General features: G+C 43.1%; 2 protein-coding genes across 4 annotated transcripts in view; one reads left to right on the plus strand and one right to left on the minus strand.

The window, feature by feature from the left end:
• Window positions 1-3,436: 3,436 nt before the first annotated feature.
• On the plus strand, window positions 3,437-46,933 carry CLUH (clustered mitochondria homolog). Of its 3 annotated transcripts, none has more exons than XM_069944681.1 (26): window positions 3,437-3,648; window positions 25,448-25,641; window positions 25,721-25,892; window positions 26,102-26,245; window positions 27,197-27,324; window positions 28,907-29,061; window positions 29,889-30,014; window positions 33,340-33,487; window positions 34,183-34,275; window positions 35,052-35,746; window positions 37,274-37,503; window positions 37,985-38,089; window positions 38,436-38,536; window positions 38,893-39,045; window positions 39,364-39,426; window positions 40,005-40,249; window positions 40,332-40,416; window positions 41,807-41,960; window positions 42,767-42,906; window positions 43,013-43,093; window positions 43,210-43,335; window positions 44,074-44,195; window positions 44,389-44,482; window positions 44,740-44,874; window positions 45,741-45,814; window positions 46,403-46,933. In XM_069944681.1, the coding sequence occupies exons 1-26, from the start codon at window positions 3,570-3,572 to the stop codon at window positions 46,575-46,577; spliced, it is 4,017 nt and encodes a 1,338-aa protein (XP_069800782.1). In that variant the 5' UTR covers window positions 3,437-3,569; the 3' UTR covers window positions 46,578-46,933. The 3 variants fall into 3 exon arrangements, with proteins under 3 accessions (XP_069800782.1, XP_069800780.1, XP_069800781.1); XM_069944679.1 differs by lacking the exon at window positions 3,437-3,648 and adding an exon at window positions 19,802-20,405; XM_069944680.1 differs by lacking the exon at window positions 3,437-3,648 and adding an exon at window positions 19,802-20,405 and having other exon boundaries at window positions 37,988-38,089.
• An 11,935-nt stretch (window positions 46,934-58,868) lies between these two features.
• The window catches only part of PAFAH1B1 (platelet activating factor acetylhydrolase 1b regulatory subunit 1), a 56,987-nt gene continuing 49,409 nt past the window's right edge, over window positions 58,869-66,446 (minus strand). The window contains exons 6-11 of the mRNA XM_069944715.1: window positions 64,136-64,304; window positions 62,878-62,980; window positions 62,561-62,789; window positions 62,289-62,390; window positions 61,745-61,901; window positions 58,869-59,516 (exon numbers count right to left, since the gene is read on the minus strand). Of these exons, the coding sequence (XP_069800816.1) occupies window positions 59,443-59,516; window positions 61,745-61,901; window positions 62,289-62,390; window positions 62,561-62,789; window positions 62,878-62,980; window positions 64,136-64,304 (834 nt within the window). The 3' untranslated portion in view covers window positions 58,869-59,442. The remainder of the gene's footprint in view (window positions 59,517-61,744; window positions 61,902-62,288; window positions 62,391-62,560; window positions 62,790-62,877; window positions 62,981-64,135; window positions 64,305-66,446) is intronic.

The following is a 66,446-nucleotide window of genomic DNA, read 5'->3' on the forward strand; positions in this document are numbered from 1 at the left end:
AGTGTCGTTATTTCTAAATGGGAGTAATAAGTGTATTCTGCAGTGATACCCTGTTTATGTAACTCTCATCTACTTCTATGGCAGGTATGGAAATTGCACAGACCAATCCAGTGGGTTATTATTGGAGTCCTGGCTACCTCAGTTTGCCCAGGAGACAGAAAAGGGCTCTGTCCTACAAACAAATGCAGGTCCCAGATTTGTGAAATGCATCTATTTAGGTATTTATGGCAATTTATTTGGATATGACATTAATCTTAAAATGGGAATACCCCATTAACCATAGCCAGAGGCTAATATAGGCTCAGACCTCTGCTCCATAGAACTTCTAACATCCATGTAAGTTCATTGGTTTCCGAACATCTTCTAAAGGAGTTATCTAGAATTGAAGAAACAAAGCAACCTTCTTGTAAGAACAGCACCACCGCTGATCCCAGGCTGTGCGTGATATTACAAGTCAGCTACATTCACTTCAATGGAACGATCTAAAAAAAATGTCATAACCAAAACCAGCTATGAGTCATAAGAAATTACATTTAAACATTAGACAAATACTACTTCTACTCCCTATTTATCTGCTCCTGGTATTGAATGGCATTAGACATAATGCAGAAGTAGCATCTGTCCTATATATCTGTTCTATATTTCTATATATATTTCTTCTCTATTTCATATATTTGTGCTGTGTAATAGCTCCCTTAAATGCACTGGGACAATAAAACAAATGGATCCTATGGCTTTTTGATCACTTTATAATCTGAATTATGAAACCAACATCAAAGTTGCTGAACTCTTACAGAAACAAACATGGAACAATAAATGGCAGAAAAGGAATGGAAGCCAATGAGCTTATCTTGGCCTTGCACGTCTCAGTTTTACAGTCTGATCTGATGACTTGGCTAGAATTTACCTGCGCAGGGATAAGATAAGCTTTTCGTGGTCAGAAGCAGAGTTATTTCAGAAGGATATTTGGGAAATAGTGGGCCTGAGAATGGACAGGGCGATCTAAGTATTGTTATAAGTGTTAGATCACACCAAAAAACTGCAAATAAACTACAAAGCAGCTGACTAGGGTTCCTGGCAACTAAATAGATTAGCAAAACACAACTTATTCTCAGGGGTGGATTAAATATACCTTGGACTCTGGGCTGTCCACCCATCTTTGGCATCCCCCTCTAGACCAATGAGCCTGCTTGCACCCCTTATAGTAGATGACCCCCTGGGTAGTCCTCCCCCTTGGTAGATTGCCCCCTGTATAGCCCCCCCCCCTTTAGTAGATGTCCTCCTTTGTAGCTCCCTCTTTGGTACACGGACCCCTGTGTAGTCCTCCCTATTGGTACATGGCCTCCTGTATAGCCCCCCTTTAGTAGATGGCCCCCTTTGTAGCTCTCTCTTTGGTACATGGTCCCCTGTGTAGTCCCCTTCTTTGGTACATGGCCTCCTGTTTAGTCCCCCTTTAGTAAATGGCCCCCTTTGTAGCTCCCTCTTTGATACATGACCCCCGTGTACTCCCCACCATTGGTACATATAAAGCCCCCCCCCGCCTTTAGTAGATGGTTCCCATGATAATAATGAAAGATGAAAAGAAAAAAAAACCCTCACCTCTCACACACTGCCTTGTTGCTTCACCTCTCCCGGCACAGCTCTTCTCTTCTGTATTCCGCCGGAAGGATGGAAAATTCTGTAGCATTCTTTGTAAGTTCTTTTCATGTGTGTACTTACTAATGGATAAATACTTGTAGTGTGTGGCTAGAGTTTAGTAACTATTCTACGGACATGGAGAGAAAGGCGCTGCTGCACCTCACACCTATGGCTGACACTAATGCCTCTCCGCTACAGTTAAAAACCCACGCCAGGATGTTGGTATATAATTTTATCAAACCATATTGCCTCATGTACCACGTGCAGGTCCCCTGGCCCACATGAGTCCCTACACTAAACCAACACTGTGTTGGTCAGCGACCACCAACCCCGCAATGCGAGCGCAAGCAGGGAAGGGAGGCCACGGAATGGCCCTGCAACCCCACTGTCACAGGACCAAACCCCAAGGGCCCCCCCAAACCCCGCAAGCACTGCCGGTGGAGAAAGCAGCCACCAAGCAACACAAGTGTGAACAAGGTCTTACTATTCAGCACTGCATCGGAGGTAGAATGGGAGAACTAGGAGGTACTTACCATATGTGTGCAGGGGCTTCCTGCTTATTGGGATCACAAATCTTACAAGAAGGAGTGCTAGCCACTCAGAAAGGGGAGACAAGTAAAATACCAACATGAAGAGAAAGGAGCTACTGCACCTCACACCTCACATGGCTGACACTAATGCCTCTCGGCTACAATTAAAGACCAACTCCAGGATATTGGTATATAACTTGGTATGTAATTTGATCAAACCATATTCTACTATTCTGCTGTGGCTTTGAGAGGGTAACTATCAGCAGGTTAAATGCGCCGAGGATGAAAAGCTATGTCTTTTACCTTCATCCTAAGCACTATTCCCGTGCAGTTGGTCATTTACTCTTCACTGATTCAGCCAACCCCTGGCCAGCCGGCTCCATTGATAGTAATTAGAAGGGGTGGGCTGGTCAGGGCGGATCGGTGCTATGAGGACAGAGCAGTTCTCCTAACGGTCTTACCGGACCAAGAAGTAAAAAAATTATTGCACGGGAACGGGCCGTGCATGAAGATGAGAGACTTACCTTCCTCCTTAGTGCCTCCTGCACAATAAGGGACTATCAGCAGGTTAAATTCATCTAACCTGTTGATAGTTTCCCTTTTAGTTCCCCCAGAAAATCAAAATAAAAAAAAACTGGGCTTTCAGCAATCCATACGGTAAAAACAACCTCATCCAGATGTAAGGAAATGTCTTCAACAAATGCCAACAGCATTATAGGGGCTAGGAAGAACCTGACTGTATTTAAAGAGGTTATCCAGGATTAGAAAAATAGGCTTACAAAAAGCACAGCTACTTTCTTGCAAAAACAGCGCCACCCCTTGTCCTCAGGTTATGTATATTACAATTCATCTCCATTCACTTTAATGGAACTGAGCTGCAATACCCACACAAACTGAAGACAAGAGTGGTGCTGTTTCTAGAAGGAAGTTGCCATGGATAACACCTGTAATAACAAAAGCTGCAAAATCTGTTGGCGCTATAATAATAATAATAATAATAATAATAACAATAGCAACCAGCAACATTGTGAAGTGCAGGCAATGCAAATTATTTAGAACGTTCATTAACTTTTATGTTTTATACTGAAATTTAATACACATATGCACGAACACACATTCTTTGGACACATCACAATGTCTGACTTGTTTCATTGACAGTGTCTAGCCTGAGCCAGTCATAGCTACTCTGGGAAAAAAAAATAACCCTGTCCCTTTAAGGCGTTCAGTGACTCAGCAGACAGCTCTAGTTTTGTCCCTCAGCGGCTGCCGTCGCTGGAGTCGGCTCTGGAAGGTCGGGTGGCAGAGGTTACAGCTGCACCACGTGTGTGTGTATGTGTGTGCTGAGCGGCCGGCTCTGTCCTTCCAGCAGCGCGATCCACCTCCAGCCCCAGCACAGAGGACATGGTGAGCAAGACGGAGGAGGCCGGCGTGCAGAGCCCCGCTGCCCCCGCACACAGCCCCGACAAGAGGCCCTGCTGCGGTAAGGAGCGCCGCCGTGACATGCAGGGGACACTGCAGACTGATGCACCGTGTGGAGGTGACACCGAGCTCTGCAGGGGGGGAGGCACTGACACTGATGCACCATAGAGATGCCGCATGGGGTTTTATACTTTCTCCATACACTCTCTTGATCTGTAGGCCATGCCATCAGACTGGACAACTGACAGGTTACAGTGTTCACACCGTGCGTTTATGTTGCGTTATAACATGCCTCTTCTATATTCATTGATCAACTGCCATGTCTCTCAGTGAGTCCAACAATCAAAACATGTGTACCTTAAAAACGCACAGTGTGAACAGGGCCTGTTGTCATTACAATGTATCAGTGCCCGATTATTTCTGCATGCTGCTGATTGTGCAATCCAGCGTGTGACACACCAGTGGAGACCGATCAGCCTTATACTTGTGTGTACTTTGTCAGACATGTCCTAGAAGTTTTCCTCAACCTGTGGCTCTATAGCGGCTGCAGAGCTGAGGCTCCCACCATGCCTGCACAGCCGAAAGGTTATCTGGGCATGATGGGAGTTGTAGTATTGTGACTGTGTGTACGGGCAGTGTGCGACTGTGTGTACGGGCAGTGTGCGACTGTGTGTACGGGCAGTGTGCGACTGTGTGTACGGGCAGTGTGCGACTGTGTGTACGGGCAGTGTGCGACTGTGTGTACGGGCAGTGTGCGACTGTGTGTACGGGCAGTGTGCGACTGTGTGTACGGGCAGTGTGCGACTGTGTGTACGGGCAGTGTGCGACTGTGTGTACGGGCAGTGTGCGACTGTGTGTACGGGCAGTGTGCGACTGTGTGTACGGGCAGTGTGCGACTGTGTGTACGGGCAGTGTGCGACTGTGTGTACGGGCAGTGTGCGACTGTGTGTACGGGCAGTGTGCGACTGTGTGTACGGGCAGTGTGCGACTGTGTGTACGGGCAGTGTGCGACTGTGTGTACGGGCAGTGTGCGACTGTGTGTACGGGCAGTGTGCGACTGTGTGTACGGGCAGTGTGCGACTGTGTGTACGGGCAGTGTGCGACTGTGTGTACGGGCAGTGTGCGACTGTGTGTACGGGCAGTGTGCGACTGTGTGTACGGGCAGTGTGCGACTGTGTGTACGGGCAGTGTGCGACTGTGTGTACGGGCAGTGTGCGACTGTGTGTACGGGCAGTGTGCGACCGTGTGTACGGGCAGTGTGCGACCGTGTGTACGGGCAGTGTGCGACCGTGTGTACGGGCAGTGTGCGACCGTGTGTACGGGCAGTGTGCGACCGTGTGTACGGGCAGTGTGCGACCGTGTGTACGGGCAGTGTGCGACTGTGTGTACGGGCAGTGTGCGACTGTGTGTACGGGCAGTGTGCGACTGTGTGTACGGGCAGTGTGCGACTGTGTGTACGGGCAGTGTGCGACTGTGTGTACGGGCAGTGTGCGACTGTGTGTACGGGCAGTGTGCGACTGTGTGTACGGGCAGTGTGCGACTGTGTGTACGGGCAGTGTGCGACTGTGTGTACGGGCAGTGTGCGACTGTGTGTACGGGCAGTGTGCGACTGTGTGTACGGGCAGTGTGCGACTGTGTGTACGGGCAGTGTGCGACTGTGTGTACGGGCAGTGTGCGACTGTGTGTACGGGCAGTGTGCGACTGTGTGTACGGGCAGTGTGCGACTGTGTGTACGGGCAGTGTGCGACTGTGTGTACGGGCAGTGTGCGACTGTGTGTACGGGCAGTGTGCGACTGTGTGTACGGGCAGTGTGCGACTGTGTGTACGGGCAGTGTGCGACTGTGTGTACGGGCAGTGTGCGACTGTGTGTACGGGCAGTGTGCGACTGTGTGTACGGGCAGTGTGCGACTGTGTGTACGGGCAGTGTGCGACTGTGTGTACGGGCAGTGTGCGACTGTGTGTACGGGCAGTGTGCGACTGTGTGTACGGGCAGTGTGCGACTGTGTGTACGGGCAGTGTGCGACTGTGTGTACGGGCAGTGTGCGACTGTGTGTACGGGCAGTGTGCGACTGTGTGTACGGGCAGTGTGCGACTGTGTGTACGGGCAGTGTGCGACTGTGTGTACGGGCAGTGTGCGACTGTGTGTACGGGCAGTGTGCGACTGTGTGTACGGGCAGTGTGCGACTGTGTGTACGGGCAGTGTGCGACTGTGTGTACGGGCAGTGTGCGACTGTGTGTACGGGCAGTGTGCGACTGTGTGTACGGGCAGTGTGCGACTGTGTGTACGGGCAGTGTGCGACTGTGTGTACGGGCAGTGTGCGACTGTGTGTACGGGCAGTGTGCGACTGTGTGTACGGGCAGTGTGCGACTGTGTGTACGGGCAGTGTGCGACTGTGTGTACGGGCAGTGTGCGACTGTGTGTACGGGCAGTGTGCGACTGTGTGTACGGGCAGTGTGCGACTGTGTGTACGGGCAGTGTGCGACTGTGTGTACGGGCAGTGTGCGACTGTGTGTACGGGCAGTGTGCGACTGTGTGTACGGGCAGTGTGCGACTGTGTGTACGGGCAGTGTGCGACTGTGTGTACGGGCAGTGTGCGACTGTGTGTACGGGCAGTGTGCGACTGTGTGTACGGGCAGTGTGCGACTGTGTGTACGGGCAGTGTGCGACTGTGTGTACGGGCAGTGTGCGACTGTGTGTACGGGCAGTGTGCGACTGTGTGTACGGGCAGTGTGCGACTGTGTGTACGGGCAGTGTGCGACTGTGTGTACGGGCAGTGTGCGACTGTGTGTACGGGCAGTGTGCGACTGTGTGTACGGGCAGTGTGCGACTGTGTGTACGGGCAGTGTGCGACTGTGTGTACGGGCAGTGTGCGACTGTGTGTACGGGCAGTGTGCGACTGTGTGTACGGGCAGTGTGCGACTGTGTGTACGGGCAGTGTGCGACTGTGTGTACGGGCAGTGTGCGACTGTGTGTACGGGCAGTGTGCGACTGTGTGTACGGGCAGTGTGCGACTGTGTGTACGGGCAGTGTGCGACTGTGTGTACGGGCAGTGTGCGACTGTGTGTACGGGCAGTGTGCGACTGTGTGTACGGGCAGTGTGCGACTGTGTGTACGGGCAGTGTGCGACTGTGTGTACGGGCAGTGTGCGACTGTGTGTACGGGCAGTGTGCGACTGTGTGTACGGGCAGTGTGCGACTGTGTGTACGGGCAGTGTGCGACTGTGTGTACGGGCAGTGTGCGACTGTGTGTACGGGCAGTGTGCGACTGTGTGTACGGGCAGTGTGCGACTGTGTGTACGGGCAGTGTGCGACTGTGTGTACGGGCAGTGTGCGACTGTGTGTACGGGCAGTGTGCGACCGTGTGTACGGGCAGTGTGCGACCGTGTGTACGGGCAGTGTGCGACCGTGTGTACGGGCAGTGTGCGACCGTGTGTACGGGCAGTGTGCGACCGTGTGTACGGGCAGTGTGCGACCGTGTGTACGGGCAGTGTGCGACCGTGTGTACGGGCAGTGTGCGACCGTGTGTACGGGCAGTGTGCGACCGTGTGTACGGGCAGTGTGCGACCGTGTGTACGGGCAGTGTGCGACCCTGTGTACGGTCAGTGTGCGACCCTGTGTACGGTCAGTGTGCGACCCTGTGTACGGGCAGTGTGCGGGATTGTACGGACATGTGCTGGCCTAGCAGCCTGATGCCCTTGGGAGCGGTGTTGCTGTGACACTACCAATGCCCTGGCCTTCCTGCTCTACTTGCCCGGCTCTGATTATTAGTAGCCCGGCTGGCAGTCTGTGATCGCTCGTCCTTGATCTGTATGGCTGGCTGCAATGTCACAGGCCTGATCTTCAGCCTCTCCTATGGTGGAACTTAGTATCAGCCCTGAGGTTTATTGCACTTGTTACAAATGGAAAGCCTTTAGAGGGATGTTACATACTAGGTGACAACTCTCATGGACAAGCACAGTTAATGCGTTTTACATGTGAAACTTGATGGTTGTCTCCAGCGGGTCATCGCCCAGGAATTGGGGGAGGATAATGGTTTTCCTTCTGGGCCTGCGCAAGTTGTATCATTAGGCAAGGAACCTTATGTTAGTGCATTGTGGCTCCTTGTTCCTGGCGAGGTCTCTTACAGTGTATGGTGGAATGGAGCTGCGTTAGGGAATAGAGATCAGCGCAACTTGAACATACTTGAGTCTGTCCGAAGCTGGACGCATGCTCAAGTTGCGCTCTGCTCTAGTGCTGGTCCAACCACGAGTCCTCTCCTGCCCCTGATTGGTAGATCTCTCCCTATACATGAACAGTGAAAGATCTTTCAACCAAGGCTGGTTGGGTGAAGAGAAGCCGCCATGGGTCACCCTGATGACTTGAGCAGGAAACCCCACCCCTCTATGATGCGGCTCCATTAGAATCGATAGAGCCATATCACAGAGGGGCGGGGGTTTCCTTCCACTGGGGGTGGGTCGGCCGCCTCCAGTGCTTCAGCCCAGGCCTGATGATACAGTCACTTTAAAGGGGTTTCTGGGTAAAATGTATTTCTAATTTGTACTCAGGATAGGCCATCACTATCAGTTTGGTAGGTTGCTGTTTTTTTAGTACATGTCATGATTAGGCTACGTTCACACATTCTCTTTTTGTCAGTCCATTTTCAACCAAAATCGGGATTGGGTTAAAAACACAGAAGGTGTGCTAATCTTTCCATTATAATTTTGCCCTGTCAGTTCCAACTCCTGGTTTTGGTTAAAAAAAAAAAAAAAAAACTGACAAATACTGTGTGTGAACATAGCCTTATTTTGCAAAACCAGAGTCACATCTGCTGGAAAACCATCCAAGCACAGGCTGTACAATTGGCTTTATGTTCTATATATTTTATTATAGCAGTGTTTCCCAATCTATTGCAAGACTACAACTCCCTGCATGCTCCAACAGTGAAGAGGCTGTCATGGCCTGCTGGGAGTTGTAGTTTTGTAACACCTGGAGAGCCACAGATATATATTATATATATTTGGAATACATGCACATGCTTTGGTCTTTAATTATTTTACTGGAAAACTCACTGAAAATGGAATAATGCCGGGTGTTTACCCCAATAATTACTTGTCACCCCCAGTATAAGAGAGATCAGGACATCTTGTTCGTGTTCTTTAGTCTTATCTAAACAGTGCTGGCAGCCATGGCAGTAGATGATGGCAAGCAGTGTACAGGTCAGCACATGATGGCAGTAGATGATGGCAGGCAGGGTACAGGGCAGCACATGATGGCAGTAGATGATGACAGGCAGGGTACAGGGCAGCACATGATGGCAGTAGATGATGACAGGCAGGGTACAGGGCAGCACATGATGGCAGTAGGTGATGGCAGGCAGTGTACAGGGCAGCACATGATGGCAGGCAGTGTACAGGGCAGCACATGATGGCAGGCAGTGTACAGGGCAGCACATGATGGCAGTAGATGATGACAGGCAGGGTACAGGGCAGCACATGATGGCAGTAGGTGATGTCAGGCAGTGTACAGGGCAGCACATGATGGCAGTAGGTGATGTCAGGCAGTGTACAGGGCAGCACATGATGGCAGTAGGTGATGGCAGGCAGTGTACAGGGCAGCACATGATGGCAGTAGGTGATGGCAGGCAGTGTACAGGGCAGCACATGATGGCAGCAGGTGATGGCAGGCAGGGTACAGGGCAGCACATGATGGCAGCACATGATGGCAGTAGGTGATGTCAGGCAGTGTACAGCTATAGCAGGTCGCTCAGGAGGTGACAGTAAGGAGAATACTGTAGGACCAGGCAGCGCACACAGCGTGTCTATGGCATCTGCTCCCAGAGCTTTAATCAAGGTCACCTTCATCAGACCAAACCATTTTTTCTTCACTTTTAGGGGCGCTCTGCGTATATATTCACTACAGTTCTGAGCGCAGATAGCTATTAGCTATTGCCTATTCCCATGAATTAGTCGCCACGTTCACTTGACCCTAGAATCCTACTCGATCTTGAAGCGATGCACAACATACGCCGGAAGTAGCTGTATGTAAATCGGGACACCCCCGTGTGGCGTAAGATTCTTGGTCGCGCTTGGTAACCCCGGAAGTGATTAGACGCCATGTTGTGGCTGGCAGTGGAAACAGGAAGTGAGCGCTAGGTTACGGAGCGGACCGCAGGGCTGTATTATTAACTCGTTACGCTCGGAAGCGAGAATAATCTCTGCAGCTGCTGATGTCCGTGGTAGAGAGCCAATAAGTCACACGAGGGATAATGCCAAACTGTAGAGAGGCATGGTGACACACGTGATGTACTCCTAGTGTCTGATTGATAGGGACCCCACTAGAACTCTTAGGCCTGGTTCACACTGAGTATTTTTCATGCTGATTTTGCATCAAAATCGATGTGCAAACCGCACAGATTCCACTCCCCCTTGTGTTTGGTCAGGGTTCACACTGCCAGGTTACATTGTGGGCTATCCTGGATGTGCCCCCAGTGGATGGGACTACCTGTAACTAGAACCTTACACAGACCTGTGGAAGAGACCCCAGGATGAGCCAGGCTTCTGTCAGGGATTCCACTACAAACCCAAGAAAGTGTTGTCATATGCCGCCCCCAGCACTACATGGCGACTGCCAGTAATGCATGTCATGTGGCGACCAGCGCAGTGTGCACCGCCTGCATCGCCACTAGGGCTGCCTTTACACACAGAGATTTATCTGACAGATTTTTGAAGCCAAAGCCAGGAGCAGACTATAGAGAACAGGTCATAAAGGAAAGGCTGAGATTTTTCCTTTTTTGAAATCCATTCCTGGCTTTGGCTTCAAAAATCTGTCAGATAAATCTCTGTGTAAAGGCACCCTTAGAGAAGTGTGGGCTCGTGTAACACAGCTATTTAGTTTCCAGAAATCCAGCAAGTGTGCATTGCTGCTGAGCACCAGGTCACAGTACAAGCAACCTGTGGGTGGTGACCTCAGTCACTGGTTAGCGCTCATGCAGCCCGAGCTGTGCTGTGATGTTTGGCCATGCTGTGTGGCTTCCTAGGTGTAAAGGGTTATTCCCATCTGGACACTTATGATCAATGTGGATCTCGCTTCTGGTACATCAAGAGGGAGGGCACATTGTTGTCGGTTTTATGCAGTTTGCATAATTCCCATAGAGGTTAATGGACATGGTGTATTCTGCATATCTGGCAATGCTATGCGTTTTGTGCAACTTCCGTTAAAGGGAAACTGACAGCAGATTAGAAGACTGGAACCTACTGTTATGTTTCCATAGGGCTAGAAGCTCTGAGGAAAATTGTAATTTTCTTACAACCTCAGGGCTGTTTTTGTTAAATCTTCAACTTAATTAATATATAAATTGGGCAATTTGATGAAATGGGGGGGGGGGGACTGCCACCCTTGGGGCACCCATATAAACCCACCCCTCCCCACTGCAGAGCGCTGCCTAAATAGAGATGGGGGCAGTCACACATTCTGTGATTACGGCCTGTGCATGGAAGATGTGAAGGACCGGAATCACAGAGTTCCCGACATCATGTATCATTATTACGCTATATATCTTTGTGCTACTGTATTGACAAAGCTGTGCTGCTGTGTCAGTACAGTAGCACGACAGAGCTCCCATGATGTCCAGAGCTCACCGTTCCATTCCGCAGCACATTGTGTATACGGACCATGCACAGAACGTGTGAAAGCCCCCCTAGCACCTTCTAGTTATTCTCTTTAAACATTAATAGAAGTTCAGTAAACCGCACAAGAACACCCCGATTGGCCTTCAGGGACAATAAGCCATCCGAAGTAGCCCTGGGGGCCCTTGAGCTATATGCAGTGAGAGCAGAGGTGCGACCTGAATCATTCAGACATCTATGGATATGCCCAGATTGGGTTTTCTAGCTTTATAACATTCGTCCGCAGGATTTAGTGGATTGTCCATGTACCTTCAGAATTATAAAGTGCTGTCACTGTCATACATATACTTTTTTCATTTTTTTTTTAATTATTATCCCACTGATCAGACATTGATGGGCTAAGCTGTGGGTAGGTCCATAATGTGACATTGGGGGTCACACACAAATAGATAAGCTTTGGTATAAGATTATTGAGAGACCCTGAGTTTCAGTGTAATAATGCAGATAAAGGTGGAGAAGTTTCCATGGAAACCAATGAAATGAGAATTTTTGGGGGCATAGGTTAGAAAACCAGAGCGCCTTGTTTGTTTTTTTTTCGTTTGTGCTCGTTTCTAAAAATGTTTGTCCATAGACTGTATCCATGTTTTCCAGGACTCCCTAGGGCTGCATCCAACAATTTCAGCCATCAGTTATAAAATGCTGCATGCTCAGGTTGGCTCGTGTCCATAGTCGTAGACAGAGGTCAGTGGACACTGTGACTGGTCAGCCCCGCACTCTGCCATTACCTGTCTGTTTTTAAATAGGAGAAAGACCAAAAAGGCCAGGAGGATGGAGCCTTGTGTAATCCGGTTATGTACAGTATATATGAGTGCACAGTATAGGAGGACTCTCACCTCAGAGCCCCTTGGGCTTTATGCATATAACCTTACACAAAGGGGTAGCTCTCAGGAGATGGCTGCCGGACGGATGATCCAGATAACAGGATACTCACACCAGTGGGGTCAGTTCGAACAGTGCAGTAGGAAGAAGGAATAAAATAAATATGTTGCTTGCCCTGCTAAAATATCCTATCTATAAACAAAAAACAAAATCCGTGGCACTCAGGTAATACAAAAATATGTGGGTGCCAACCTGCAAGCCGGGGAGCCTCCTGGCTGCTAAATAGTCCAAAAAGAATCAGTAGCACTCAAATAGTGAAAAACGTGGAAAATTTATTCACATCCCAAAAATGAACACAGCGACGTTTCTGACCACAGCAGTGGTCTTTTCATTGAGCTTGAGAAAAGACCACTACCGTGGTCAGAAACGTCGCTGTGTTCATTTTTGGGATGTGAATAAATTTTCCACGTTTTTCACTATTGGAGTGCCACTGATTCTTTTTGGACTATATATATAATTTTTTTTTATTTTTTTTTATTTTTTTTTTTTTGTATGTGTGTTTAGAATATTTTGGCTGCGCCAGGAACATATCTATTTTTTATTTCTTACTACTGCACTGTCTGTTTGGACATCTTTCTTTAATATCCAGCATTGACTTTTTCCCCCCAGCAATTTGTGCTGCAGTATGTTCTGTGGGATCAGAGCAGACAGGCTAGCCTTCACTGCCAGTGTACATCACGGTGCCCATGACCTGTCTAATACCGTCGGTTGTCCTTGGACAAGTCATGGTTGGTTCTAACCACTGTGTACTAGGAACACCCTATAAAGCCCTGAGTCTTGTGGATGCTCTGACCCAGTCTATTCATTGCAGTTTGGCCTTTGCCTTAGATCCTTTCCTATATATACCTAGTACTTCTATTTCCAACACATCAGCATTAGGAACTGTGGGGGAGATTTATCAAAGGGTGTAAAATTTAGACTGGTGCAAACTGCCCACAGCAACCAATCACAGCTCCGCTTTCCTTTCAGCACTGCCTAAAGCTGAGCTGTGATTGGTTGCTGTGGGTAGTTTGCACCAGTCTAAATTTTACACCCTTTGATAAATCTCCCCCTGTGTGTTTGTTTCCATTGTCACAAGAAAATTGAAGTTCCCTTCACCTGTCAGTGGTTCTATTGTTACGGCTGATTGATGTATAATCACATGTAGGGTAGTAGAATAGTCACACACATATGGGAACGTACCCATGGAGTGGATTTCAGATTTGCAGCTTGTCAGCTTTAGTTTGTGAAATATTGCAACCTGCAGTTTTGTGGATTTTGCTGTGGACCGCAAGTGCTGTTGAATGCATACTCTGGAAAAAAAAAACTGCATTTAGGATCGGCAGCAAAAAATGCACAGCATATGTCAGTGTCTTTGGCTCAGTTCACACTTCCCATACTACATACCACTGCATGTTCTCGGTCAGTTGCAACTCTAATGACCTGAATTGACTTGTGTAATAGCAATGTAAAAATATGTCCATATTTTTTGATTATTGTGAACCTAGCCTTTAAATGAGCAATGTCTCTTTAAACAACTTCCCTTCATTTGATAGCCTGTGTGATTCCTAACATGTTTATAAATAACGTTATTTACCAAAAATGACTCCTTATGGTGCGTTCACACCTACAGGATCTGCAGCTGATTTTCTGCAGCAGATTTAATTTAAATAACTGAACACAGCATCAAATCTGCTGCAGATCTGCTGCAGATCCTGTAGGTGTGAACGCACCCTTACGCTAGAAAAGCAGCTATAACGGGATCCTTCTGATGATCATTTCTGCTTATATACACATGCACTGGGTTTGCAAGGTGCTATGTCCCATGGGCAAACAGCCCAGGTCTGGTCCCACCTCATGAAATGTAGAAAATAAGAAATAGCTGTGCACCACAGTTACAGGAGAAGTCCGGCCAAAATTATTGTTTTATATGTTAGTGATGGAAAGTTATACAATTTTATAATGTACATTAATTATGGGAAATGCTCATATACTGCTATTTCCCTTAATTTAGTGTATCAGGAAGTGTTAGAATTCTCTCAGAAGCAGTGACGTCACGACGGAAGGTGTAATTCCTATAGAGTGTCCAGCAGGGGGCGCTCTATATATAGAAGTCAATGAGTACCATTGACTTCTATATATAGTGCGCCCCTGCTGGACGCTCTATAGAATCAATGGATGTGTGTTGTAATGTAATGTTACGTACTGTACTTTGTGATTGAATACATTTATGGAATACTTTGGGGAGCAAGTGTCCTTGCTTCCCTAAGTAACCCATAAATGTATTCAATGAATACATTTGCAGGGCACCGAGCAGGAAGGGAGAGAGGTGCCCGTGCATCTACCTCCCCCCTCCCTCCCTCCCTCCCTGCTCGGTGCTGGGCACATATACCCAGATAATGGGGATGTAGTACCTGTGCTATCACATCGCCGCCCGCGCCGCTGCTCACACAGGGGCTGCTCTTCATGCCCCCTCCTCCTCCACTCCCCCTCCTCCTCTTAACTTGAATCGAACTATCGCGCCGCTGACTCCCCGCCGCCCGCGCCGCTCCTAAAACTACCCCGCCACCGGTCTCTGCTCCTACATACCGGTGCCCGTCCGCCCTGCATGCAGATAATGGGGGAGTAGTACTGTGTATATGTGCCCAGCACCGAGCGAGGAAGGAGGGGGGAGGTAGATGCACGGGCACCTCTCTTCCTCCCTGCTCGGTGCCCTGCAAATGTATTCATTGAATACATTTATGGGATACTTAGGGGAGCAAGGACACTTGCTCCCCAAAGTATTCCATAAATGTATTCAATCACAAAGTACAGTATGCAACATTACATTACATACACACATACATTGATTCAATAGAGCGTCCAGCAGGGGCGCACTATATATAGAAGTCAATGCTACTCATTGACTTCTCTATATAGAGCGCCCCCTGCTGGACACTCCATAGGAATTACACTGTTCGTCGTGACGTCACTGCTTCTGAGAGAATTCGAACACTTCCTGATACACTAAATTAAGGGAAATAGCAGTATATGAGCATTTCCCATAATTAATGTACATTCGAAAATTGTATAACTTTCCATCAGTAATAACATATAAAAAAAAATAATTTTGGCCGGACTTCTCCTTTAAAGGAGTATTGCACTCAAACAAAAGTTTTGATATGTTGCTGGTCCTAGTGAGACTAACAGTTCATTCTATACTTATTATCTATTCAGCCTCCATTCCCCAGTTCTTAGCTGCTGCTTTCTGCTGAAGAATCAAAAATCTGTGTGTGAGCCTTTCTCTCTGTCTCCCCCTCTTTTCTGAGACAGATAATTTAAACAGGTTCCTGACTGGCTTTATCTGCAACATTGTAGCTTCTTTGTAATGTCAGGAGGATTATTCACAGTGAGGTCATTAGCAACTTGACCTCAAAATAACCCTTCCAGAATTACAAAGAAACAACAATGTTGCAGTTAAAGCCTGCCTGTCTATATCATCTGTCTCAGAAGGGGGGGGGAGAGGGAGACAGAGAAGCTCATACGCATATTTGTGTTTTCAGTAGAAAGCAGCAGCTCAGAACTGGGGGAAGAAGCTGAAATAGATTGTAACAAGTATGGAAGGAATTGTTAGTCTCACCATGGGCAGCAACATATCAGAAGTTATGTTTGAGCGGTACCCCTTTTAAGTGGCTCAGTGGTGAGCGCTCAAATCACCTTTGTCATCATTCTGAAGGGTTAATCTAGCAAAGCCATGAAGGTTTGTAAAAATCTTTTGAGCAACAATTACTTAGGATTACACTCAATATGAAAATTACTTTATCCTGCACAATTATAAATACAGCTCTGGGATGTGACGCTGAAAATGTAACTGTAAACGTAACGTTTTTTTCTTACGTTTTTGCAAAAATAGATGGAAAAATGGATGCAGTTGTGTGCATCTGTTTTGATACGTTTTTCGATTGACTTCCATTATAAAAAAAGGTTCAAAATGCATCCTATTTTTTTAACGTACACATAAAACGTAGCTGACCTCATTTTTGTACGTTGATCCGTTTATTTTAGAAGCAATGGAAAATGGAATCAAAATGGATGTACACAAATGCATCCGTTTCTTTCATCCATCTTTTTTTTTTATAAAACGGATGAAAAAAGCGTAATGTGAACCCAGCCTTACTCAGTGTGAACTATATAATATAAGGTCATGGTTCAGGCATGGCACGGCATCGGAGCAGGTTCTTTGCTTACTTTGATGCTCAGTTTAATGATTCTCCTTGTTTCAGGTTAAATTCAGAATTGTAGTGGTTTCTGGTTACCAGAGAGCAGTGCATGGTGGGAGCTGAGATGGTGGAACACAGAGACAAGGTCACATCAGCATTGTGATGATGAAGTGCAGTCTGTTTCCAGCACAGTCAGATTACATGAAATGTCCGTGTCCACATGTTCATGATCAGGGCTGTGGCATATAGTTTCCTATAATGTTACGTTATTTATATCACTTAGTTGCCATCTCTATTCATGTAGACAGGGAACGTCCTGCAGTATTAGATTAGTTGTTTCACAGTTTGTCAATTTACCAGATTAGGTTGGATTACGATAAACCGTATGGCACAATACTATGGTGTGGACCTGGATCTGGCGCCATTGTATAGGGTCCGACCTACTCTCCTGTTAGCCCAGACATTTAGCAATAGTTCTGATTCCCATGTATTTATGAGAAAAGCGCCCTTCATCTCCTCCCGTCCTTGTCAGCAGAGATAGATGGGCTATGTATATACATACAGAGCAGCCAGTCACTGCTGAGTGTAGGGGGGAGCACTTCCTTCATGAATACAGCAGATCCATCTATGAATCTGCTGTATTCTGTCATTGCTTCTATTAGGCTCTTCACGCATTACGTGTGTGGCCTCCAGTTAACACGTATGCCTTCTACATTGAATGGAATAGAATAGTCAATCTTTTTCCGTAGTGGACTCATTTAGTTTGTAAGTTGAGAGCTTTTCCCGCATACACTCTATGTGGACATCACAAACATGGTGTGAACATTGTCTTAGCCAAATGGCACAATATTATTTTGGTACTATTTAGGCTATTGGCAAAGCAAACCTCACTCGGTTCAGCCCTGGGGAAGGAAGGGGAACTTTTATCAAGATTCGGGTTACTAGGAAGAAGCAGTGTGTGTATTACAGCATTCAACAATGTTGCACCCCTACCTAATAATGTTCTGAAAACAAAAATATAATTCAGTGACTCACAGGTGGCGTCTTCTTTGATCTGAGGCGTCACTTTCCTTTTGCCCTATGTCTGGCCCAGACCTCAAGGATGATTTTTTGCAGTTACAGTTCATCTCTTCAGAACCTGCAGACAAACATCTCAGGCTCCGCACTTTTTCAGCAACTTTCCCTTTTCCCATCCAAACGCTCCCAAACTGTAGTAATTGCGCTGTTTGGTGCACTAAAGTCAGTATGTATGTGGATTGTCCCCTGTATGTAGGATCCCATGCTGTGCCTTCATATAGTATCAATGCCCCTGTTGTGTTTCCATATAGTAATAGTGTCCCCCTGGATATCTCATATAGTAAAAATGTCTTCCTGTATTGCCCCCATATGCCCCCCTGCATTGCCCCCATATAGTAATAATGCCCCCCTGCATTGCCCCCATATAGTAATAATGTCCTCCTGCATATCCCATATAGTAATAATGTCCCCCTGCATTGCCCCCATATGCCCCCCTGCATTTCCTATATAGTAATAATGTCCCCCTGCATTGCCCCCATATGCCCCCCTGCATATCCCATATAGTAATAATGTCCTCCTGCATTGCCCCCATATGTCCCCCTGCATATCCCATATAATAAATGTCCTCCTGAATTGCCCCCATAGTGCTGTGCCCCAACACACAAATAAATATATACTCGCCCAATCCTGGCATGGGGCCGGCCTTCCTCTCTTCTGGCCTCTTTTCTCTCATCCAGCCACCGGAGGGATCCTCCAGCAGGCGCGATGACGTCATCACTGCGCCTGCCAAGGGATCCCTCTGCTAAAGAGCTAGTCGGGCCCACCTGGCCTGGTTATAGAAACAGCCCTGCCAAGATGTATAACCTACTAATATACTGTTATCACTAATGGTACTGGCGTCAATGTGCTTTTGAATGCTTCACCCCGACAGAAAATGGAAAATAGAAGTAGTACAAAATGTGTATTGTCTTCAGCCCCCTGGCTCCTCCCTCTCTCTGTAGACAGTGCATCATTCTCTGAGGTCACTGTAGGCGTGGCTGAATCTTGTCTCTGAGCCCCTCCAGCCTACGTCACCTATCCACAGATACAAACTGTATATATTTTTATTGGGACATTTAGGGGGAGAGAGGTGTGTTTTCAGCAGGCTGCATTGTACTGAGCTTTGCCTTTGCTGCCAGGTTATGCTATTTCACCAAAGCAATAGTCTGCAATGACATAGGATGTTCTATAACAGCTTTGGACAGGGAACTAGTGGGAGTGCTGGGGGAGGGGGAGTAGGCAGGGTGGGAGGGTTGTGAAGATGATCTGAGGATAAGCAATTCTGAGAATTAAAGTACTGGGCAACTGTTCAACTATAGAGTACATTTTAGATGTTGGAGTACCCCTTTAATTTCAGTGGAACTGACCTGCAATGAGGACAAGAGTGGTGCTGTTTCTAGAAGAAAGTAGCTATGTTTTTCATATACAAAATAACCTATTTAATTGAGAAATCAAACCTATAGGTTCTGGATGACCCCCAAGACCCCCATACACGTTAAGAAAAAGCTGGTGAAACTGGTTTACTGTCAGGTGTGGTGGGCTCCCAGCTTCCCCCTGACGGATGATGTGAGGAGAAAATGATCAGACGTGTTTGATTCCAACTGCCTGACCCTTTTGTTTTCAGAGAGATAAAGCCAGTACCAGGGCTGTCTCCCCTCTCCCCATCCAGAACACATGAACTCTTGGCTGAGCATTAAAGGCTAGTTAGTGAACAGTGTAGGCTAGATTTATTTGTGAATTCATTGGGGTTTTTTTTTCCCTCGGATTTACTTGGCAATAGGATGTTAACACTTGTGGGGGTCTGACTGCCAGCACCCCCTCCAGTTATCTGTTTGGAGCAGAAGTGCCCCTAACACTTTTTTGTTTACAGCGCCACACATTTTATAGTGGCTGCATCTAGTACTGCAGCGCTCCACTAAATGTGGACAAGCTGTGGTGTAGTACCAGGTACAACCCCCACAGGATGTACAGCACCAAGCCTGGTAATGAAGAAGCCATAGCACTGCTCAGAATGTGCCAGGTATCTGCCGCTACACTCACATCTGCTGTGTGTTTCAAGGGGCAGCATGAACCCAGACTGAAGTCTGTTGGTGGTTTACTAGTTTTATGCCTCGAAGTACATGCAAAAAACACACTCATACATGCTACTAAAGTGTTTAATTTCATTTCCATTTACAGAGGACTCTGTCACTGGGTCTAGCCTCTGCTTAATATCTATGCGTCTGGTCTATGTGTCCATAACACCGGCTGTATTTAGGATTTTCTAGGCCTTGTAAGACACACAGTACTGGCTAGGGGCCAAGGTAACTTGGTAGCCCATGCACCACCCTTCAGAATTACATCCAGGATCTGCAGGCTGTTCAGTCCCAGTCCCTGTTTATTAATAGTAACATCACAACACAAGGGGCAAGTCGGAAACCATGCAGGTCGAGGAGTGTCTTTCCTACGGGTGATTAACTCCAGAATAATGGGGAACAATATTTGTTGTCAGTTCTGCGGACACTGCCGTCACGTTATTCTTCAGAAGCTCGGCGTTCAGCAGGATGGGGAAGCCGTATCACTTTTACAGGATTCCAAAAGGACAAAAGGTTCTGTCCAGGACTTAGCCGGCAGCGACTATGACGTTTGTCAGTATGGGACATGGGGGAATGATGAGCTTCAGCCCCAAGCGTCAGTGATCTGCCAGGATACGTCTGAGGAGCTTCATGAGCAACATGCTGGCCACGACTCTGAGGAAGACGAGGGAATCTGCGGTTGTGAAGACTTTCACCCCCCTTCTTGTCATTCAGGACGCTCTTCAGAGTCCTCTCACACTTACAATGCATTTCACGGTGACCTTCCAGCTGGCATGACGAATGTGCCAGGCCCTCATCCCTCCCTCCCAGCCTGTGCTGCACCAGGTTTGAACTTTGCTAGACGGCAGCCACCAGAGAGTCCGGAAGGAACAGCTGAGCCGCCTGTGGAGTTTATAAAGGCCAATAAAGAAGTACAGCAAAGGGAATGCCGAGCGTGTTCTGATGAGCGCTTCCCTTCTCATCATGGTAAAGGCCTGCAGATTTCCATCCATTATGGTATTTGGTCAGAGAGAATTAGATACTGGTTGTCCGGGAAAACATAGAGGAGAATAGCCCAATGCTTGTTCCACCCAAAGCCTCCAAATTCCTGTATGTAGCAAGTAGATATGAGCGAAGTTCGAGCAATCTGAACTTGGATGTAGCCCTAGGAAGTCCTGGAAAACATAGATACAGCCGGCTGCCTTAGTGCTGCACTCACACGTTATTACATATTCATTTATGTCATTACCTAGTTGGAAGAGAAATGGTTCCCTGAATGCCGATTCGAGGGACCGTGGCTGAAGCCATATGGAGTTTGGTTGTCTACTGGAAATTAGTTTCAGGTCCGATTCTTTAGAATAAACCATCAGATTGGATTTGGAAAATAAAAAATGGCAAAAATTGTCCTACAAATGACACACTTAGACCAGCAAGCTTCAGTTTTTATGTTTTATACTATGGTGGGTCAGTAGCAGTTGTAGTAGTACTGTATGGACAATGCAGGAGATGTGTGGCTGTGTAGGATAGTAATAGTGGGAACCAAATATAACGTATGCAGCTTGATGAACAGATCAAGGCAATGTGAAGTTGCAATATCAGCCATTTGAGGAAAGTGGTGCTGTTTTTCAGTAAAGAAAAAGTTATCAAAACGAGTAGGTCCTTATTGTAATTCCTCACGTCTGCTTTAGGTTTTATTCTTGTGCTCAGTGTTGGTTTTTTTCCTGATCCGTACATGGATGTCAGCAATCTTATTCCTAGTCTGCAAAAGAATTGTCCATAGTGCTTTCACAATTTCTACAGATGTGTATTTTTTGCTGATGTTACGGATCCCGTAGACTTAATTGCTTAATCCGTTCCACAATTACGGTCCATGCTAGGGTACATTCTTTTTTTTCTTTTCTTTTTCTTCTTTTTCTTTTTTTTGGTACTAATTGCAGATCTGTAAAACTCAGGGTAGTTTTGCCCATAATTGCAGATCCATAATTATGGAAGGCGTGGATAAGGCCTCAGGCTGGGTTCACACTACGTATATTTCAGTCAGTATTGTGGTCCTCATATTGCAACCAAAACCAGGAGTGGATTAAAAACACAGAAAGGCTCTGTTCACACAATGGTGAAATTGAGTGGATGGTCGCCATATAACAGTAAATAACGGCCATTATTTCAATATAACAGCCGTTGTTCTAAAATAACAGCAAATATTTGCCATTAAATGGCGGCCATCCACTCAATTTCAACATTGTGTGAACAGAGCCTTTCTGTGTTTTCAATCCACTCCTGGTTTTGGTTGCAATATGAGGACCACAATACTGACTGAAATATACGTAGTGTGAACCCAGCCTAAATGTACAAATAGTACAGCAGCCATTATACTATGCAGACAGTCTATAGGACCTAATTTTTTTTCAGGAAGATGACTACTGTCAGTAGGGAATAAATCATTGTATCGCACCTTAAAACAGTCATGAACTCTGTCAAAATATTTTTGTTCATTATTTTTGTGAAATAAATAAAAAACCTCCTTAGCCGACACAGGATTTATTAAGGGGGTACCAGAAATTCACAGTGCAGAATGTAGACAGTCTTGCATAGAAAGGAAAGTGAGAGCGGTTTTGTGATTTAATCACGCGTTCCCTTGCGTCGCTTCTTTTCTGTTTGTTCTTGGCTCTTAGCAGAAATAAGACATAATATCCTTTGTTTGGATCATATGACATTCCCGAGTCGTGGTTGGTTGGAGCACGACATGTACATTCCCAGCGCGTAGCACAAAGACACTAAGCTGGTTCGATAACCAAGAGGGAGAATCTGTAGACTTGCTAAACCCACAGAGCCTGTTCTTTCCTCCGCCTGGGGTTGGGACACACCCATAACTGAGCATTTTTTAAACTTTAGTGCCAGTATTGTAGATAACTTCTCCCCTCATCCAGTTAACTCTGCGTTGTCACAGCACATGTCCAATAGTCTCATGAAGAGTATTAGCATGATGAGCCACTCTGGTAGCCGATAATCATGGAAATCAGACACTTTGCAGGTAATTCAGGTATTTGTCGTCTGTTTACATGACGCTGTTCTGTACTTGTTTGTCCATTTATGTCCACATATTTGTTTGTCCACCTATGTCTGTGCTTCTGTCACCTTAAGAGGGTTTCTGGTGTTCTTATATTGCCTTAGGAAATGTGACTAAGCGCTATGTTGATTTACTAGAAAGAGAAAGGAATAGGACATAGATGAGTGAAGACTATTCACTGGAAATGATAATATTTGTGTGTAACGTGCCGATGTTCCTTGCCCAGCCTTACTTGTTAGCCCATTGTCAGCTTAATGTAAGATAGGGAAGATTATTTGGCAGGTATTTGCTCTGATATATTCCATTTCTCTTCAGGTTACAGATATAATATTTTACTGTTTTATAAACTCATAAAATTGAGAAATTTCAAACTAAAAGAACATAATATTGGAAAAATTTGAGTTTTTCATTTTTACTGTCTACTTTTGAATACTTTCCTCTAATACCTGTGGGGTCAAAATGGTCACCACACACCAAGATGAATTCTCTGAGGGGTGCACTTTCCAAAATGGGGTGACTTATGGCAAGATTTTACTCTGCTGACACTACAGGGGCACTGCAAACGCACCTGTCGCTCGGAAACTTCTGCAGCAAAATCTGCATTGAAAAAGCTAATTGGCGCTCCTTCCCTTCTGAGCCCCGCTGTGTGCCCATACAGTGCTTTATGCCCACATATGGGGTACCATTGTACTCAGGAGAACCTGCGTTACAAATTTTGGGGTACTTTTTTCCTCAAGTTCCTTGTGAAATTGAGAAATTTCAAACTAAACGAACATATTATTGGAAGAATTCAAGTTTTTCATTTTTACTGTCTTCTTTTGAATACTTTCCTGTAATACCTGTGGGGTCAAAATGGTCACCACACACCAAGATGAATTCTTTGAGGGGTGCACTTTCCAAAATGGGGTGACTTATGGGGGGTTTTCTCTCTGCTGACACTACAGGGGCACTGCAAACGCACCTGGCGCTCAGAAACTTCTTCAGCAAAATTTGCATTGGAAAAGCTAATTGGCGCTCCCTTCCTTCTGAGCCCTGCTGTGTGCCCATACAGTAGTTTACGCCCACATATGGGGTACCGTTGTACTCAAGAGAACCTGCATTACAAATTTTGGGGTGCTTTTTCTCTCATATTCCTTTTGAAAATGAGAAACTTTAATCTAAACGTATATATTATTGGAAAATTTTAATTTTCCATTTTTTTTACTGCCTAATTGTGAATACTTTCCTCCAGCCCATGTAGGGTTAAAATGCTCATTATACCCCTAGATTAATTCTTTAAGGTGTGTAGTTTCCAAAATGGGGTCACTTATGGGGGTTTTCAGGATACCAGACTTCTAAATCCATTTAAAAAAAGAACTGGTCCCTAAAAAAATCAGTTTTGGAAACTTTCACGAAAATGTGATAATTTGCTGATACATTTCTAAGCCCCATAACACCCTAAAAAAGTAAAATATGTCTACCAAATTATGCCAGAATAAAGAAGACATATTGGTAATGTGACTTAGTAACTAATTTATGTGCTACGATGTTCTTTTTTTAGAAGCAGAGAATTTCAAAGTTCATAAAATGCAAATTTTTTTAATTTTTCATGATATTTTGATGTTTTTCACAAAAAACACACAAAGTAGTGACCAAATTTTGCCACTAACATAAAGTGCCATATGTGACGAAAAAACAATCTCAGAATCGCTAGCATACGTTAAAGCATCACTGAGCTATAAGAGCATAAAGTGAGACAGGTCAGATTTTGAAAAATTAGCCTGGTCATTAAGGCCCAAACTAGCTGCAGCACAAAGGGGTTAAGGATTCTTTATGCCTCTCAAAAAATTGTGTGGGCAGGGCCGTATAAAGATCACTAAATAGTTTGTGCAACCCTTCACTTACATCTTTGTTGGCTTTGCATCCCTTGTTGATGAAGTAGCGTGTCATTTGTCTGATTTCTGGGCCAGTTACCCAGGGCAATATTGACCCATTGAAATGATGTCCCCCTGCCTGTTTTTATCTGTTTTGTCCATAGGGTTCCATTAGAGAGCAATTCTGAGTTGTTGCGCCAATTTAATGGACTCTTTCTCAGTCTTTTTGCACTGTATCAGGTTTCTAAATCCCTGAATATCTGCAGTCTTTTTTTTTTGCAAAGCTTTGTGTGAACTTGGAGGCTAAATATCAAGTTACATAACGCTGTTAATGTACAGTACTTTCCATGCCCTTCAGCACTTTCCATGTTTGATGCTCTTTTAATAATTCATAGTTTTCACATTTACATGGCCCCCAGTTTATGGCTTGTATAAAAAGGTAGAACAAAATTTTTACCTGATGGATTAACCATGAAAATAAATAACTTTTAATGTAGTGAGTCCCATGCTTCAATATGTATTAAAGCAGTGATTCCCAGACTTCATCCGGCCAAAGAACTTTTTATTAGTCTCCTCGTTATCATCACATGAACAATTGCAATGACCTCTACATAGGCCACGGGGCATACTTAGAAAACTCTCCCATATAAATCAGTATGGTCAGCTCCAGTCTATTGTACCTATGTCCACGTGGCTCCTTTTAAAGCTTATTATTTTTTATTGTCCTTGATTCAGAATGCTGTACATATGGTAAGAGGTTAACGTTCAGAATGTAACATAAAATAAAAAAAATGACATGAGTAAAGTAAGTGACATACTGGTACATAGGAATAGAGGACCCTGCCGGTGACCAGCTCAGGCGGTATGGCTGCCCACATGGCCGGCTATGTCTGGAATATTTTAGCACCATTTTTCTGTGCCGAAAAGTGGCAGAAAGCTCACGTGTATTAGTTGCAAGCACATGGCTATCTACTGTCACCATGCACCTGTGGAACCCAGAAGAACCTTCTTGGAATCTTGCGGTTCTGTGGAACCAGCTTTAAAAACCACTGTGCAATACAGCCAAGATTTATCAGTTTACTTATTCCTAATCTTTATTTCTTCATTAGAACATCCAAGCAGCATGACTTTGATGAATGGAGATGGGGCACACGAGCATCAAGCAGAGGTGGAGCCAAAAGAAAACGGACATGATGTTGGTGAACAAGCGGAGGATGGAAGTGAACAGGAGGTTATCGTCATTCAGGATACTGGCTTTACAGTAAAGATTCAAGTCCCTGGGATAGAGACATTTTCCATCCAGGTAACAAGTTGCAGGGCATTCCTTCATCATGCTGCACTTCTCTAGAAACCCACTAACAAAGTTGATGTTGTTTCTTTAGGTGTCGCCTCAAGAGATGGTTCAGGAGATCCATCAGGTTCTTATGGACAGGGAAGACACCTGCCATAGGACATGTTTTTCACTTCAGCTAGATGGGAATGTGCTGGACAACTTTGCAGAGCTCAAGACTATAGAAGGATTTGAGGAAGGTTCTGTTCTGAAAGTTGTTGAAGGTGGGTCATATGGCAAACCTGTCCTCAAACACCTTAAAAGGGACTGTGGGCAGGTTCCTCATTTGGGCTGTAGTTATGTTATCCCCGCTTCCTTTCCAAATATACTGAAATCCGTAATCATTCTATCCTTTAAGCAGCTTTTTTAAGGTGCCATTTAATCAACAAATATTTGAATTTTTTTTTTTAATTGTTTGTATTTTCACTTCTAGAACCATACACTGTGCGTGAGGCCAGGATCCATGTTCGCCACATAAGAGACCTATTAAAAAGCCTGGACCCATCTGATGCCTTTAATGGAGTGGACTGTAACTCTCTGTCATTCTTAAGTGTCTTTACAGATGGTGATCTTGGAGGTAGGTCACATTAGAGCCATAATAGTCTTGGCTACACGTAAAGCGAACCTCGTTATAAATTTCAAAACCTGAATCAACAGGGAATGTGAAATAAAGCAGTCAAAAGGCAGCTTTTTAATCTTGTGCTTCTTGAGAAAAAAAAGACTAAGCGCAGGAAGTTCAGTCATCCGAGCGCTAACAGAGAAGGCAGTCATGTGATTGATTGACACATTGAGCCGTGACTCTGTACTGGACGGAACTCCTGTGCTTAGTCTTTTTTTTTTTTTTTTTTTTCAACCAGCACAAGACTAAAATCTGCCTTCAGAAGAGTTGACTTAAATACCAGAAAGTATAACTTTGTTTTACAGCATAACAAAAAAAAATATTAATTTAATTGCAACCATGTTTTATATCCCATCCCCTGGTGATTTAGATTTAATTGTAATTAGATGTAATTGCAGGCAACAATCAAAATCGTTCGTGTGTCGTTGATTTAGATCTGACCCTAAAATCATTGTTAATCAGTCGCTGTAATTCCACATTCGCTCACTAATTGTTTAGTGTAATCCCAATTTGTTCCTCCTTTTGCTGGGATCAGATGGAGTAAACGATCGTAGTAACAATCATTGTAATGATTGTAACAAACGACTATCGTTCTGTGTAATATGGTGAACGATTTCAGGTTAACGATAAACAATCTAATTTGCGATCGTTTATTGTACATCGTTAAAAAAAGCTTCATTTAATAGGACCCTTACTGTAAACTGAAGCCGATCCTGTAGATTGGTACTCTTTTAGCAAACCTGTTACAAAGCTTGTATGGGCAGTGCTATTTATCTATTGTTTTTACCCAGTCGATAAAGCAGATAGTTTGTACGATACTGTGTGGTTCCTTTTTTTTTCCTCAAGGCATATATAAATTTTAGATCTGGAGATGCAAATTAAAACAATTGTTCATCCCTTTATTTACAGAGAGTGGAAAAAAGAAAAAGAAGGGCACTGAACTTGAACAAATAGATTGCACCCCTCCTGAGTATATTTTACCTGGAAGCAAAGAGCGGCCCCTCTGTCTCCTGCAACCTCAGAACAAAGACTGGAAGGTAAGGGATAGTATTTAATGTTATAGTAAAATATGCAGAGTTTATGATCAATAAGTAGTTTACCTTATTCTCTATTTAAAGCAGAAGTCCAGTGCAAATTTGTATTACAGTATTGTATTGCCCCCCAAAAGTTATACAAATCACCAATACACACTTATTACAGGAAATGCAAATAAAGTGCTTTTTTCCCTTCACTTACTACTGCATCAAGGCTTCACTTCCAGGATAACATGGTGATGTCACGACCCGACTCCCAGAGCTGTGCGGGCTGTGGCTGCTGGAGAGGATGATGGCAGAGGGACACTGAGGGACACAGGGCACTGGAGGGACACTGAGCATCCCTCTGCCATCATCCTCTCCAGCAGCCACAGCCCGCACAGCTCTGGGAGTCGGGTCGTGACATCACCATGTTATCCAGGAAGGGACATCACCATGTTATCCAGGAAGTGAAGCCTTGGTGCAGTAGTAAGTGCAGGGAAAAAAGCACTTTGTGTGCATTTCCTGTAATAAGTTTATATTGGGGATTTGTATGACTATTGGGGGGCAATAAAATACTTTAATAAAAATTTTGTCCGGACTTTTCCTTTAAGGGATGTTGTCTCAAAAAGCAGTCTCCTGTCATAAAGGTTTATTAGGGCATATGGACATCCTATGGTGTCAGAGAGTAAACAGTGATTCTGGCACGGTGGAGCTTTTTATGTAATAAATGTCACCACACAACACTATATGCCATGAATGCCCGACAGATGTGGCCCCCGCATTCCTGTGCCTGGTTGCAGCAAACAGGTGGATGGGATTACTAAAAGTTTAGTGGCCTGTTGTTCACTATCTCTTTAACTTAGATAAGTAAACAGGAGTTACAAGATCATTGCAAGCTACACTGTTTACATAACTCCCGTTTAATTCTGGGAGACTTACAAAAACACTCCACAACTCCCCACTACATGGTTTTTGTAATTCTGGCCATCTCTGTTCTTTGCAACCAGGCCGAACCTGGTTGGGTGTTCTAGAGGGGTGGGACTAACATCTATTCAGCCATACCATGAATGTTTAGATTGATATACCCCTTTAAAGGAGAACTCTGGGGAAATTTCAAAATCGCGGGTGGGCAGGGGTGTGATGAAACATAAAGAAGCTATACTTACACATGCCCGTGCACCCGCAGCGCAGTATTACCAATCACAGACCCCTGGCCGGCCTTCTGCAGCTCCTGGTCCAGTGATGTCGTGTCCCAGCTCAGGAAAGCCCGCTCAGCCAGTCAGTGACTGGGGCAGGAGACCTCTGTAGTCACTCACTGGTTGAGTTTATATTTTCTGCTGGGACATGTGAATGGCAGCTGGCAGTGAGCAGTGACACAGTTCCCCTGTAATACTGCCATTATTATTTTTGGGGTTGTTAATATTTTGCTAGATGTTACATAACACTTTTTGCTCTGTTGCTTGTACTCTACAATGGTTCAGCAATTGGTCTTTACTGCATCTAGAAATCAAATGTAGTGAATAGCACTTAGAGGAATGTTAGGATTTCTCTTATTGATTTTTGCTTAGCAGCTACTTATAACCAATGAGGATTTCTGTTGCAGCCTTTGCAGTGTTTAAAAGTATTCACTATGAGTGGCTGGAACCCTCCTCCTGGGAACCGAAAAATGCATGGAGATCTCATGTATTTATATGTGATCACTATGGAGGACCGTCATGTCAGCATCACAGCATCTACCCGGGGATTCTACCTCAACCAGTAAGTTTGTAAAGGTAGCATTTCTATAACTATATACACCGCTATTACAACTCTCCAAGCAGAGACGAGCAGAAATGGTCAGGCACACGTATGGCTCAGGTAAACACGTTTTCTCCTTCCTTTTAATGAGTCGGGGTCTCGGCACCCAGATCCCCTTTTCCCCGATCAAACATTCTGTCATACCACTAGGACATGTCAAAGTTATAGGTACCTTTTCATTAAATAAGGGTTTCAGAGCAGGCCTGTACACTTACACCATGTGTCATCATATCTGTGGTTCATTGTGATGTTGGACAACAGAAACACATAAAATGACCATATAAATGTGCACATCCAATATCTGTATTATAGTATTTACACATGCAGAAGTGTCTGCAACTATTTCACTAATTGTAATTGGAAGCTTTGCAGTCAGAAACTAGAGAACAAGGGACCCCCAATGCAGAAAGCCTCATGCTGAAATGGGCATAAGTCAGTGCCACAGGACCTCCGCAAACACCTTGCCAACACACATCCCAGCCTAAAAGCCTCCCAGCTTATTGGTATTGGCACTTGATCGGTATTGGTACTTGAAGCTGATTTTGAGACTTTGACACAAGTTTACACGTGCTGTGTGACAAATGTTATTTTTTGTTTGTGTGTTTGTATGTTGCTCATCTGCTTCTTTTCATATAGAACACATTGTAGCACTTGATCTATATCTTCCCCGGCCATCTATTCAGGTTGTTTCTTGTTTTAGAGGAGTTTGTCAATTCTAGACGCCCTTTTCACTCTTTCTGTTTAAACTATTATATAACCATATTTTACTATCTCGATTACTTTTACAGATCTACAGCATACACTTTCAATCCCAAACCAGCTAACCCCAGCTTTCTTAGTCACTCCTTGGTGGAACTGCTTAATCAAGTCAGCCCTATATTCAAGAAGAATTTTGCCGCTCTTCAGAAGAAAAGGTAGACTGCTATACTTTATAAACCTTAACCAAAAAACACTGTACACCTACAAACTGTATGCATAAAATATGACTTATTTCTAGTATCGTCCCTCACCCCCCAGTCAAAAGCTTACGTAGTCTCCGTTTATTTATGTTCACTCAAAAGGATGATTGTTGACTGCTGTCATTGTAAAATTTTGGATAAAAAGATGTTGTCTGGCCTTTTGGTTCTTGGGTTCTGTTCACCATGACTATTGCTAAATTCAAGAGTATACCTGATATAAAAAATTATGCAATTTTTCTACGGAGTATTCGTTTGTTTTTTTACCCAGCCAAATAGGACTAATTTAACAACCTTTTCATAAACTTGTGAATAAAATATTCTCTGAATATTCTCAAAAAATGTTGCAAACAAGTTCACCTGGTACTGACCAGACGTAGGCGGCTTTTCAAAAAACTACAAATGATAAATTTGGCACAAATCCCATATTATGCGTATTTTGGGGTGAATACTCAAAACGGGCAGATTAAAGAAAGTCATCTCTACAAATTATTTGCCCGCCGAATACTGGTTCATAAATAAAACTTGGGCGCAAAGCTAAATTTTCCTCTTAGTTTTTTTTTTTTTTTCAACATCATGTAATGGTTATCCTTTTATAATATAAGCCTATATTACACAAACTATTCCCTCTACTTGCCATAAAACCCAAAACAACGTCCAGCACTCAGGATGTCATTTTGGATTTTGTTACAAGTTTGGTTCCTGGCTGGTGCGGGCACTCTAGTGGAACAAGGACTGGGTGAGCTGACATACTACTAACTTTGCTCTACTTGCCATATGTACACAGACTACGCCATCCCCTGTATGTGTCTGTGTTCATCTAGCACGGTCGTCTTGTGATATCAGCATTGCCATGAGATAGCTGCTGTATGTGCAGCACCTGCCCTTCTGTCTGTGCTCCATCTGCCTCTGGTATCCATTATTATGACATTCTTGTGGAGGGAGAGAGGAATTGTTCTGCTGCCATGCTGGGAATTTGCTGAATCTCTGCGGGAGACAAGTGGATGTGATGTCGCCCTGTTTAGAATCTCTGGTATTATCTCATTATATGGCATCATTAGTGTAACCCAGCGTGAGCTGAATAGAAAGGTTTTCATTGTGATCTATCAGGAGGGAAACAGGTTTGGTACAGCTCTGGTTTAGTTAAATAATTTCACTTCCTATTTCTCCCTATTGGTTTTTAATACATTGCTGTGGCTGGATGTGGGGAAGTATACACTGCCATCATGTAATTGTTATTCTTTATAATATAAGCCTATTGTATAGGAACTGTTCTCTCTCTATGAACTGTCGATCAGCTCTGCAATACATTTTAATACTGCTGTGTTGCATTGTTTTATTTGTATTACAGGTTCGATAAAGGCAGATTTGATCCTAGTTGTAAACCCAGCCTAAACACCTTTAATAGTGTCAGACCCATGCCTAATATAATCGCTGATTTACCAGATTGATGCTTCTTTAACCTCTTAAGGACGCATGACGTACCGGTACGTCATGCGTCCACAAGAGGTGTTAAGAGCGGGACCGCGAGGCGACCCCGCTCTGAACCGCTGCAATCCCGGGTGCTGCGTGTAGCCCGGGACCGCGGCTATTAGTGGGCACGGTCTGATCGCCGTGCCCGCTAATTCAGTAATCGGATGCAGCTGTAAAAGTTGACAGCTGCATCTGATTACTGTATGCAGCACTTCCCTGGTGTGGTTTGGTATCGCCATGTGCGTAATCGCCCGAACTATTAATTAATCACATTCTTGATCTCGCACGGTAAACGGCATAAGCGCAAAAGCGCAATTTTAAGGAACGTATATTTGTTAACAATGGTTTGAATTTTTTACAAGCCATCAGATACAATTTCACCACACACTGACTTTCTTCCTGGTTTCGCAGTGTACTTTATGCAAAAATTCAGCCTGTCATTGCAAAGTACAATTAGTGTCTCAAAAAATAAGGGCTCATGTGGGTCTCTAGGTGGAAAAATGCAAGTGCTATGGCTTTTTAAACACGAAAACGCAAAAACAAAAATTTGCTCCGTCCTTAAAGAGGACCTGTCACCTCCCGACCCCCCGTTAGATCCCCCTATACTCACCACATCGCGCTGGGTCCCGCTTCCTGATCCGGTCGGGTCACGGAGATATGAGCGCCAGAAGCCCGGCGCACACGCCCACAGGAGAGTCCGATGCCCATAGAGAATGACGGAGCATCGGACTCCCCATTCATTCTCTGTGAGCGTCAGACTCTCCTGTAAGCGCGCGCCTGGCTTTGGGCGCTCATATCTCCGTGACCCGACCGGATCAGGAAGCGGGACCCGGCGGGATGAGGTGAGTATAGGGGGCTGTAACAGGGGGTCGGGAGCCTGTCACCCCGGCACGGGGTGTGACAGGTCTCCTTTAAGAGGTTAAAGGGGTTATTTAGGAATAGGAAAAACACCTCTTTTCTTGTAAAAAAACAGCGCCGCTCCTGTCCTCAGGTTGTATGTGATATTACAATTCAGCTCCATTCACTTCAGTAGAACTGAGCTGCAAAACCTACACACACACTGAGGACAAGAGTGGGGCTGTTTCTTGGGGAAAGCAGCCATGTTTCTCTAAGCCAGGATAACGCTTTTAATGAACCTTTATGCTTGGCTCAATGACTGTGCAAGAAGGGCCATAACAGTAGTCTCTGGATTGTTTGTTCAGCCCTTCACTTCCATCATTGTCGGCTGCCCGCCCACCCCATTCACACAGGTGTGACCGATCAGCTGTGATTTTTAGAGCAACATTATCCAAACAATCATCAACAAATAAGTGATTGCTCGTTCTTCAGCTGATCGCTGGGTCTCTTACAGGGGGGCAAGAATTTGCCTGGCTTTTACGCTGACATGTTGTCTGTTTAGAATTTGGCGCACAGACATGGTAGGCCTGTAGGCATTTTAGGACCCTTTCATGGCAAACCATTGGAGGCAGTGACAGAGGGAATGATCTTTCTCTGACAAACCAGGTTTAGGTGCCACAGACCTTATTTATATGCCATTTAAAGGTGGAAAACGACAGATCTGATTTATATCAGAAACAAGCCATTGCAGTGTAATGTTTGCTGTATGTGCTAGCGGAAACCCTCTGTACGGCAGTGTGTTAAAGGACTGAAGCCTGCACAATACATTTACTGTGCAGTGTTGGAAGGGGTTAAACTTAAGTAGACATAAGCTGAACCCCAGCATGCTCCAGTGCAATCGTTCAGCATCTGAATACCAGTGGCTGAAGAAGATGGATGCAGCTTGTCTTAATTTTGCCGTGATTATTTCCAGGGTTCAGAGACATCCCTTTGAACGGATTGCTACCCCATTCCAGCTCTACAGCTGGACAGCACCCCAGGTTGAACACGCCATGGACTGTGTTAGAGCAGAAGATGCGTACACATCCCGTCTTGGTTATGAGGAGCACATTCCTGGCCAGGTAATGAGATTTGGTGTTGTCTACCATTGTTATATGGTACCATTGTTGTATATCGAAGCCTTTCATGTAGTAGTAATTGTAAGTATAAACATACAGGCCCAGATTTATCAAAGGGTGTAAAATATAGACTGGTGTAATCTGCCCACAGCAACCAATCACAGCTCAGCTTTCATTTTTACCAGAGCTGAAAGCTGAACTGTGATTAGTTACTATGGGCAGTTTACACCAGGGTATATTTTTACACCCTTTGATAAGTCTCCTCCGGAGTCTTTCTTAAGGCCCTATTACACCGACAGATCTGACGACAGATTATCTGCCAAAGATTTGAAGCCAAACACAGGAACAGACTATAAACAGAGAACAGGTCATATAGGAAAGACTGGATTTCTCCTCTTTTCAAATCCACTCCTGGGATTGGCGTCAAATCTTTGGCAGATAATCTGTCCTCAGATCTGTTCTTGTAATAAGGCCTTTATTCATTCTATAGAGCAATATACTATAAATGATTGTATAGACTTCCATGGATTAGTGTACAGGCCTATATTGTCACTGAAATGTGTTTAGGTCCTCCTTTACCTCCTCCTAAAGGGTACTTCTTGTTAATAGTCCTGTTAAAAACATGTAGCCATCACTAAGGTAATAAATCCTATCTGGGGTGAGGGTCCCTTGTACTCAGCATCTATTTTCTATTTCAGACCAGAGACTGGAACGAAGAACTACAGACGACAAGAGAGTTACCCCGCAAAAACCTACCCGAAAGACTGTTAAGGGAGAGAGCTATTTTCAAGGTGAGTGATAATGCATCACTTGGTATGGTAAGCTGTCAGCCAATATTTGTAGCAGCATCTGTAACTTATAGGGTTTTCAGCACTGCATAGGATATATTAAACATTCTTTTGTCTTTTACCCCATACTCTTATAAGCCAAACCTGGACTTAAAGGGACCTTATCAGCTCTGTTATGGTGTCCTCACAAAAGGACAGACACTATTTCCAGGTTATTTAGCCTTTTAAGGCCCTATGTAAAGGTATGTACAGTCAAAGATAGGAAATCTCATGTGGAGTAAACTATAACATAACATATTGTTAGTAGAGACACCACACAAAACTCTGAGTATTCAAGTATTATATGGCTAGGGGTTATATAAAATCCTGTTGTCCATAAACAACCTTCCTTACCTTACATGCCTCTTTGCCATGTCATCAATGTTGTATAAACCTTTAGGTTTACATATTTATCATTACATCCTATACGATGGATTAGCATTAGAGATGAGCGAACCTGGAGCATGCTCGAGTTGATCCAAACCCGAACTTTTGGCATTTGATTAGCGGTGGCTGCTGAAGTTGGATAAAGCCCTAAGGCTATGTGGAAAACATGTATATAGTCATTGGCTATATCCATGTTTTTCAGACAACCTTAGAGCTTTATCCAACTTCAGCAGCCCCAGCTAATCAAATACCGAACGTTCGGGTTCGGATCGATTCGAACCCGAACCCGGTTTCGCTCATCTCTAATTAGCATTAAACAGCTGTTCATGTTTTTAACTGAGCTTTTCTTTCAGGTCCACAGTGACTTTACAGCAGCTGCTACTAGAGGTGCTATGGCGGTCATCGATGGAAACGTTATGGCCATTAACCCCAGTGAGGAGACAAAAATGCAAATGTTTATCTGGAACAATATTTTCTTCAGCTTGGGATTTGATGTCCGAGATCACTATAAAGATTTTGGTGGGGATAGTGCTGCCTATGTATCTCCCACAAATGATCTTAATGGAGTAAGGACATACAATGCAGTGGACGTAGAAGGACTCTATACATTAGGAACAGTGGTAGTGGACTATCGAGGTTACAGGGTTACGGCACAATCCATTATTCCAGGCATTTTGGAGCGGGAACAAGAGCAGAGTGTTATTTACGGGTCCATTGACTTCGGCAAAACTGTTGTGTCTCACCCTAAGTACCTGGAATTGTTAGAGAAAACCAGCCGGCCGCTTAAGATCCTGAAACACAAAGTCCTTAATGATAAAGAAGAGGAGGTGGAGCTGTGCTCCTCGGTCGAGTGCAAGGGGATCATTGGCAATGATGGGCGCCATTACATTTTAGACTTGCTTCGCACTTTCCCTCCAGACCTCAATTTCCTACCTATAGAAGGCGAGGACCTGCCAGAAGATTGTAAAAAGATGGGTTTCCCCAAAGAACACAGACACAAGTTATGCTGCCTACGTCAGGAGTTGGTGGACGCTTTTGTGGAACACAGGTAACATGGCTCCGAACTTCGCCACAAGTTCTCATTTTGTAATTTTGGAAGTTTTGGAAACAGGGTGGCTTGTGGTGCTACATTATTGGTGCAGCTCTCATTAACCTTTAGATGACCCTGGGGCTTACATGTAAATGTACGCCCTGCCGCCGCTAGGGGTGTTCAGAAGGGGGCCATGCGGCGACCCCAATCTGAACCGCCGCGAACCCGGCTGTTATATGCAGCACGGGTCCGCAGCAGTTGGCAGGCACAGTCCGATCACCGTGCCCACAGCTCAGTTTAAATGGCTTCTTTTAACCATACCTGGTGGTCTATTGGGGGGTATTGCAACCCCCCCATGCGATCACAGAGGATCGGTCATTCCATCTTTTCTGTTTGGGGATCTGCGCCGTAATGAAGCTGATTCCAGTTCGATCATATATTGTTCCTGGCTACAGCAGGCCAGAGCAATAGATCGACTATCTCATTGGTCTATGCAGTATATATAGACTGCATAGATCTCAATAAGAGATCAATGTAGTTATACTAGAAGTCCCCCAGTTAGTGTGTACAGAAAAAAAGTTTTTTTTTATTAATAGACAATCCTCTCCCCTTTTCCAATTTTATAAATAAAAATAAATGTGATAATAAATAAAAAATAATCACATTCCTGATCTCGCATGGTAAACAGCGGAAGCGCAAAAAAAGTGCAAGATAATGGCGCAAAAAATGACACCTCACACAGCCCCATAGGTCAAAGGATAAAATCGTTATAAGGATGTTAATAGAGCATTTTTAAGGAACATTTATTTTTTTAAAAAAGGTTTTTATTTTTTAAAAGCCATAAAAAAAAAAAGTTACATATCGTAATCGTACCAACTTAAGGAAAATGTATAACATATCTGTTTTACCATAGGGCAAACGGAGTAAACACAAACCCCCAAAATAAAAAAAGAATTGAGTTTTATTTTCAATTGCACCCCAAAACCCCCCAAATAATAAAATAATTGAGTTTTATTTTCAATTGCGCCACACATTTTTTTTCTGGTTTTGCAGCGTATTTTATGTAAAAAATAAGTCATTGCAAAGTACAATTAGTGGTGCAAAAGATAAGGGCTCATGTAGGTGAAAAAATGCAAGTGCTATGGCCTTCTAAGCATGAGGAGGAAAAAACGAAAGCGGAAGAGTGAAAAATGGCTCGGTCTTCTAAGGTTTTATGTTTGTAGGCGTTATGAAGTGTGTAAAACCGCCGCAACCAATTGGGGCACTCATTCCAGAGATGGGTGTGGGTCCCATATCCTCTAGATATGCAATAAATGTTTGAGATCCCTTTATTTGGCCATTTCAGTGATCTTCTAATGGAATATATGTCTCCCCAACTGTTCTGGTTATCATGCCATGAAGCAGTATTTAAGTCACATTGTAGCCATAGCTTAGACATCCATCTTTTAATCCCTTCTATCCACCCCCCATCCTAGCTTTATTAGAACATACTATGTCCATTGTCATTATGCTGCATTGACACCATTACCTGTGGCTTTCTTTCAGATACCTCCTGTTTATGAAGTTGGCTGCCATGCAGCTCATGCAGCAGAAGACCTCCTCACAGGAGAACCCCGCTGCCCTGGAAAATGGGGAACCTGCAGCCATATCTGATTCCTCAGCCCAAAGCGAGCCTCAGGAAATAAGTCAGCCTGCAGACAAGAACGTGGAAAGTATAGCTGGAGAGTCTCAAGTCAAAGAGCTGGCAGCAACTGTGGCATCCAACAATGAAACAGGTATTCCTAGATGAATAGTATTAGACAAGGACAGCGATGAATATATTAGGCTGTATTGTATTAGACATGAGGAGCCTTTCCTGTTTGTCATTTAATTCCTGAAGGCAAGAATAGTGCAACAATTATTATTCTGAACTGTAGCTTAATAGTAGGACCTTTCTAATATAAACTACAGTATTTAGAAAGTTAATTTTCTATTCTGGAAACATTTCAATAATGAAGAAAAACAGTGCACAGGTTTCCTTTTGTCTTTAGAGGGTTATTCCTATCTTGCCCCCCCTTATCTTATGGATGGGGAATAACAAGCTGGGAATATCCATTGTCATGTGCTATATCGCCATGTGTTGTACAATGTGCACTTCCTCACTTCCTAATAAAATTAATAGTGAATATCTGGATTGGGTAGTCACATGTTAAGCGTGCTATATACCTTTGGATAAATGTCTGCTTAACCCCACAATTTTTTTTTTTTTTTCCCCAGTAGATCTGAAGAGCAGAGAAGTGATCCGCAAGGCGTGCCAGGTGGTGGGCTCAGTCAGTGAGACGTCTTTTGATATCCGTTTCAACCCAGACATCTTTTCTCCAGGTGACTAAAAATATGACCTCTAGGACCCCAACAAGGATTATTACAAGAATGCACAGCCCCCTTAATACTCCTCATTCTTATTTCCCCAATTACTTTGAGCCAATCGCTTTAGAGTTTTCCATTTTCCAACCCCAAAATTATTTTTATTAGATCTTTGGTCTTCCTTAAAATAGACCAGATCCAAGTCCTGTAGAACCCCAATGGGAGCGTCCCCACTATCACTGATAATAAGGAAATTCACATAACATGTCCTCTTAGGGAGGACTGAGGACACCTCTGATACAGACTTGTTCACGTCCTAGGACTTGATCGATAACCAATATACCTTTCACATATCTGACCACAGGTGTGCGCTTCCCTGAGTCTACGCAGGCAGAGGTTCTGAATCAGAAACTATTGCTGAAGGATGCAGCGGCCTTTGTATTGTCCTGTCAGATTCCATGCTTGGTAAGGACTGTGCTGCGGTCTTATTAGTGTCATCTGTCAGGGAGAGAATACATGAAGGTGGCATCTCCACCCTCCAGCAGCCTGGAGTTGTACTACCTGCAGCTCCTCTGTAATCTTCTCCCCAGAGATGACAGAATGGGCTCCATTACATTTACAGCGATCCATAATGTATACAGCTCTATTCCTGACGCTCTGATGGACCCCCATGAACAGTGTATGGGATATGTGCTGTTGGAATCCATCACATGATGCATAGTCGATAAGAGGTTAATGTACAGCAGTGTTTTATATTTTTGTCACCTTATTATGTAATAAATGTGAAAACTTCATTTGTCATCTATCGTCTGTTATCACAGATCAAGGACTGTCTTGATCACAATGTGGTCCCTATGGATGGAACCACGCTGGCTGAAGCAATGCACCAGAGGGGTATCAACATGCGCTACCTAGGAAAAGTTATAGATATTGTCAAAAAATTCCCCGTCCCATCCCAGCTGGATCACGTTTATGTGAGTATTTCTAAAATCAGAATAACGTTTTGGTTAATGGTAATTTAGCCCATTATAGGTCAGAACATTATGGCTATGGGTCTTTGTAGGTTTACCACCCATATAGCTATGTTTGTGTTGGTAACAAGTAAAATATAATCATCCTTTCTCTTATTTACTGTGTGTTCCTTTACTTTGCAGCGTCATCATCGTTTAGCCCAGTATCACTGTCACTAAAAATGTTTTAAACTTTTTGACTGGTCAATTTAAGTTGCTTGCTAAGTTATTGAAGTTTTCAATGCAAGTCTGAAATTTTTGTTGACTTTTGTGTCTCCCCAGAAAATACTTATAAGTGAAGTGATTACCAGGTCTGCAAAGCACATCTTCAAGACCTACCTGCAGGTAAGACATCAGTATATATGTATAAAGCTCACCTTGGTTTTTAACATACTATGTTTAACATACTATTGGAATAGTAAACTTAAAGAGGGACTTTCACAATTTTTTATTTTTTCTAAGAAAATAGGTTGTCATCGTAAGCAGTTTTACAATAGACTCGCTTTATATTATTTAAGGTTTTCTATGTTTAAATCAACATTATACATATTGGCAGTAGGTGTCTCCCTTTACTGCACACGTGTACAGCTGCTGCACATTCACATTCAGTATCAGAGAATCTGGGGGTGCTCGCATTGTATGGTCAGCTCTCCTGTCACACAGCACCAAAACCTCTGTAACCACACAGTGACATTATACTCACTAAATTTGTTGCATAACAAAGAGCATTGTCTTCTGGTTAGCATGCAGAGCTAGTAATATAATTAGTCTAAGTTATTTGCCATCAGTTGATATACAGCCTGCATGATAAACAGGTGATTTAGTCTGGATATTCCGTTTTAAATTCTTCTGTAAAGTCAGTCCTATAACACTTTGGTACCGGAAGCGTCTCTGAGCTGGACCCATCTATATTTTCTCTCCAGGGAGTAGAGCTGTCTGGCCTATCTGCCGCCATTAGCCATTTCCTGAACTGCTTCCTCAGCTCCTTCCCCAACTCGGTGGCTCACCTTCCCGCAGATGAACTGGTCTCCAAGAAAAAAAACAAAAAGCGCAAAAACCGAAACCTCAGCAGTGCTGACAACACAGCCTGGGCCAGCGTCACCCCTCAGGAGCTATGGAAAAACATCTACTCTGAGGCCAAAGCCTATTTTGACTTCACTCTTGAATGGTAAATAAGCCCTAAAAATAAATCATCGGTCACTAATCTTATCATTATTCCACAGTAGTAATACACACATTCTCTCTTCCAGTGAAAATGTGGACCAGGCTGTGGAGATGTACAGCCTCCAGAAGATTAGCCTTCTCCGAGAAATCTGTATCAAAGTTGGCATTCAGGTACGGCTTTGCACATACTTCACTGAGCTGTGTGTGTCCAGTCACTGTCTGGAGGTCTTAAGGTCCTTGAGATGATGCTTGGTACGTAGTCTAGTCCTCATCGGTAGTTAGGCTAGGTTCATTTGTACTACTTTTGTCACTGTATCTAGTTAAAACACTACCACTTGTGAATCCAGCCTTTAAAGGACAACTCCCACGCTAAGGAAAAAAAACAAAAACCAATCAGAAACCTAGCTTTTATACTTACCATCCCTCCTGAGCTGTCACTGTTTGAATTTCCCTCCGTCTGTGCACCTTCTGATTTCTAGTCTTGTTCTTCATTTCTTCCTTGCTTCCTGGTTTCAGCTTCCCATGATGCACTTTGGCTGCTGTGACAAGCTAGCCCCCTGCTGTGACACAGCAAGTGCCTGCCCGTCCATTCACTACAACTCCCATCATACACTAAACATGACCCCCTCTCTGGATCTCTTCAGTCAGGCTGCTATATACACACACTGAAGCTGCACACACATACTTTCACCTCACTGTAGTGACATTCTGCAGGATTAGGTCAGGGCAGCAGGGGAGAGATAAGACGTCTGTGTAGCTGACATGCCGGGAGTGAGGAGAAAGATAAGCAAGTGACATCACTCACTCACTGAGTCCACTCGGCAGCAGGAGGGAGTATGGGGGAGGGGGTCCTGTAGCTGGTTATGTGCCGGGAGTCAGTCATGAGTCATTATTGAGTTGCAGAATGACAGATGGCTTACAGTTGCTCAGCCAATGGGAGCTGAGCAAGCCTAGTCACCTGACCAGGCAGGGGAGGGGGAGGCTGGTGTAACAGGAGCTAGAGCAGCCCTCCTGCTGATGCCTCATGGTCACTAGAAGGAGCTGGACAGTAATTAGGTATGAAGGAGTTTCTTACACTTCCTGCTGGGGGGTGGAGGGGGGAAAAGACAGGGAAGGAGGACAGACAGGTGATTGAAGTATATTACAGTGTTATATAACTTTGTAATATGCTTCAATTACTGGGAAAAAGTTTTTCATGGGAATTGTCCTTTAAAAGCGGGTCCTGAATCCAACTGAACCAAGCTGCTAATGTAAGACATTACACAGACACTACGAGTACCCCATAAAGATATCATGTTTGCAAAGGGGTGCTCCACTTGGTTCTTTGGCTCATCCTTATGAAGTGTTTGCAATGGAGTTCGGGGCATAAGCTGCTGTCGGACACCTCTCGTGATCACTATATAAGCAATAAGAAAATCATACCTTCAGCTGTTGTATAAACCCCTCCTGAAAGCAATGCTTCTAGGGTAGTGCATGTCTGTCTCTATTACGGATCACACATCTGTAATACCGCCATGTGCCTTTCATATGTTGTACTAGAACTTCTTATTTTCAATCTCAGGTCCTGCTTAAAGAATACAATTTTGATAACCGGCACAAGCCCACCTTTACTGAAGAGGATATATTGAATATTTTCCCTGTGGTGAAACATGTTAATCCCAAAGCGTCTGATGCTTTTCATTTCTTCCAAAGTGGACAAGCTAAAGTACAACAGGGTGAGTTTTATAAAAGTAGAATTGTATTTCACGTAACTATTTCATATTAAAGGGGTCTAGAATGACTTGTCCCAGAAAGACTCCTTGAGAAAAACAGTGACTTTTTTACAAGACTAAATAAATTGATTTAAGTTCTTACTGTAGATTTACTTGTAAAACGTAGACTTGCGTTACTTAAAGGGGTGCTCAGGCACAAAAATTCTTTCAAATCAACTGGTGTCAGAACGTTATATAGATTTGTCATTTACTTCTATTTAAGAATCTCAAGCCTTCTAGTACTTATCAGCTGCTGTATGCCCTGCAGAAAGTGGTGAATTTTTTCCAGTCTGACAGTGCTCTCTGCTGCCATCTCTGTCCATGTCAGGAATTGTCCAGATCAAATCCCAATAGAAAACCTCTCCTGCTCTGGACCGTTCCAGTGTCAGGCTGGGTTAACACTAAGCATAACACCGACCGTTCTGTGACCCGGCCGGTGTTACTGAAGATCATCCCGGCCGGTACCGCAGTATCCCAATTCACCGCTGCACACAATAAAGCGTGCGACCGTTGTTGAACCTTGCCTCAGACTGAAAAGAATACATCACTTCCTGCAGGACATACAGCAGCTGATAAGTACTGGAAGACTTGAGATTTTTAAAAAGAAGTAAATTATAAATCTATATAACTTTCTGACACCAGTTGATTTGAAAGAAAAAATATTAGCCAAAGTACCCCTTTTTATACACGTCTATTTTATTCATAATCATGTTTCGCTCCCATGAAACGTCTGAATAATCACATGATACACTTATCGTTACTGTTCTTAGGTTTCCTAAAGGAAGGGTGTGAACTTATCAACGAAGCCTTAAATTTATTTAATAACGTGTATGGCGCTATGCACGTAGAGATCTGTGCGTGCTTACGATTACTTGCCCGTCTCAACTACATCATGGGTGACTACTCAGAGGTAAGTAGTTTATGCATGGCTATTGCCATTCCCATGGATTGATAGTAATATATTGATACCAGACTATTCATATTGATAAGATGCCTCTTGTGTTTTCTTAATTCAGGCCTTAAGCAATCAGCAGAAAGCTGTCCTTATGAGTGAGAGAATTCTGGGCACTGAGCACCCCAGCACCATCCAGGAATATGTAAGTCGGGCTAGCTGGGTAGTTTTCACCTTTGCTGTATCACTCACCACTATCTATTCCATTAGTTGTTATTCACCTGTATTTCTAGAGTCCTCACTGACTGTGATTTGTTGCAGATGCATCTAGCATTGTACTGCTTTGCAAACAACCAGCTCTCCGTTGCATTGAATCTGCTGTACCGAGCACGCTATCTCATGCTGCTTGTGTTCGGAGAAGGTCACCCCGAAATGGCACTCTTAGATGTAAGTAGGCTATTTAGTATCATTGTGATAACACAGATATGGTTTTAACCCTTTAAAATGAGATGCTCCTTCTCACAGTAAGGATCCTATAAGATGAAGCAATTTTTTTTAATGATAAACGATCGCCAACTAGATTGTTTATCGTTAACCTGGAATCGTTCAACAATAGTAGTTACTCACGATCAGTACTATGATCGCTGCTACAATCTTTTACTCCATCTGATGCTAGCAAATGAAGGAACCATGTGGAATTACACTGAATGATTAGTGATATATTAGCGAACCAATGCGGAATTGCAGTGAATGATTAAAAATGATTTTGATGCCTGCACCAAATGAACGTTGGCCGATTTCTCGTTGTTTGTTTGCATTTTCACTAAACGATTATCGTTTAAATTTGAATAATATACCGTAATTCGCACAATAATCATCCTGTGTAATAGGTCCCTAAAGCTCAACCCCCGCTCTGCTTTGGTCCTACCTCTGAAATGGAGAGAATGAGAAATAGCTGTGCAACATGGAGGGGTCTCTGGGGCTCAATATTAGCATGGAGAGCAATAAAAGCACAATATCACCACTCTGAAGGGTTAATCTAGCAAAAACATGCAGGTTATTAAAAATCTTTTGAAATTATGAGTATGCTTAAAGTGGAGTGCAGATGTCATATTCAGGCAGTTTTTGGGAAAGTATTTTTTTTTCCCCCTGCACTTATAACCGAGTTTTTATATTTGCCCTTAGAGCAACATTGGCTTGGTGCTTCACGGAGTAATGGAGTATGACCTGTCTCTCCGCTTCCTGGAAAACGCACTTACCATCAACTCCAAATATCATGGCGCCAAGTCTCTCAAAGTTGCACTCAGGTGAATAAACCTCTGTGTCTTTCATGTAAACATTGTAAATGGCAATCATACCGAGTCTCTGAGGCAAATGTGAAGCTTGCCTTTCAGCTGGTCATACAGTTGGTGAGGCTCCGTGCCATTGCTGACACAATGTTAAGCCACCATATATAAAATCCTTATTTCTTAATTTTATTATTTTTCTTATTTCCTGCAGTCACCATCTTGTAGCTCGTGTGTACGAAACTAAAGGGGAGTTTCGCTCTGCATTACAGCATGAGAAAGAAGGCTACTCAATATACAAGAACCAGGTAAAGTATTAGAAGCCTTTATAGTCTTGTAGCTTTCAGGGTTTCTCCAGTGCTGTATCTTGGCTGTGAGTACAAGCCTGCTGTGTGCACATTGTTATGGGCCTGGGATGGACCATGACTAGTGGGCAGCAGTTTCTAGGCTTCATGCCATATTGCATTGGAAGCCTAAATCTAAGGTCTTAGTGTAGATGATGGTTATGGGAGCTGCTGTGTATGTGGTTATATTAATGCCTCTGCTTTTGTTATTCTACATACAGCTGGGGGAACAACACGAAAAGACCAAAGAAAGTTCAGAGTACTTAAAGTACCTCACCCAGCAGGCTGTAGCTTTACAGCGCACTATGAATGAGATCTACAAGAATGGATCCAGTGCCAATATAATGCCTCTTAAGGTATGTTACCCGCTTTCTTTGTGTCAGTTCACAGTGGTTGTCTAATAAATGAACAGTTGCTTTACTACTTTTGTGTGGTTGTTTGAAACAAATTGTCTACTCTTCAGTTTTCTTTAGCCCAACTTCCTATGTGGTGTTCATTGTGTAACAGGCTTCCTGTTCCTATGTACAGGACACTCTAGTAAGGAATTCAGCCAACTCTTTCTCCCTCTCACTATATATTTCTGACTATAGTGGGTGGGAGAAAGAGTTGGCTGAATTTCCAACAAAAAGTCCACTACAGGATACTCAGGCAGGAACTGTGGCTGAAGAAAACATAGCAGACGTAGTTGTACGAAGTACAGAATTTTTAGTTTTTTGCTGATCTTTGCCCATTTTTTAAAATGAAAAACAAATTGCAGGATATCCCCTTTAATATGAAGAAATGCTTTACCAATCTCCTAGGTCCAAATCCAGCTTTATCTTTGGCTCTTGTACAGATAATAATATGGTTGTAGACAGTATAGGTTCTAAGGCCCTATTACACAGGCTGATTATTTGTCGGATCCGACCAATATTGCCCGATATAATAAGGCTAGTAATCAGCCGACATACATGCAAATGCTCTTTCTTCGGCTGATTATTCCGTTTTTTGACAGGTCAGAAGTGAGCAAAGTAAATGTCCAAACAAGTAATCTTCCAATTTTGTGTTACTGATGTTTTATAAACTGTATAAACGAGCATCAATCTGGGAGTTCAGCTCTTATTTACAGCCTGGCTCTGACTGTCTAATCTGGCTATATCATCTGTACCTGTTCCTCTTCTCAGTGTAGTGTGTATAAATGGAGGGATTATGACACGGATGTTGGTTGTGTGTTCTCTTGCAGTTCACGGCTCCCAGCATGGCCACTGTCCTGGATCAACTAAATATTATTAATGGAATCTTGTTCATCCCACTAAGGTAAATAATATTTTCATTGTATTCTATTAACTTAAAGAAAACCTGTCAGCAGCTTTTCGGACGTAATATGATTTCAGACATTAAACTATTTACTGCTTGTGCTGTATTTTAATAAAATACCTGGAGTCACTGGGCTATTACATAGCAGCTTAAGGAGTCATCTCTTTGCATTCATCTCTGCCCCAGCTGCAAGCATGCCTGATGCCTGTCTTCCCTGCTGTGACATCAGCTGACAATCTTTATTCAGGAGGCATGCTTGCAGCAGAAGAAGAGATGAACCCAGAGAGATAGCTCCTTGACTCAGAGCTGCTGTATAGCACCCCCATGACTATTACTTAATTTGCATGCAACACAAGTGGCAAATAAAGCTTAATATGTAAAAATGTACTATTTAGAAACACCTATATCACACTGCCAGCAGTTTCCCCTTTAAAAAGCTGCAGATGGGTTCAGAAAGTAAAAAAAAAGATGGTTCTGAAGGCCCAAATTCAGACAGTCCTTAAGGAATTCTAGTTTTATAGTTTGCTTATTCTCTGTGGTTTTTTGAACCATTAACCTTGGCCGCTTTTCTAACCTTGACATTTACAGTCAAAAGGACTTGGAAAATCTGAAAGCCGAGGTCCAACGTCGTCAACTGCTACAAGATGCCATAAAGGGGGCCGACAGCCTGGAGACCGACAGTAAAGAAACAGAAACTTTAGAAGCAGCTAAAACAAGTGTGGCCACAAGTGACGACAGTGCAGAGACACAAACCTCTGCTTAGCTTTGACATCTCTTCCTTCTCAGACGCTACCTTTAAAACTGTAATCCCTATACAGGGTTTTTACCAAGACCTGTAGGTTATAAAGTGCGTCTTGGCGATATTGTTGCACAGGTACAAATGCTGATAATTCACAATGCAAGGAACTAATCTGTAAACAATCAGTGTCTGCTGCACTGAGACCCCTCCGTCCCTAAGCAGGTGTGCACACATGAGAATCAGGGGCTTCAACTAGCCCGACCCTGGGACTTCAGTGTGTGTGCAAGTTGGGTGTGTGTCCATGCAAAATCCATTTCTGCACTTTGTGTTTGTACCTTATAGGTAATGGCTCTGCTTAGAGGTGACTGAATATTTCTCAGGCCTGATCTCCTAAATTCCTAGCCACAAGGCTGTGGTCTGAGCCAGTAGATGCAGCTTGTGGCCCCAGAATTAAGCCATACACTCAACAGGAAAAGGACCCCCAAATCACTCTTCCATAGCATATTTGGTTCAGACAGACATGAATGATGTATTCTGTAGGAGCGTTTCATTTTGTTGGGGGAAGGGGGAGGATGTTGATAAACCATTTGATTTACAGCTTTCTTTTTTTTCTCCTTTTTTTTATTATTATTAAGGACTTTTGGTGGGTTTTTTTTTTATCATTTTTTATAGTGATTCTATGACACGTGTGATTAAGTATGCTTGTTTTGTTCATGTTCATCACGGACTAATCTAACGCCACTATCTGCATGTGTCCAGGGACAATGATAACCTCCTCATCAATGCTCTTTATCACCCACAAACTAGTGCCTGAATGTATAATGTGGACAGACAGCATTGCTCCACAGAACCCTCGCTGAGTACTAAGGCTGCGTCTTGAGGAAAGGGTCGATTCCTTATCTTATCGCGTACATCCATTTGTAGACATTTTATGATTTTCTCTTTGCTCATGTATGAGACATTTTGTCTCAAAGTTTTACATTGTCCTGAACGTTTTTCAAGCAGTTCAATAATAATCTGATATATACTGGGTCATCTGTGGTCAGATATTTGATCGCCATGCATGAGTCTTGGTATGGCTGTGATGTTGTGTTCATTTCTCTTTGTAACTAAGCAGCATTTGATTGTAAAGAGCACTTTCACTCTTATCTGCCTTAAATCCCAGCATTCTGCAGTGTTCTCTTTGCACTTAATATATCAGTAATGTAAGGTCATTGGCCTCGCCGTCCATCTGAGGAAAGTTGGTCAGTGGGCTCAGCTAAAGTAGGTTGCATTAGACCAGGTTCGCACAATGTGATTCATTATGGAAAGCTGGATCTCAAATAGGAGAGTTTTATACTTTCTTTGGCACCTATTGCCAGTTTGCCCACCTGCACCTTTGTTTGAACTTGGGGTTACACTGTAACAGTGTTCTCATGCAGGTCAGGTCTTGTGATTACACCTGTATTAAGGTCACAGTTAGGTTTGTAAACCCTCATCCACAGCTCTAAAGCCCTGTCTAAGAATAATGAGAGAGGTCGTCCTTAACCAGAAGAGATCCCACCCTGTACCTTGATTTGACACCTTTACATTTTTAATGAATGCAAGTATTCAAATGTAATTTTTTTTTATTTAGAATTCTATTTCTGCTTTATTTTATTGTTTTGGATGTTTGCCTGTATGGCTTCATGCCATTATACTCTAGAAATTTCTTTTGTTGTATGTTTACTTAATTTTATATGTTTTGGATCCTGTTCTTTAACTTTTGACCTCCTTGTCCTGCATATAAATAACAGTAGAACTTAAATCCAGTGTATTGGGGGATAGAGAGTTCCCAATGACTAAGCTGATGCTTTTGATAGGCTGCAGGATTTTTAGGAAGGCATCCAGTTAAGCATATCCAGTGACTACTTGCTCACCCCCAATTCCTGTTTTGTAATGGTCTAAATGCTGCTCTGTACTGTTTCATGGTAAGTGTATTTTTGGGAAATTACTTTAACTTTGCTAGGCAGCAGTAGGTAAAAGCACTGTTGTCCTTTGTCCTAAACAGCATATTCCTAAAAGTTGAGAATTTTAGCCTTTAATAAATTGATGATAATGCATATCACTGAGTTCTGGTTTCATTACAATTTTTTTAATGATTTAGTCTAATTTACATTAAATTATATTCAGAATAAAAATTTTCTGAGCTTTTTGTTTTTTGAAAAATATGTGATTATGGTTGCTGAAAGAGTTTTCTATATATGTACCTTTTTATGAACAAGGTAACCTCTTCAATAATTTTCAGACCGACGATACAGTTTTCCTTTCCCTTTAAGGGCTGTATTACACGGAGCGATATTCAGCTGAATCAGGTACATTACTGCAATAAAGACAACAATCAGCCAAAGAAATGATCATCTGCTGATCTTTGTCATCTAACCCTGCTTAAAAACCATCAGCCACTGACCACGCATTGCTTTGGGTAGTGGTGTACGGCCAACGACACTAAAAATGATATTGATTATACTTACTGATTCGCCCCAGGTGTCCTGCAGTCGTTACCTGTGTTCCCCACTCACCACTGACTGTTCTGGCTCCATCCCTTCAGTGACAGGCTGCTCAGCCAGTCACTGGGGAAGACAGGACAGCACCACGAGCAGTGCTTGGCTCTAGCAGATCAGCGTTTACTTAGAGTGCAGGGTCCAACCCTAACCTTGTACACAATTCTGTAATGATATTGTTAAAACAATGCTAGTAGAGCCTTGGTTTCAGTATCTTGTACTGAAGACCACTGAATAGAAATTGTAATGAATCTTTTAAGGCAGGGGTGGGGAACCTTTTCCATGTCGAGGGCCGGTCGGGCATTAATAAAATCATTCAAGGGCCGCATACCGTGCGCAGCAGGGTAGCGTGGTTTTGCAGCACCCAGGGCAAGGCAAAGTATTGTTCCCCTAGTTCCCCTGCTATTGTAGTTAACCCCCAGTGATGCTCCTGCTATTGTAGTTAACCCCCCCCCCCCCCCCCCCCCCCAGTGATGCCCCTTGTAGTCTAGTTAACCTCCAAGTCATGTCCCTGGTAGCCTAGTTAACCCCCCCCGTGATGCCTCTGGTAGGCCTAGTTAACCCCCATCAGTCATGTCCCTGGTAGCCTAGTTAACCCCCATCAGGCATGTCCCTGGTGGCCTAGTTAACCCCCCATCAGGCATGTCCCTGGTGGCCTAGTTAACCCCCAAATAAAAAAAATAAACATCCCACTCACCTTACCTCCGCTCGCACGCTGCCCATGTCCTCTTCTGTGCCGGTCTTTCTCCTGCAGGCGGCGCGCGATGAAATGACGTCATCGCGCGCGGCCCGCAGGAGACTCAAGACACGCGCCGCTCTGCTGGGGAAGAAGCCGGCATAGACAGCATCCTCCTGTGTCCGGCAGCTGTCACAGACACCGGAGGATGCTGTGTACGCCGCCTCCTTCCTCCTCCAGAGCGGCGCGCATCACAGGGGAGCTGCGGACCGCATCGGGAGGTCTCAGGGGCCGGAGGTTCCCCACCCCTGTTTTAAGCTGTAACTAGATAATTGTCATAGGGGTATGAGCTTATCAACCATATTATAGTGCAGATTCCATACTGAGGGGAAAAGAAAATAGTAGTGTTCAATCTAATGCCACACTGTGGACATATAACGCCATCATACAGTCACCCTACTTGGATTGTTGTTCAAGGGGAACTCCGCAATTAACTGCTTCTCCCCCCGGAAGTGAAAGAATGCATACATAATAACTGTCCACCACGTCCTCTTCTCTTGGCGACATCTTGTGTCAGTGTGGTCTTCCTGCAGAAGTGAATTGGAGAGAAAAGGCTACTGATGCACCTTTTCATTGGCTGGAGAGCATCACATGGCTTCCACTGTGCTCAGCCCTAATTGGCCTTTTCTGCCCTATTCACTTCACTAAAACCCGGAAGTAAGAGAATTCCAAAGACATCGACTGCAGCTGACAAGGACGCGGCCGGCAGGAGATTCAAGCGATTGTAACCAGAGAGATGGTAAGTGTAAAATGTGCGTGTTTTTTTTTTCTTTTTTTTTTTTTCCTCATGCCACCAGAGTTCTCCTTTAAGCAGACATCTAGATGTACTTTTTATCACACCCTTTAAGTTAGTTAGAGGACTAAATAAGGTTCAGGACGAAAGTGTTTTTAGTAAAATAAACTGAACAAGAGGACACAGTGAGAGGTTAGTTGGGGGAAAGATCAGAAGCAACCTGAGAAAGTATTACTTTACTAAAAGAGTAGTAGATGATTGGAACAAACTTCCAGCAGATGTGTGGTTGGTAAATCTACAATAACAGAATGTAAACCTGCCTGGGATAAACATATATGTATCCTAAGATAATAAGAAGGAAAATACTAAAAGGGTAGCCTAGATGGACCCAGTGGTCTTTTTCTGCCAACAATCTTCTATGCTTCTACAGCACTTCAAAGAAAAATTAGGATAGTAAAAGAAATGTACAATTAGCAACGCTACCACCCTGTAGTTTTAAAAAACATCTGCTAATTTTGAAGGTAAAATATATAAAAAATATAAAAGAAAAGGCAAATATAAAGTAATGTTGCAAAACCAAAATAAACGGTATAATCACAAAAGCATAAATAAGTTTAATAATGGCAAGATTTCCAGCATATCATCAGAGGAAGTTAAAGGGGTTATCCAGCGCTACAAAAACATGGCCACTTTCCCCCCTACTGTTGTCTCCAGTTTGGGTGGGGTTTTGAAACTCAGTTCCATTGAAGTAAATGGAGCTTAATTGCAAACCGCACCTGAACTGGAGACAACAGTAGGGGAAAAGTGGCCATGTTTTTGTAGCGCTGGATAACCCCTTTAAATTTACCAACTATCATTATAAGGGAGAAGATTGATGCATCTGTTGGAAGTACCTGGATTCTTGCATTCATGACTAATAGTGATGAGCAAACTTGCCAAATGTTTGGGTTCTTCCAAACCTAACACTCAGCATTTGACTCCCTACTGCTGCCAGGAAAACAGATCCAGCCATGTATGAGATAATGAGATGAAAAATGGAAGCATTTAGGAATTACAGCACAAAAAAGTTACAGAGCATGGTCGTCTAAACTGTCTAAGTCAAACTGATATTAAAAACAGCAGAAAAAGTCAGAAGCTTCATGGCATGGGTTTTCATGGCTGAGCAGCTGCATGCAAACCTTACATCAAGTATAATGCCAATCTTTAGATGGAGTGGTTTAAAGCAAACTGCCACTGGAGCTGTGAAAATGTGTTTTTTTTTTTTTAATGGTGTCAAGCTCTAGGTGACAATCTGATGCACGAGTCTGGCTTTGGGATATAACAGGAGAACATTTATCTGTTTCCTTTTAAAGTAAAGATAGGAGATGTTAAAATTAGAGATGGGCAGATTTATAATACAAATGAAGGGAACAGCTTCGTTAAGCCTAGCAATCTGCTTATCAGGTGTCTGTCTTTGAAGTACATGCCGCTCCGCATATCTAGAAAAGTTGGATCCAGTCCTGGAAGTGTCACAGGATGGAATTCAACTTTTCCAGCCACCCAGATTGCTGAGCTAATGGAGCAATTCATTTGTACAGTAAATTTGCTCATCTCTAGTTAAAAAGTAACAGCTCCTGTTTGTATTGGTCTGTACCATTTACCATCCTTGATACCCTTGTTTTCTGGAAATTGACATTGGTCTTATAAAAGGCAGAAAAAAAAAACTGCAGTCCTTAAAAAAAAAAAAATTCTTTCAATGTTTTAAGTGTATCCTGCAATATACAAAACACATTGACTGCTCCCTCCTTTTTCAATGAAGAAGGCTATTCCGAGATCTTGACTTCTGAGTCTGCAGAAGTTTAATATCCTGATGTCTGGCAAAAGAGATTAGATTAAATGGAACAGAGGGTCCTGGGGAGGGCTTATGCACAATCCTGAATCAGGAGCTAAAACTCTTATTTCACTCTGCAGCTCCAGCACACAGTAGCGAAAAGCAGACAGTAGGTTAGGAAAGTGGGATGCTGGGTCACACAGCAGAGAAGAAGGTATGTATGCACTACTTGTGTGATCTAGAAACGGACAGCAGATCTGTGCTCTCAGTTTTCATGGCCAGACAACACAAGGATCGTTCGTGTTGCTAAGCCTCTCAATTGTGTTGTGTATAAGCAATGCAAACAAGCACTGATCGTGTGCTCTTTTGTGGAAGAGAAATCTGTAAGTGTAAAAGGACTTTTAATTAGGAGATTGGAAAACCCATAAAGCACATCACTAAATACTGTTAATACTGTTAAAAACAGCTAAGGCAAGGTGGCTGTTCGCATAATATTTTAATCAGAAAATAAGTTGATCAGAAATACAGAACATTTTTCTGTGAAAACAAATAGTTATACTTGTAGGACAAGCTATATATTTTTGCAAATGCATTTAATAAGCAAATTTGCCTCCTGATATGCCGCTCTTTCCCTCCTATTGTTAATAATGTGTTGTCTAGGTTACAGACTGTGACTCTGCTCAAAAACCAGTGGCATATAAAGCTATAGTATACATATTTATTTATTTATATTATACACTATATATTTATATATATTTATTTTTTTAGCCAGACCACTGCTTTTAGAGCAGTGCGGAGTAACCTAGACAATGTCAACAATGAAAGGAAAAGAACAGCAGAAATATTTACCTTGACGAGTCCTACAAGTATAAATATAGTAGCTGGGGTGGAAATATCCCTTTAAGTATCTATAAAGTATAAATTATCCAAGGGAAATGCAATAAGATAAGTACTACTGGAAGTCCTCCCTCCCTATGTACCAGTCTGTCATATACTTTATTCAGGTTGACTTCTTGGTTTTACTTTGTCATATCTACAGCGCTCTGGAATCAAGGGTACTTTAAAAATCAATACTTAAAAACTAAAGCCCTGAGGGGTATTAGTTCTCACTGAGGGAATCTAGTGCTTCTCTTTTGCCACCTTGTTACTCTGTATCTAACTCATTAAAGTCTTAAAACATGGAATAGTAACCAAACCAGTTTTGAACTCTCCAAAAGGAGAGCTGGATTGTAAACGATTGAGCCTGCAGAAACATTCGCTTCAATACATGCTGGCTATGTGTTCTGAGTAGGGATGGTCCGAACCCTCGGTAATGATTCCCGCTGTCCAGCGGGAGGACCGCCTGGAAAACTGGGATACAGCCATAGCCAAAGGCTGTATCCCAGTTTTTAGGGCGTTACCTCTGCTGGATCCGCCCGCTCCACGGAGCGGGTAGACAGCGGGAATCTGCTGCCGAGCGTTCGGGTTCTTACAAACCCGAACCTCGGCAGGTTCGGACCATCCCTAGTTCTGAGCTACTGCCTTTGCTAGTTCTCACACACCATCAGTATTATTCATTTTGTACCGTCTCTTCCTGTAGCTGTAAAACACAGTTCACAGTTTTGGAAGGCAAATGTTTTTGCATTCTTCAAGGAAACTCATATAAACCTTGCATTTTCTGTTGCTCAAACTACCAATTCCCTTCATTTACTAGAGAATAAATTAGGCTTCAATAGAGATTTCAATATGTGTAAGTTACCAGTGAATTGTGGGGTGATTTATTTATTAATATACATTCTATACTTTAGCTATTATCCACCGTTACTATTTCTGCGCTTCTAGCACTACAATAATCCATCCAGCAGATGAATGCTGTAAGACTTACGGAGGCCTCTCCTTATTCAGACTTTCCTTAAAGGGAACCTGTCACCCCCCGTACCGGGGTGACAGGCTCCCGACCCCCCGTTAGAGACCCCTATACTTACCTCATCCCGCCGGGTCCCGCTTCTGGATTCGGTCGGGTCCCGGAGATCTCAGCCGCTGCAGCCCGGCACGCGCGCTGAGAGATGAGTCCAACACCCATAGAGAATGACAGGAGAGTCCAGCGCTCCATCATTCTCTGAGCGTTGGACTCATCTGTCAGCGCGCGCGCCGGGCTGCAGCGGCTGAGATCTCCGGGACCCGACCGAATCCAGAAGCGGGACCCGGCGGGATGAGGTAAGTATAGGGGTCTCTAACGGGGGTCGGGAGCCTGTCACCCCGGCACGGGGGGTGACAGGTTCCCTTTAAGTAATGACAGCTTTCTTTAGAGAGAATACAAGCATGTAGTGACACAAAGAAAATGCACCAAACATACAGATATAGTATGTGATTTCACACATGGTAGTGATGGTATGGGTGCCATAATGGAAAGAAACTTAAAGAGGTTATTCAGCGCTACAAAAACATGGCCACTTTTCCCCATCTCTTGTCTCCAGTTCAGGTGTGGTTTGTAATTAAGCTCCATTTACTTCAATGGAAGAGAGTTTTTAACCACCACCTAATCTGGAGACAAGAGTGGAGCAAAAGTGGCCATGTTTCTGTAGCACTGGATAACCCCTTTAACAGTACACAGGCATACTATATAGTCTAGGTTTTTGCATGTCTATTATAGTTTTCTTAGGGAGTACCTTATTTATTGTTTGCATTAAGAGTCAGTGCTACAGTGTGCAATTCTGCCCTCTACTGGACATTACACATACAACAAGCATTACATGTAGTGAACACTGGGTTGTACCAGTACATCAGGGATTTGTTTTGATTATTGTGCAGAGCTACACATTTTACTAAACACACATCCTTCTATAGACGTCAGGGTCTAGTTGTATAACACTGATGTCTGAACATATGTGAAGGTGGGGGAAGAACTTTTACTAAGACTGATGATGAACATAGCTCCAAAGAGCAACACTGTACTTTATCCATATTGATATGCTATGATCTAGTTAGCCAAAGCAGACAACAGGCACACATCTAGTTTTATATGCATTTAATAGTTTACCAATTGGTACAATAAGATTTTTTTAATATGCAGAAAACATGAATAAATTTTGTTTTACACAGTCTGAGAGCAACAAATCTTACTGTAAAACACAGAGCAGTATTATATACATTCCTTTACTGATTTTTATATTTGTCTTTTAATTGTGTCACTTTCTTCTCAGTTAACGCTTACAGTCTTAAAAAAAAAAAAAAAAAAAATCCTCCAAAATAAAACCTTCCCATTTTTGTTTTTCTTATGAAAATGGACAAATTTCATGTCCGTGTCAGGGTCAACTATACTGAAGATCAAATGTTCTTCAAAAAGGAACTCAAGAAAGGTGTGGAATGAAGTGTGGGACAATGGCAGCCTGGAGGACAAGAAAGTAGCCACTTACATGATAGTGTGGGACAGCTAAAATAAGACAGTCGGTTAGAAGAGAGAAAAAAAAAAAAACACATCTCAGTTGTGACTTGTAAATCCATGACCCCCATTTACAAAGGGGAAACATTTTGACCAGATCCCCCAAATTTACATTCACCACAGACTTCAATCTGCAAGTTTTAATTTATTATCTATACCTACGGTCTCGACAAGGTAAGTGTCTGTTATTTTGTTAGATATATATTTTGCCCCCCCCCCCCCATTTTTCCACAGATAAACATTTCCAGGATTATCAAGTCACCGCTAGATAGCAATATAAGTTTACACATCTCTTGCGGAGGGCACTGGTGGAGTGCTGGTTAAAGTAGTAAAATACCAGAGGTTCACAAAGCAGAAGAGGCAACAGAAGCTGGAGGAAATAAAAATCGACAATTTTACATAGACTGGGCTTTGTGGGTCTAGAGTCAGTTCTTTTTCTACAGTGTTCCACGGCCCTGGACAGCTTGCTAGTTACTATTGTTTGATTAGTGCCTGGGCACATCATTGGTCACACCACACAAAAGCAGGACGGCTTATACTTCTAAAGTGCAAGATGCTATTAGACAGCAACAACTGGTTCAAAGTCCCCACGTCTCTGGTTACTACTGTTAGAACACGTTCGCACTTCTTTTAGCCATAACTAGGACTAGATTTCAATTACAGGCAACACGAGGCAAACAAACATCTGTCAACAGGGAGACATCAGAGGTGAAGCCTGATGTTGGTTCGCATGGACTTGGCCCTCTTCAACAGTCATTGTAGAGGCCCCGACAGCAAAAGTTCAGCGTTGCTGCAGGATAGCAGGAGAAGAAAGGCATCCCTCTGAAGCGCCAGTCCTTCTATGTTCAACAACAGTTTGTACTAGTAAGGAGGAGCGGATGCTCTTGTATGCTAATAAGCTGATAAGTTACTTTTACGCTTTTTTATGGCAATGTTCAGGCCTATGGTTATTGTGTCACCCATCACCTTCCCCCCTTTCTCAATGTGCAGTCTCATTTCTTCAGTGCCATTTGCCGCCATCTCCATTTTCTCTTACTGATCTGCTGTTCATAGGACACAATATTCCTTTAAAAACGAGGAGCAAATAGACATCCGATCGACCCCGGAAAAAAAAAAAAAAGCAACAATGCATGGAGTGACTTCATCTATGACATGGAATTTCCTCTTTTGGTTCTAAATATCTAAAGGCATTTCTGTGAGCTCAAGCCTTCAGCTAGGCCTCTCCAATATCTTTATAAGACAGCAGCACTACAAAGCAGGTCATCAATGCTTCAACATACTATACAAAAAGTACCAAAGTACAAGAGGCAATAAGGCACACTCACACTTGCCCAATAATGAAGAGCCAACATGAAAGCTGACTGTATATCTGATCAGCAGCCAAGGAATCCATTACATAGTACGCACACTGTTGACAATTTCAAGGTGTCCAGAAATTTGTTTCTTTAAGTCAATGGAGAGCAGGACCTAGGCTATAGATGAAGATCTTCATTGCATTATGCAAATCACATTTCAAATTGCAAGGGAGAAAAAACTGGAGCTCTCTGTTCTGATAAAGCTTAACAGACGTACATCTGGCTGGATGGGATGTGCTACACCAACCAGAGGTCTTACTGAAGAAAATGGTTAATGCAGGACCTACATGCTCACACCAAGTAGTAAAACTGTATTAAATGACATTAGTGTATTGTGAAAAGGTAGGTTTCTCTTTATATTCCATAGCTGAAAAGAGACCCACAAAGCTTTGTGCATTTTCCACTTTTTTTTTTTTTTTTTTTTTTTTTATAACAGCATATACCCCTCCCAAGGTAAGATAGGATACATTGCAGACCATACAATGAGCAGTGCTGCCACAAAGAAACGTGAGTGCATGGGCTTCAACAAGCACTGGGAACTCTTGGTTATGTTTTATTCATGTTAGGTGAAAAAAATAAATAAATGTCAATGTGACAAAAAGAAAATACACAAAAGGGTAACTCTTGCACAAAGTATTCTATAAAACACAGACATGGTAGATGGACCGGGATGAATGCAGTCAGCGGTGTTCATCCAGATGATAGACTCAGGAGGTGCTTTTTGAAAAGCAATGCCTAGATCTTGCATCAGAAGCAAGGGTTTTCTTACAGCATTCTTATTTACTTCCCTAAGTTGCCTCTCCACAACGTGGCCTTGTGTATGGTAGCAGACATGAGACTTCAGTACTAGAACACCCTGGATAACTGCTGGTCCTCTCTGTCTTTGTCAATGAACCAAGCATGACATTAGAAGAGTGCACAATGGGTGTGTACAGACTATGATATAACAATTGTGTATCCGTCTCCATGCAAAGTTTTATGCAAGAATTGGATAAAAAAAACAAAAACACAGGTCTGGGGTATTTTATTCCTGCAGTTTCCAAGACTATCCCAATAAAGCTCTCTACAAAGTTATTTCTCCAACCAATCAGCCGTAAGCCCTTTCAGAAGTCCCCGTTCCAGGTAATGATTTAGCCTGTTGTAACTTTATGGAAATCTAGAAACTTCAATCCTGAGGAAATATGGTGACCGTAAAACTACCTGGCTGAGCAATTGGACAGCTTTAGCCATTTACAGCTACAAGGGTTAAGTAGTCTACAGATGGCCTCTCCTCTGATGAGGTCTTCAGTCTTGGAGACATTTGTAAGTGGTTTTCTGTACCTACAGTGATTTTTTTATTTAGGTTATCCATTAAGGATGTAAATATATTCCAGAAATTCAGCTCATACAGGGGTTTATAGTGGACATTCCCTAATGATATTTTTTTTAAAAAATCCTCTGCTCTAGATGAAGGCATGGTGGTAGCTAATCCGGAGGCACACAACGGTGGACTGACGTAAAAAAAGAAAAATGAAGAGGTAACGCGTGAAGAGCGAATTTAGCTATGTTTGACAATTGTGTTGCATAATTCTTTCTTTACCACTGATGTGAAGTCTTTGGTTACCATCCAACAATCTCCATAAAGGCCATCAAGTGTGTAATGCCCCTGAAAGAACCCTAGGTGGCGATTATTAGACACTAATCAAACTGTAGAACATCCAAAATCCTCAACGACAAAAAAATAAAAAGGGAAACAAACCATGTGTAATGGTAAGTTTAATACCTGCAACAAAGTATTTAGTGCCATGTTTTGCAGTAATCTTTACATACATAAAAGACAAGTGCTGCTGCTACACAAACTCCAATTCTGCAGACACTCCAACACGAAGTGTACAATTTTTAAAGCTCACTAAAAATAGTGTAGTAGATCCACATTACTTTTCAAAAAGCCCCACAAAGATGTGCTTCTGAAGTGAGCCAACCGATCCAGGAAACCACAACCGAAGACAAAGAGTGACAGGCAGGATTCTGCAGGTAGAGCGAGGGACACCCCGCAATTACACAGTTCTTGCCTGTTAGGTCTGATGTGACCAATGCCTGCCCATGTTCTTAAACCTATGGTACTTCTAGACAACATATGTAAAATTTACAGTATACAATTTGGATTCACCATGCATGAATACTTTTTGTGTAACATTTAATAAGCTCAATCTACATCCAGAATAATTTACATGAAAGGACAATAGGTATTTAACAGAGCTCAATGGGTAACCATGGTATCTGAGTGCATCCAGAGGAAGGGGAGAGGCAATGGGATCCAAGGTGAACTAAAATCAACGGCACTCCCACACTTTTACTGTTTGATCTACACTTCCAGTGACCACGTAGGGAGCAGTCTTGTGGAAATCTAGAGTAGAAGACAAGAAGAATACTTGTTACTTCAACATCTCAACAATAGCAAAGTATATACATAAGTAGAAGGGATTGTCCAGGACTAAAAGATGGAGGGCTTGTTGCACTGTGCATTAAGCGGGCTATCCAAGGTTAGAAGTATCTATTTCTGAAAACAGCAGCACAAAAGGCGCTAGTCTGTGCATAGTGATGCTGCTAAGGTCCATTAATGGGAATGGACAAAAGTTTTAATACTTCATAAGACCTGAGGACAGGAGTGACACTGTCCTCAGAAGGAAGCAGTTTGGGTTTTTCTAATCCTAGATAACTTTTTTTTTTTTTAACAGAAGATTGGCAAGCTGCACAATGCTGCTGTAAGCAGGCCTAACAGGCTAGCTGGGTGGTGCATGGTAAATTAAACAGGCTTTTCTATAGATGGTCTCTATAAGCGGTTTTCCAGAAGCACAGTGAATAGAGCCAGCAGCAGACTGCCCTTCGAGTGAGGAGGAACGGTGCCGGGATCAATGGCCACTGGGTCAGAGCCAATGTAAGTGTCTTGGGGAGTGTAATAGCACATGGTGAAATATATTTTAAGATCACTGTCATAGGTAAGTGCTAGTCATTTTGTCTGTACACTTGTATCATTGTTGTATAGTGTTGCAATATTGCTGCATGGTAGAGGGACCTTGGTGTTTGGTAGCTGTTCTCACTTGAGGATCCGGTGACCTTATTTGTGTAACAGGGGATAATAGGTGGTATTTGGCAAATAACATGTAGCCTAGGAATTTGTGACGTGATCCAACCATTATGTAATTTACACATCCTGATTTGTGACTACACAGTCTGAATTTATTACCCGGCCCCCACAGTGTTGGTTTTAAATTGTCTGATGTGATGTTTTTGTGTATATGTTTTTTATGGGAAATACATTTTTGTCTAAAATAAACTGATTTTTTAAAATTATTTTGAAGTCTTGATTAATTTATTTGAAGTCTTTGTAGGAGATATATTGTTGGAGTGACCTTAGTGGTTAACAGTATTGATGCATAGGTGATGTTCTTATGTAGGATATAATCTGCTTTTTCATTGTATATGGCTCTGTTGGGTAAATGCAGCTCAGCTCCCATTCATATCAATAGTAAATGAGCTGCAGTAAGCTTAGCATTACAAACAAGGATCAGGTTCAAACAAGGACAGCTATAGCTTTTACTATCAAGAGATTTATAGCTTGCTAGCCAGCACATATTAAGGAACATTTAGCAATACTATCCCAATGTTAGAACAGACAGAAGATAAAAGACGTTTATCACAGTGTTGCAAAGCTGTAAATCTTATGCATCCTGCTGGTCAACACATTTCTATTCTTAAGACATGTTCACACATGAACAAGTGAAAAATACACCGTGCAACACATGGCAGAAACTCCAGTGTAGCCTGAGATTACTGCCATGTATTTTGACACTTTGGACCACGTTTTTTAATCAGTTATGGATGGTAATTTACCCCATACAATAAGGTTAATCTGTGTCCTGCATTGCTAACACACATTCTCAGGCAGTTTTGCTTTACATCAATAGTTTGCACAATAAAAGCGGGGCACATTGGCATTTTAGGATTTGTTTCATTCCCTTAACACAAGTTTCACACTCCAAAAAAAAAATCATTACATTTTATGTGCATAATGTTAGAGCAATCTGACAATAAGTCAGGCCTGCTTTTTGGCAGCCAAGTAGAACTTTTCTATTTTAAAGGCACAGTCGGACTTTCCTTTCTAAACATGATCAGTCGTGCAGTAAGACATACATACTTACCTTTTTCATTCCTGCCCCTGCGGTAATTTTCTTGGAGCTGGTCCTGTAGTACAGTGCATGCTGTGCTTGGGGTCTAACTGTCCGAGAGGGCAGCGCATAAACCAACCCCAAATATAGCAAGTGCTCTGCAACAGGAACAGCTCTGGAAGAACATTGCAGAAGGTACGTGTGGTATATTTGTATAGTACCAGCAGATTTCTCAATATCTTACTGCCAGATTGAGCACATTAAAAAAAAAAACAACAACTTCCAAGTCAAAATACCTCTTTAAAACGGGTTGTGGCCACGCAGGCTGATGAGTGGAATACAGATAGAAACAAAGCGATTTGCTTTGTCGCTACTGTAAATTTGCTCATCCCCACCTATGAGCACTGGCTGTTATCCTAGACCACTATCCACATCCAAAACACATTTAAAAATAAAATCGCCTTACCCAAAGAGGTAACAAAATGTTCGTGCGCATTCAGGGTCTTCATGCAGCGCTTGTTTTTATAGTCCCAAATACGTAGGGTCTTATCATCGGCACAACTCAATATAAATTTACCTCCGGGGTGAAACTGAACACCACGTACCCAGTTATCATGGCCAACCTACAAATTAATATAAGTCAGATAAAGAAAGGTTAATTTGTGGAAATTTGAAGACATTTTAACATCTAATTTAACACTGGTATCTCGCATAGTCAGAAAGATCCCAGAATATTTAGAATTACACATTGGTTACTTGTCATTTTGGACAGAAAATAGAGAATGGGGACAAGCTACAGTCACAAAATAAAGTAGTCATGTCATTTAAAAAGCATGGTGAATGCTGTATTAAAAGAAAAAAAAAACAACCCGTTTATATGTACCCAGTCATTAAGAGATCCAATATGCCTGTGTGGCTAAAGAAGAAAGCTAAGTAAAAGCATCCTCAAAACCCCAAAACAGGGGGGGTGGGGGGGGGGGGGGGTTTGTAAAAGGCTTCAGGTTACTCACAAGAGTCATTAGGCACATGCCAATGCTGATGTCCCACATCTTAATAGTCTTATCTCTGGATCCTGATAGCAGAAACGGTCCAGGCTTACCACTCTTCTTAGTCTGCAAAAGAGAAAGTTTTACCACAGGAAATATTTTACCACCACCCACTTAGGCTCCGTTCACACAGAGTAAAACTGGCGGAATTCTGCCAGTTTTACGCCGTGTGAATGGAGCCTATACAACGGAAAAGTAAAGGAAGAGTTCACTGCCATTATAAACAAAGTTTGTACCTCAGATCCTGTGGCATCCAATATAGTTGAATAGGAGCTCTCGGGAGCCCAGGAGATGCATTCTACCACGTGCTCATGTTCTCTTAGCTCTGCTTTGCATTCTTTTGTTGCTACCACCCAAACACGAACAGTTTGATCATTAGAACAACTTGCGATCAGTGTACCATCTTGGTTGGGCCTCACCATGCGGACCCACTCTCTGTGGCCTGTGAAAGTTTTCACACAATACCTGCAACAACAAAACAATGACTAAACCTGTATGGAAGAAGAGACAAGCAAATGATAAAACTGCAGAAAGCGTGACAAGGAAACCTTACCCGGTCTGGACTTCCCACATTTTAATTGTTTTGTCTCTTGAAGCAGACACTATATGATCTCCATTAGGCATTATCGCTACTGATGAAACATTGTGATCGTGACCTACAGACAAAATAAACAAGCTGCATTCGATGACTAGTTCACAGTAAACCTCCGCTTTACAAAATGCATAGGAGCAGCATTACACGCGGCAGAAGCGAGCGGGTGACAGCCGGGGGACCACGGAGAGGGGGGGGGGGCTGCTTGATCATCCGGACAGCCCATAGCATATGGCAGCCGTCTGCTGTCACCGCTCCTATTCCACGGAGTGGCGGCAGCAGATCGCTGCTATATGAGTCGTTTGTCTTTCAACATGTTAAAAGACAAACAACTACAACAATCAGCCGACATCGTTCATGTCGGCTGATCATTGTCTTCTATTACACAGGACGCTCATCAGCTGTAATGGCCAGATACGGCTGATAATGGTTCTGTGTAATAGGGCCTTAAGACACACATCAATCAAATATTCATGACTTGTAAACCAAAGCTGTAGTACTCACATACACAGAACTAAACAACTAAAACAATCCAACCATCTACTTCCTGAACTAACCTAACAGAGCCAGGAGCTATGCTGTGGATGTTTGCTGTCAGTTTAGTTCAGGAAGTTGATGGTTGGATCATTTGGCTGCAGTTCAGCTGATACATATCTTATGTGGCCGCCTTCAGATTCCCTTTATTTCTCATCACGCTTCTATACCTGAATGTTTAGAAGATATTTGCTATAAAATACAGCAATCCAGCCTTGTTTTTGTTAGGGTTTGTTTTGTTACTAAGTAGGAGTAGATTTGTGTATTTTGGGTACAGAGGTATGTACGAAACCAGACAGATTTTAGAGAACCTGGCAATAAGGTAGACTTCTAATTTTCAGCATCAGGGTACTGAAAAGAAAAACCTTCCTGGTAATCTGAAGTCAAATGTTTGTTAGGTTTCCTATAGGGACTACCTCTCAAATTGTAAATCTTATAATATTTCTGCAGAATTCATTTTTAGTTTAGAGATTGAGCACATTTCCAAATTATAAAACAGCGACAATGTCTGGAAAACGCATCAAAGGTTTAGAAGTTTATCCGCACTGTATAAGACTGTATTTTATAGTTTATGGCATAATGTGGCTACATAACATGGGATTGGAATAATCTGTGCTTAAGAGAAAAAAAAAAAACTTTCAGTAGGATTTAAATGTACAGTCAGACAAGGATCGTTGGCTCATACCATGCATGGTCCTAATGCACTCAAATCCTTGGAAATCCCATAGCTTGATAGTCATGTCAGCAGAGCACGAGGCCAGAAACTTGCCAGAATGATCGAATGAAATATCTTGTACAGAGTCTGTATGTCCCTTGAGTGTGCGCTCAAAATCACCCGTCTCGTAGTCCCACACCTGACATGGAGAGAGAAATGTGTTAGCACCAGCCAATGGCCTGACAGGTTGTGGAGGCTTCCATTTGCACTCTGCGGGGTAGTCTGGCACCTCTCTGTATAATAAAGCAGGCGCACAGACAATAGGAAGCTTGCCTTGGATTATCAATTCAGCGCTGGGATTTCCCAACACAATTAATTGCCAAACAAACCTTAAGAATCACAAGCAAAATACACATGTATCCAGCACTGAAGCAAACACCACCAACTGCTGAGTAAAGATGAGGTGTTTACTCATTCCTATATCAGGAGGAATGAGAACATGTTCACCCAATAACTTTACACTGTGTAGCTCAGTTAACCTGTTTATTTTTGATTATACACAAAAACCATTGCCAACCATGCTTTTGTGTACACAAGAGGAAAAATAAATAAATAAACACATATAGGCCCTTTAACACGGGTCAATGCTGCACCGTTAGCGAGCGCCGATAAGATTGGCATTCGTTCACAGTCTTTACAAGGCTCAATCATGTGACCTATTAACTTCATCATAGTCACCTGTTTACACAGAAAGATGTGCAGGCAACTAGCAATGATTTAAAGGCCCAATGCAAAAAGAGGCGGTCAGGCAATAAACCAGAGATGAGAAAAATCGTTGTAAAAAATTTGTTTTAAACTCAAGACAAATGTAATTTGACCACATGCAGCTGACCATGAGTGTGGCCTCATCCTTTGGGTATGCCCACACATTCTGTATATGCTGCAGATTTTATGTATTGTTCCACTATTCACCAATACTGATTTACACAGCAGTAAATCTGCACGGTACACAGTACATATCAGCATTCCCTTAGGCTGCGTATATATGTAGCATTTGGTGCCAATATTCGTCAGTATTTTTACACCGTATATACACACATATATACACACACACAATAAAGAAACGACTATGTAAAGGCTTACGTTAAGAAGAGATACAACCCTTTGTCTAGCCCTCTAGCTGCATGGCTCTGCGAGCGCACCCACATCACAATCACTAGTGACAGGGCACTGCAAGACCTGTCAGCCTGTGGATCTGACACGTGAAGAGGTGATGGCAAGTCATTATTATGGAGACGCTGATTTAACACCTTTTCAATTAGCAGTGAGAAAATTCTACACCAGAAAATGAATAATTTACTAAAGAAACAAAAGCGCTGAACATTCAGATGAAAGAGAAATCATCCTTGGCTTCATCCCTTTAGAGATGTGGAGTAAATAACCTGCACACTGAAGAGAGAGATAGTTAATGTGTGAAAGTAAAAGGGGCATGTCATTGTGCTTGCAGGCCAGGAACACAGTAATCCTGAATTTCTTTTTAATAACATTGTGAAGAGGTGGTCTGATTCTTACAGCCCATTTAGGGGTTTAGAGATTATGGTACATATTCCCCACCTGGACTAGATGTGATCATTGGACACTACACAACTAGTTACACAGGAAGCCAGTGCAGGTAGGCTGCTGACTGTATATCATTGTCTGTCACAAGCCCACCTCTCAATATAAACTGGGGACATGCTGCCAATAGCAATGGAAGGAAAAGGCCACACAAATGATCCATCGATCAGGCGGCCATTTAATCCAATAATTGGGCTGACTGACAAAACAGACGTATGGCCATGGATTGTACGCATTACTGTAAAATATCGCAGAACACATAGTTTAATCATAATTTAATAAATTAACATGCCAGGGCAGGGCAGCATCCAAGCACGTGCGTGTGTTTTACCAGTGAGCTGGCTTTGGGTTTGACTATTTATGTATAGGCATGTCCATTTGGCTGTAAATGATATCCTCATTGATATCCTCAGGTGCTGTCTACCATGTTTCTCTGAAAATAGGACCTAGCTTCATTTTGCAGGCGTTTTGAAGCAAGCTTGAAATATAAGCCCGACACCAAAAAAGCATTATAGTCAGCTGACCGGATTTCTAACACTGGGGGAGCATCAGCCAATCAGTGCTAGACATGTTATGCTCCGACCCCCACCTGCTCAGCACAAGCTGCAGGCGAGGCAGGAGTGGTAAGTAGATGTACAATAGGGGACAATGATTATGGAAGTGATGTGGGCCAACTGTAGTGGTAGGTATACAGTAAAAGGGAGCCATACTGCAGGGGGGGTAT

The sequence above is a fragment of the Dendropsophus ebraccatus genome, chromosome 11, assembly GCF_027789765.1.
Source record: "Dendropsophus ebraccatus isolate aDenEbr1 chromosome 11, aDenEbr1.pat, whole genome shotgun sequence".
Classification (NCBI taxonomy): Eukaryota; Metazoa; Chordata; class Amphibia; order Anura; family Hylidae; genus Dendropsophus; species Dendropsophus ebraccatus.

What these genes read in the sequence shown, in the direction of transcription:
- CLUH (XM_069944679.1), top strand. Translation starts at nt 19,832, where the DNA reads ATGGGGAACAATATTTGTTGTCAGTTCTGCGGACACTGCCGTCACGTT. An exon ending in ACAAGCTAAAGTACAACAGG is followed by an intron (nt 41,961 to 42,766) that starts GTGAGTTTTATA and finishes TACTGTTCTTAG; the next exon opens with GTTTCCTAAAGGAAGGGTGT. An exon ending in CCAATATAATGCCTCTTAAG is followed by an intron (nt 44,875 to 45,740) that starts GTATGTTACCCG and finishes GTTCTCTTGCAG; the next exon opens with TTCACGGCTCCCAGCATGGC.